Source organism: Rosa rugosa, chromosome 4 (genome assembly GCF_958449725.1).
Source record: "Rosa rugosa chromosome 4, drRosRugo1.1, whole genome shotgun sequence".
NCBI classification, from domain to species: Eukaryota; Viridiplantae; Streptophyta; class Magnoliopsida; order Rosales; family Rosaceae; genus Rosa; species Rosa rugosa.
Genome location: NC_084823.1, coordinates 40,170,692 through 40,242,780, shown reverse-complemented (window position 1 = coordinate 40,242,780; position 72,089 = coordinate 40,170,692). Strand labels below are relative to the sequence as shown.

Sequence of the window (72,089 nt, the reverse complement as noted above, 5' to 3'; positions counted from 1 at the left end):
TCTCTTCATTATTACGACACAAATAAAAAAATAATAATAAGTACGAATATCATCAGCTAATAATAAATCAGAGCATATCACATAAGTCAGTCAACTATGCATTCCTCCAAACATAGAAACAAAATCAGCCATCAGCCCATCAGAAGAGGTCTCGTCCCCCGAAAATTATTCTACGCACCGACGGTGTAAGTGACCCGACAGTCAGTATACAATCTCAGCCATTCATTTGATCTAGCCTTTCACGTGTCACTAACAACCAGACTAACGCCGTTAACAGAATTGAAACCCGAAAAAGCTAGTCAAGTGTTTCTGACACACCTCCACATGAGATGATTAAGCACCCAATTGATCTAATTTATCTGGAACTAGGATGCAATCGAAGAGGAGGTTATCTGAATATGGGCTTAATCTGATCGGATCGAAAATGAAAAGGAGAGGAGTTAATTGAGGGTTTCCAGTCATCATTCTCATCTTCGTGGCTCCAATCGCAGCGACTCCTGCCTGCACCGTTGCTTCCATTACAGCCGGAAAACGAAACGTCGGGCCCTCCGTCCCAACTGGGTTTGGGGCCGAAGGATAGAGCGCGTATAGATTCTTCTTCTCAAAGTTAACAGAATCTTTGCTCATCTCTCATGGCTTCCAATGGCATTCAGAAAACGCATTACCTCATCGGACATGAGCGATGAGGAGCCAAGAAATCAAGGGAATTGCATAGATTTATTCAAGCGTTTCTTGATTTATCGGACATGGCCTCGTCGTTGTTCGCCGCCCTCTGGGCCTCGGCGTATTGGGTCCAGTATTTCGCGACTGTGGGGAACACGCCGTCAGGAGCTGCTCGTAGATCAGCAAACGACGGGCCTGATGACTAGCCATTGTATTTGGGATTATGGTGAGGTAGAGGTGGGTTCAGGAATCTCTATTGTGTCGGTGATGGTGAGGAGGTTGAAGAAATTAATCATATGCATGTCTGGGTTTGTGGGGATTCTGGGTATACAGTTCATCATATTCATATTCTGATGCAAGTGAGAGAGAGGTAAGAGAACAACTAACGTCGTTATTCAACTGTTAGTGCACGTGACTTGCACAGTGCTGGTGCAACCAAACCGCGGTGGATGCATCATAACATATATCGCTAAAGAAATTTATTATTATTATTAGCATTTTTTCTTAATGCATGTACCTACTTGTGTCTGTTTGTCTGCACGGAGTTAGCGGAGGGAAGAAATCTGCTGTCCCTAATACCCTGTGCCAAACCTGTCCCCATGCATTCATTGGTCCATAAAGATTAAGAAAATAATTTCTTAATCTTTTGTTCCATATTTTATTCTTTGTGGACCAATGAATGCATGGGGACTGGTTTGGCACTGTATTTTTGGGGACAGCAGATTTCATCCCGTTAGGGGACTAGCTTGGATATTGGGATTCTAATATCTTTAACGTCATATCCGATCTCTTGGCAATGGAGCCAATAATGCCAACAATTTTGGGTGAAGGAACTCAGGAAGGTGTGTAGTCCTTATTGACCTCATAGAATAAACCAAAAACCATGTCTTACGTAAGTTACGTTAAAGATTTTTGGCCGGGGAACTATAGTTGGTAGGCTTGAGTATATTAATCCTTCTTTCCTTGCACAAATTCTGAGGCATTAATTTGATGATGTATTTCCCGTTTATGAATGTCATATGTGATTTATTATGTTTTTTTAATTTTTTTTTTTATTCAAGTCATATTTTTTTGAATCAATCCAAATCGGGTGCCAATATATTGCAACACAAGTCAGAATAAGTTGTTACACAGGGGTCTAGTGCGTCCCGTGACCCACTAGAGTTTTTTTTATATTTTTTTTTTATTCTAAAGTATATGTTTTACGTTATATTATATATATTGGTTTGATTAATAATCATGTTGCTATTTTGGCGTAGTGGATGCTGGCTTAGTGAGGAATATAACGAATATTTAGGTGCTGGGTTCGATTGCTACTAGTTGCTGCGGTGGGTTTTTTTTTCTTTTTCTCTTGATCTGAATATTTGTGTTTACATATTATATTTTATCTTTTGGATATTAACACTACTTTTATTCTACTTTTGAATTATTTTCTAAAAACTTTAATATAGTTATTAGCTGATTTATTTTTTATTTTTGATGAAGTATTAGGAACAGCAAAGCTAGCTAAGAACAATATCGTTGGTACAGGAGACTGAGCAATTGATGTCACCAAATTGCATGGGGATTCTTCATTTAGGCTACAACTTGCCCTCTATGCTTTGCAGACCCTAAAATTTTGTTTTAATTCATGTTGAGAACTGAACTAAATTTATATTTTTGTTGCAAACATAGCATTTCCATAATACATTGTTCTTGCTAACAAAAATAAGTATTATTATATTTTGTAAGTACCTCACTTCAACTCAAATCCTGGCTCCGCCACTGTCGTTACATATCCTTCCGCAATAGATAAGAAGATAGTGATAGTACCTACAGTGGTACATAACTATAGACTCACTCATTAGACAATTAAATACATAAACATAGCAAGAATCCTCCTCTGGTACTACTCCAGAGGCGCTTAGAGGTACATAGAGCGCACAGAAATGCATAACTTCCTAATACAAGGAAATTAAATACGTAGACATAGCGAAAATCATCCTTTTAGTTTATCTAATTATTCAAGTCATATGTGATTATTTAGAAGTGGTTTTATTTAAGTAATTTTTGTTAGAAGCACATAAAAAAAATTAATTATCAAATATTTTTTTTATCAAAGAAGTCAATGTATTATAGTAATGAAAGTTCTTCAATACACAGACAGTGCAAGTGACCTAACACCTATTAAATGATCTCAACTCTTGATACCTTTAATTAATTTTTTTTAATAACCAAAAAGTCAACTTGATGTTATCCGACTATTCAGTCATGTTGGTGCAAGTATAAGTCGGCGCTCCGAATCCTCCCTCACTCTTAAAGTAAATGAGAGATACATTACAAAATGACTCGCCTAAACATCGGACTACAATAATATTGAGTCATGAAAGAAACCCCTAAAGTAAAACCCTCGAAATAAATTACTATAGCTGAAAAACTACCAAATAAACTTCAATAGCTCAAAAAAACACTAGTAACTTTTTTCACCAAATAGTGTAAAAATACTACAGAATTACGTGATAGATAATTAAATTTTAAATGATCCACTAAAAGTTAGTCGACAAATTAACTAGAGGGATGGTCACATTGGATATTCAGAGTTTCAGACTAGTTAAGAGAGCGCCATTGTGAATCCGCCAACCTTAATTGGTGGCTCAACTCTAAGTAACATGTTAGAGTGCAGCGTCGTCTTGGCCAAAAAAAAGTAAAAGACCAAGTGCTAAGTTCATTCAATCCATGCCTAAGCCTAATACCCAGGTCACCTTGCAATCAGCCACCTTCATCTTGGTTGCCCAATCGGCAAGGTCGTTTTGCGCGCAACCTTTAGAGAACAATGTTGCGATCGGGAGGAGAAAGCACAAACCAGGAAGACGATATCCCAAAGCAATGAACATCATCCTATCACATACTACAGACACATTACGCACACCGACACTGAAAACATCTACTAACGTCCCCTCTTTCTTTGAGGAAATAATGTTTGCTCACAAGTCATGACCGAAAATATAGTGGATATATAGCATGACAGAAAACACATGCAAGAAATAAGCCATGTTCTCTCACAAATTAGGCATAAGGGATGATTATGAACCATATTTGCTCTCTTTTTGGTCTTCAATATGAAGATATGACTATAAAGAGAGAAAAATTGTGTGGAGGCACGATACTTGCTTATTTAAGGACAACTTTTTAGAGACTGCAATGTACAAGTAAATATCAAGGCAAATATTAAATATTTATCTTTAAATAGTTCTAATTTTAATCTATGAATTTAATACATGTGACTGGAATTTCCTTCACTCTCACAATCTCTTATCAATTATCCCATAATTAAACACTTTTGCCACTTTAATACTTCAAAGTAAAGTGAAGATGTTGATGTGTAGAATGCTAAAATCACTATAAGTACAGAAGGATTGATGAGAACCTGTTTGTAAAAACTAAAAGACTGTTCTGAGCTTGCTATAATAGCGAGCTTATAGTACAAAGAAAACCTCTGTGTCTCTTAGGACAAACTCATATTCTAGTCTCCCATTAGCCAATCACGCAATTGTGGTACCAACAGAAACACTACTTCCTAGCAAACAAATAGGAGCCAACTCCCATAACACTATACCAACAAGTATAATATCCTCTTTACTCAAAATTTTCTCATGAGACTAGAGAAATGAAAAAATAATAGATTGATTATTATATGAAGTAGGTATGTAGAGTAGGGATGAAGACGCCGCCCCGTGTCTTCTAAATCAAATTTAACTAGTAAATTTTTAACTTTACAAGAATTTCATGAACAATCGAGAGAGTTTAACAAGAAGAGTAACACGACAAGCTTTTTAACATATAGTTTTTTTTTTTGGCAAGATTTTAACATATAGTTTGCATAAAGTATTTAGTAATTAAACCGGTGTTAGTAGTAGTTAGGCTGAGGAAAATCAACAATCTCTAAAATATTGAAAATGAGTTTTTTTTTTTGACAAGTTGAGAATGGTTTTTTTGAGAAATCAATGCAGATATGAATAACGTGGGGTGATGAGTCCAATGTATTCTTAGGGTTTAGGGTTTAGAAGGATTGATGAGAACCTGTTTGTAAAAACTAAAAAAAATAAATGAAAGAATAATTAACGAGCATGGGGGAAGAATAATATTTCGAGTCCCACATTAGGTGCTGAATCACATGTCCCATCTGATTCTCCCATAACACTATTTTTTTTTTTTTTTTTTTAAAAGGATATTGATTCATCAGATTCAATAGCCATAAAAATGGGCTAGAGTCTAAATGCACTTGAATAGGAAAAGAACAAGTCTCGAACTCGATCTACCAAGTAAATGCAAACTCATTACAAGACTGTTCTGAGCTTACTATAATAGCGAGCTTATAGTACAAAGAACAACTCTGTGTCTCTCAGGACAAACTCATATTCTAGCCTCCCATTAGCCAATCACGCAAGTGTGGTACCAACAGAAACACTACTTCCTGACAAACAAATAGGAGCCAACTCCCATAACACTATACCAACAAGTATAATATCCTCTTTACTCAAAATTTTCTCATGAGACTAGAGAAATGAAAAAATAATAGATTGATTATTATATGAAGTAGGTATGTAGAGTAGGGATGAAGACGCCGCCCCGTGTCTTCTAAATCAAATTTAACTAGTAAATTTTTAACTTTACAAGAATTTCATGAACAATCGAGAGAGTTTGACAAGAAGAGTACGTAAGGCGACAAGCTTTTTAACATATAGTTTTTTTTTTGGCAAGATTTTAACATATAGTTTGCATAAAGTATTTAGTAATTAAACCGGTGTTAGTAGTAGTTAGGCTGAGGAAAATCAACAATCTCTAAAATATTGAAAATGAGTTTTTTTTTTTTGCCAATTTGGGAATGGTTTTTTTTTGAGAAATCAATGCAGATATGAGTAACGTGGGGTGATGAGTCCAATGTATTCTTAGGGTTTAGGGTTTAGAAGGATTGATGAGAACCTGTTTGTAAAAACTAAAAAAAATAAATGAAAGAATAATTAACGAGCATGGGGGAAGAATAATATTTCGAGTCCCACATTAGGTGCTGAATCACATATCCCATCTGATTCTCCCATAACACTATTTTTTTTTTTTTTGAAAAAGGATATTGATTCATCAGATTCAATAGCCATAAAAATGGGCTAGAGTCTAACATGCACTTGAATAGGAAAAGAACAAGTCCCGAACTGTACCAAGTAAATGCAAACTCATTACAAGACTGTTCTGAGCTTACTATAATAGCGAGCTTATAGTACAAAGAACAACTCTGTGTCTCTCAGGACAAACTCATATTCTAGCCTCCCATTAGCCAATCACGCAAGTGTGGTACCAACAGAAACACTACTTCCTGACAAACAAATAGGAGCCAACTCCCATAACACTATACCAACAAGTATAATATCCTCTTTACTCAAAATTTTCTCATGAGACTAGAGAAATGAAAAAATAATAGATTGATTATTATATGAAGTAGGTATGTAGAGTAGGGATGAAGACGCCGCCCCGTGTCTTCTAAATCAAATTTAACTAGTAAATTTTTAACTTTACAAGAATTTCATGAACAATCGAGAGAGTTTGACAAGAAGAGTACGTAAGGCGACAAGCTTTTTAACATATAGTTTTTTTTTTGGCAAGATTTTAACATATAGTTTGCATAAAGTATTTAGTAATTAAACCGGTGTTAGTAGTAGTTAGGCTGAGGAAAATCAACAATCTCTAAAATATTGAAAATGAGTTTTTTTTTTTTGCCAATTTGGGAATGGTTTTTTTTTGAGAAATCAATGCAGATATGAGTAACGTGGGGTGATGAGTCCAATGTATTCTTAGGGTTTAGGGTTTAGAAGGATTGATGAGAACCTGTTTGTAAAAACTAAAAAAAATAAATGAAAGAATAATTAACGAGCATGGGGGAAGAATAATATTTCGAGTCCCACATTAGGTGCTGAATCACATATCCCATCTGATTCTCCCATAACACTATTTTTTTTTTTTTTTGAAAAAGGATATTGATTCATCAGATTCAATAGCCATAAAAATGGGCTAGAGTCTAACATGCACTTGAATAGGAAAAGAACAAGTCCCGAACTGTACCAAGTAAATGCAAACTCATTACAAGACTGTTCTGAGCTTACTATAATAGCGAGCTTATAGTACAAAGAACAACTCTGTGTCTCTCAGGACAAACTCATATTCTAGCCTCCCATTAGCCAATCACGCAAGTGTGGTACCAACAGAAACACTACTTCCTGACAAACAAATAGGAGCCAACTCCCATAACACTATACCAACAAGTATAATATCCTCTTTACTCAAAATTTTCTCATGAGACTAGAGAAATGAAAAAATAATAGATTGATTATTATATGAAGTAGGTATGTAGAGTAGGGATGAAGACGCCGCCCCGTGTCTTCTAAATCAAATTTAACTAGTAAATTTTTAACTTTACAAGAATTTCATGAACAATCGAGAGAGTTTGACAAGAAGAGTACGTAAGGCGACAAGCTTTTTAACATATAGTTTTTTTTTTGGCAAGATTTTAACATATAGTTTGCATAAAGTATTTAGTAATTAAACCGGTGTTAGTAGTAGTTAGGCTGAGGAAAATCAACAATCTCTAAAATATTGAAAATGAGTTTTTTTTTTTTGCCAATTTGGGAATGGTTTTTTTTTGAGAAATCAATGCAGATATGAGTAACGTGGGGTGATGAGTCCAATGTATTCTTAGGGTTTAGGGTTTAGAAGGATTGATGAGAACCTGTTTGTAAAAACTAAAAAAAATAAATGAAAGAATAATTAACGAGCATGGGGGAAGAATAATATTTCGAGTCCCACATTAGGTGCTGAATCACATATCCCATCTGATTCTCCCATAACACTATTTTTTTTTTTTTTGAAAAAGGATATTGATTCATCAGATTCAATAGCCATAAAAATGGGCTAGAGTCTAAATGCACTTGAATTGGAAAAGAACAAGTCCCGAACTCTACCAAGTAAATGCAAACTCATTACAAGACTGTTCTGAGCTTGCTATAATAGCGAGTTTATAGTACAAAGAACAACTCTGTGTCTCTTAGGACAAACTCATATTCTAGCCTCCCATTAGCCAATCACGCAATTGTGGCACCAACAGAAACACTACTTCCTGGCAAACAAATAGGAGCCAACTCCCATAACACTATACCAACAAGTATAATATCCTCTTTACTCAAAATTTTCTCATGAGACTAGAGAAATGAAAAAATAATAGATTCATTATTATATGAAGTAGGTATGTAGAGTAGGGATGAAGACGCCGCCCCGTGTCTTCTAAATCAAATTTAACTAGTAAATTTTTAACTTTACATGAATTTCATGAACAATCGAGAGAGTCTGACAAGAAGAGTAACACGACAAGCTTTTTAACATATAGTTTTTTTTTTTTGGCAAGATTTTAACATATATTTTGCATAAAGTATTTAGTAATTAAACCGGTGTTAGTAGTAGTTAGGCTGAGGAAAATCAACAATCTCTAAAATATTGAAAATGAGTTTTTTTTTTTTTTTTTTTTTTTACAATTTGAGAATTGTTTTTTTGAGAAATCAATGCAGATATGAGTAACGTGGGGTGATGAGCCTAATAGTTGTGTTAAATATACAAGTTTCTTGGGATGAAATCACCTGTCCCCAATTTCTGTATCTCAATTCTCCCTCCTCAACATATTTGGTACAAAAACATTAAAAAATGAAACAAAAGATTAAAAAATGATTTCATCCCCAAGTTTCCACTATATCTACACATAACTAACACACTTATCGACCCCACACGACCATTAAAATATGAAATCGAAAAACATAATGAATAGTTCTGACACTGAACAATGCCACAGTTTTGTCTGTCCAATACCGAAGACCAGTCTTGTCTGTCCAAGATTGGGGCATAGGAGTCATATTAATATCGGGTCCTCCTTCTTGTGGTACAGATTTAATGAATTTGTTGAAGAATATACTGAATTTGTTATGACTAATTAATTAATATACACTATTTTTCTTAAATGAATAACCTAAACAGGATGGTAAGATATCATGTGAAATTTGATTTAATTTATTTCGTATTTCTATTATAAAAAATAATAATAATTCAAATGTACATACTTGATGCAAAATCACAATATTGTATGTTGCTTTCAGATATGTGTCAGATCATGAAAACTAGTTTAACTTTTTATATATTTGGATTTATTTTATTTTTTTGGTTATGTGTGGAGAGGGATGTCATGAAAGATTTCTAGAAGGAACTTTTGCTATAAAGACAAAGTTAAGTGAAGGAAAACCTAACTTGGAGACTCGTGCATCGATGTTTATTGCTCAACTAATATATTATTATCCCTAATAACCTAATTTAATTACAAAGAGTTCTCCTTCTAAGTTTCTTGCTGAAAATTAAAACAATAAAAGCAACGAATGGTACGTACCGATCAATAATGCATGCATGAGGGCTGCCGCTGCCGCTGCCGCTGTATATACAGCTACATCATTGAAAACTGATGATAATCCATTGAATGTCCTAGCTAGAATTATTGTGAGTAGATTCCAAGTTTCCAAAATGAAGATTTAATAATTAAAAGCACTGTGGTTTTCAACATGATTAAAGCAGTTGAAGCACCAGTTGGATTTCAATGGGAATGGCCTGGCTTGAATTATATAAAATATCTTACTTTGAATGGAAATTATTTTATGCACCAACGGTGTAAATGACTGAAAAAGAGTAAAAAATAAAAATAATGTGCCGAGGAAGATCGGAATGTTATTACCAGTAAGAAGGGTAGCATGGCCACCCTAAGGTTTTATTGAGAATAGTCCTCAATAAATGTTACACGATAATGTTGGATCTGGAGTACTGAAAAGTATGAGGAGTGTGACATGTAAACGTGGTGATCTAATATCTGTAAGTTTTCCAACTCTCTGCTCATATAAATGAAGTGTGTACTTTCTTTTCCACCATAATCAATTAATTTTCAGCTTTTAGTATTGCATTTCGATTTTTTTTTTTTTTTTTGTCTTTGCTAATTTGATAATACTTTACTAGGGTTGATGCTAGCAGATGCTGATTTCGTTGTCATTAAGCGCTTTGCTGCATGTACGTCACAGTACGTGTATCTTCAACTCCTACATTAAATGAGTTAGATCACCTACATCAAATCTGTATGCGTAGTCCTGAATCTCCCGGTTGTGACTTGTGCGGTGAAGATATCAAAACTCTAACCCTAATACAAATCCATAGCAAACCTAGCTAGTCCTCTAGATTGAGCTAGGCTCCTTAATTTTCTGGGTATAGCTATAGATTTGTCAAGCGGTGTTGTACTTCGTCAACCATTGCCTGCGTGCATTGGAGTTCGTGCAACTCGAAGATGGGAGAAACCCTGTGGCACACTGATTTCTCATTTTTGATTCTATAATGTAACAGACTCGATGAATCGTGTTTAATTAATGACTTTAATGCAGGGTGTTCCTATTCTCCATGTGATAATGGATTCCGAGATTGTGACATGAGGACGTATATCATGCCGATTGTAACTATTTTTTTAAAATTTTTTTTTTTGTTTTTATAAAGATAATCAAAAGATTTCACTCATACCCTCATGGTGACTCGAATCCATGACATCGATCTTAGGTAGTGGGTGCATTGCAATTGGAAATGCAGAACATGTGTCTAATAAAATAAAAGGGTCCTTGACCAATAGCACCAAAATGAGCAAAAGTTATCCCACTTACCCCAACAACATATTTTTGTTCCCACTAACCAAATTTAAAATAAAATTACTATTCTGTCCTCAGCTTAATTAATGAATTACACACTGCCACTCATAATCTCTGTCTCATCCCGATCTCTCTCTCTCTCTCTCTCTCTCTCTCTCTCTCTCTCTCTCTCTCTCTCTCTCTCTCTCTCTCTCTCTCTCTCTCTCTCCCCCAACTGACCTCCGGCTCCGGTAACGTTCCAGACCCTCTGGCAATATTCCAGGCCCTCCGGCGCTCCACCCAGGCCCTCCCGCGTTCACCCAGCCCCTCCTGCGCTAGACCCAGCCACTCCGTCGTTCGACGTTTGACCTAAGCGCCATTCCGGCGTTCAACGTTCGACCCAGGCGCCATTCCGGCGTTCGACATTCGACCAAGGCGCACTGGATCCAGCCCCTCCGGTGTTCGGCGCTCTACCCAGGCGCCATTCCGGCGTTTTCAAAGTCGCCGGCGATGTTCTCATCGAGCAGTAGCCCACCAAGTCCGACGCCGGCAGGTTTGTTACCTGAGGGTGCTTTGGTCTTGGGTGCCCAGAGCATTTTCTGGGTGCCCAAATTTTTTTTTTTTTTTTGTAAATTGTGGGAAGAAATGTGAGAAGGAAAGCAAAAAAAAAAAAGTTGTATTAGAGGCAAATCAAAACGGTGTTACTTCTGTTTTGCAACAGAAGGCCCGAAAGGAAAGAAAACAGGAAAAATAATATTCTATTGCTCCCCAATAGACGTCTATTGGGGGGCAATATACGTTTATTGGGGAGCAATAGACATTTGAATTGATGTAATCTACTCGTTTTTTTGCTTAATCAAAGTTTTATTTATCTAATTTTAAGAAGATTAGTTCCCATTCTGGCTATCGAAAGTTCTATTGGGGGGCAATAGACGGCTATTGGGGGGCAATAGACGTTTTGAATTGATGTAATTTCCTTGTTTTTTTTTTTCTGTAATCAAAGTTTTATTTGTCTAAATTTAGGGAGATTAGTTCCCATTCTGGTAATTGAAAGTTCTATTGGGGGGCAATACATGGCTGATAGTCGTCTATTGGGGGGCAATAGACGTCTATTGGGGGGTAATAGACCTCTATTGCCCATCTATTAGGGGGCAATAGATGTCTATTGGGGGCAAAAAAACTTTCCGGTGAGATTTTCAGCAAATTCCGGTGAGCGGCAGCCGGTGACCGGAATCCGGTGAAAGTTGACCGGACTCCGGCGGCCGGTGACCGGACTCCGGCGGCCGGTGACCGGGCTCCGGCGAAGTCTCCCATGGTTTCTCTCTCTTCCATTTTCTCTCTCTCTCTAAGTAACAAAGGGGTGAGGGTAAAATGGTATTAAAAAAAATTAAAAAACAAAAAAAAAATCTTAATGGGGTATTAGGGAAGACCTCCTTAGAGTGTTTTGGGTAAGAGGGAATTAAAAAAACTTAATGGGGTAAGTGAGAAAAAAATCTCTAAAAATAGGGTAAATGGACAAAACCCCAAAATAAAATTTCTACCTAACCCATGATCAAGCGCCATTAATTGTGCCAGGATACACTCAAGTTACTTGGTTGGGGCTTCTAATTAATTAATTACTCGGCTTTGTGTTGGAGACTTCATTTGAAATCCTCGCTTCCCATGAGAAGTGGAGGGGATGAGATCCAGTGCAGAGGGTCTAGGTTATTGGTCGAAAATGAATATGCATGCATGTTGCCACCAACAATACAATATGATCAATCAAGTGCAGACTATGGGTCAATAACGTTTTGCTAAAAGTCGAGAGTAACTTACAATGTGATCCATTAAGCTCGTTCGGAGGGATATAGAATCCCGGCCCCGAGTTATTTACTAGAGATTTTTTTTTTCCACCTAAACCATCACTTGGTAATTGTTATATTTTCTCTTAGGTTAGCCTTGATCACAAGACCAAAATTTATCCATCCCAAACAATTAACAGCATTTCTCTTTAAATCCTATGTGTAGTCAACATTTGATACTTGCAAGGACTCAAGTATGGAGAAAAATATGCACGCATACAGAAAGAATCAAACACTATAAGGTATAACAAATTCAGAATAAAAAACCGAAATGGACACGTTAAAAATAAACATTGGAATGCTACTCGATCGACTTCTCCAATGAGTCCGAAATGGAGCTATATAAATCAACTATTATTTTATCCAACGCAATTTGGGGAGTCGAATTTGAGCTTATAATCAAAGGGAAAATACTTCAGTACATTAATGTACCGATACATCAAGTAGACTAGGTTCAATATAGATGTAGACTAGCTCGGTACAAGGGTAGACTAACTCCATGCATGTCTACCCATGTGCTGAACTAGTCTACATTTGTATTGAACCTAGTCTACTTGATGTATCGGTACATTAATGTATTATAGACGATCTCTAATCAAAGTAGTAAAGTAATGTTCTTATATATGTACCTACTAAAACTACAAACGCTTCATATTATTATAACAAGCTGGCCAGCACAAAACGAACCATATAGTACCTTTCAATTACTTTAAATTGATTTGATCAGAGGAAGATGACAGGATCATAAATCTTTATATATGGTGGCTAGGGAGTAAACTAAATCTTCTCTATTATTAGAGAGCTGGAACCTAAGTGAAAATCGTTGAAAAAAACGAAGTTGGTCATCGTATATTCCAAGAATTAGTGTCCCTAATCGAAGTTATATATTCTTCCTATCAAATCCATTCACACGTGACCAAATGATTTTTTGTCACATTGTTACCTAATTCTCTCCTGAAGTCAATACAGTCTTCTTCCCAAAGCTCATTTGCCATGGGAACGTTGAAAATTTGCTGCTGAAAACCCAAACCCCAACCCAGTGGGATTGACCTTCCGATAGAAGAAAGACCAATAAGTTGGTGTACTGAGTCGAGAATTATTAGCAGACGACAATAATACTTGATAGTGTCATAAAACTACGTACGTAGCATGCACGAACGCACACAGGACAAAGCAAATTATTGTCTTCCTTCATTAACACGTTGTCGTATACTTTGGAATTATAATTTCATCTTCCCCAAGTCATTGAATTGCATAAACATTCAAACCTTGAAATAATATTTGCTCGCTCGATGATCAAATGGTTTCTTTAATTTGCTGTGATTTTTGTCCTTGTATATACGTGGTCAGATATAATACATATAAATGTTGTCAGGTCATGTTCTGGGTCCTAAGTATAATCATGCTTCTATTCTACTCTACGAGTAGCTTAGTAGTACTCTCAGGGAGTTTTGGGTCTGTCCCTGCCCTTCAATCAAAGGGTACGTGCTTTATCGTTTTGGACAGAACTGTACGTTCAATGAAAGTTAGTTGGGCCGCTGGCTTCTTATATGGAGTTTGGCAGAAAGTATGAGATGATTGATCTTGCTTTTTGGAGTTGATGAGAGAAGACTTTGACTTCTCAGAATCCTTCCGAGAAAACACATGTTCTAGATGATATAAATGCAGGAGTGTTGCAACAAAATTTCACAGGAGAAAAATGAGACCTTACTTATAGGTTTATAAAGATTTGAGTCACTCCATCTATTGTCAATTAATTTTAGATGTAAACTCCAAATTATTTTATCATGGTATCAGAGCGGTTTATCCCACATGTGCATATCTCAAGGCCACACGGGTTCTATGTCACCCACAATTGTCCATGTATATGGCTTGTAAATTCGCCACACATGCGGGGGCGTGTTGAGAATATATAGATCCCACATGGGGAAAATGAGACATTGCTTATGAATTTATAAGAGTTTGGGCCACTCCATCTATTGCCAATTGATTTTGGAATTTAGATGTGAACTCTATATTATTTTATCAAGGATAACACTAACAGTTATCTATGACATAAGCTTTTAGGGTATCTTTTTCTTATCATTTTAATTTGAAAACAAAAAAATCTGTCATTTTTCTGTTCAGAAGATATTATTTGGGTTAATGCTCATACACCCCAGATTCCTGAGAATACTTCTCACACACCCCAGTGTCTTATTTTTATTCCTCTTTACACAGCTCTTTCTCGTTTCCTTTCTCAATAACCCATCTTATCAAAGTCCCTTCCAGTAGTACCCTTTTTCTAAATTGTCTTTATCAATTTGGTTGTTTGGTTTATTTGCTATCTGTTTTCCTTATTTGTTTAAAAGTTTTGATGAAACGTGGTGGGCCCATCAGAGTTTTATTCGTTTAAATATATATACAGATGTTGCAATCATCCTCTATTTCAAAGGTAAACAGTGCACTTTATTATCCAGAATTTCGATAGTTGACAGACTTGAGTTAAATGCTATCTGCAAAAACACTAGCAAGGAATTGAATCAGGAAAGAGAAAAATTGAGAAAATTGAAAGACTATAGAGAACGTCTTCCTAGGGAAACTCCCAATTATTGGGATATCCTCTATAGACTTCAGACAAGAATTTATAAACTAGAACAAGATATTGATAATCTTTTATATGTTCTAGAAGAGGAACAAAAACCTCTTGATTATTTGAGCATTGGTTAGATCCGCAAATCACTGGTATCAGAGCTTGTAAAATAGCTCAGCAGGGGAATCCCCGATGGGGACAATGTCTGATTTAATAATAGAGAGACTGAATTCTCTATTAAAATCTTCTGATGAAAAATATCAGATCCTGCAGCAAGAAATATCTAGATATCAAGAACATCTAGAAAAAATTCTTGTTATAATCCACCAGTTAGAAAAACTGGAAAACAAACTGGATTATATCAAAAGGCTTCCAAAAACGGAAGAAGAAAAGCTAACAAGTGTTAGTAGAAAAATCAATGAACAGCAAAAAACGCTGGATTCTATGAAAAATATACTGAAGGACAAGAAAGTGCCTACAGTAAAACCAAAGAAGGCTAATGGATTCAAACCATTAGAAAGACCAGAAAAGAATCCTGTTCCAAACATGATTTTTCTGGATCCCTCAACTAGTTCTACTAGTATTCGGTATGAAAAGCCGAAAGAAACTCGAGATGTCAATATGATGAGCATCTTCGGAAAAAAGAAAGGAGTACAACTCCTAAATGCTGAAGAATTTGAATACAATGAAATCGAGCATGAGGTAAAAAACGCCTCAATTCCAAAGCTAGATTTCAAGCAAATATACAAAAGGGGAACATTTGACCTGATGGATAGCCATCATTTCAAATTACTGGAATTTACAACCCCTTCTACAACAGGAGAAACCGATCTACTGATGATCACTCCAGCTGAAGTCGCCAGAGCCAGATCAAAAAATTATCAATTTATGCATATTGGAGCAGTCCAAGTAGGCATAAAGCTTCTAGCTCGTGAAGGCATAAACTGTTCAGTCCTGTGTGTCTTACAAGACAACAGACTAACAGATTTTCAAGCCAGTCTGTTGGGAACCCTTGAAGCATCTTTGTGCAACCAAGTGACATATTTCAACTGCTTCCCCAACTTCTCAACCAGCTTGAAAGATGCAGCTCACTGTCTAAGACTGAGAGTCAAGACAGATGGCATATCTATGAAAAATGATATGCAAGAATTGGCAATAGTATACAGGATATACTATAAACTGATGAGTACTACAGTAGAGCCAAAGACAAGGATATCAAACATCCCTGGTCTTACTACTGGATTCCTCACCAGTCAGAAGAACCATTCACAGCAGATCCACAAGGTTACTTGGAATGAAGTAACTTTTCCTATTGAATGGAAGTTATCTGGTCCGAAGCTACCAGCAGAAAGTGCAAAAGCAAAAATTTACGAAAGTAGAAAGACTGGAGAAATCAGTCTAAATTTTGACAATCACAGAAAAAGTGATGTCTGTCCTGAGAATATCAGGACAAACAAAAATCTTCTCAGAAGAAGTTACAGCACTAGAGAAGCTAGTGTCAGTGGCACAAAAAGCTCTGAAGAACCATCAGAGTCCATCTTCATCACTGAAGAAGAATTGGAAGCTGATCTAAGCAGACCAGTTAATATGTTTAGAGCACAAAAGCTCTATGATCTCTATGAAGAAGCAGAATTTTGCGAAAATCCTGAAAGATTAGAAAAACTAATCGAAGAAATGAAAAACTTCAATCCAGGAAAGGAAAGAAAACTCCTTCCCTACCAAGATGTTGAAATGGAAGACGGAGATAGCTCCAAAACTTTCATCACTAGAGAAAAGGGAAAAGTGAAACTCCCTATACAGAAGGCCCCTACGGGCAGAAATGGAGAAAGAAATTCTCAAAGATTTGTCCCAGAGGACAAGATACCCAGAGTACCTATTTCCAACTATGGTATCTGGCTCGATTTAGATAAAGCTCTAGATAAGAGAAAAACTCTTGATCAATGGGTAGACAGCCTGATGATGGCATCTGCTCTAACTCTTGGAAAATTTGAAGCTCCTGATCTTCAGATGTACTTTGAAACTACCCTCACAGGAGTAGCCAAAAAGTACTACTATTCTTTCAAAGAAACAGCCAGAGGAAAAGAATGGCTGGAAGAGATCAAAACTTCAAAATCTCCGTATGATTTTGCAGCACCACTGTATGATCAGTTCTGTGGAGATCTTGCAAATATGAGTGAAAAGGCTAGAGAAACGGCCAAATCAAATATCTATGCTCTCAAAATTTGTGACATGAGATATTTTGAAGAATACTTGAATGAATTTCAAGAATATTACTGTACAATTGGTGAACTAGAAAATACTGATCTAGTCAACCTGTTGCACAGGAAACTCCCTGAAGCATGGAGAACAGCTATGCGAGAAAGCATAGCAGAAAAACCAATTGAAAGATTTTCAGTTGGAGGAATTGCCGACAGAATCCGGCAACTATTGAAAGAACAATGCAAAGCCAATCTTAGAGCTAAGATGGCCAAGAAACAACTCAAAGGAGTTGAAAATTTCTGTTACGGAATACTGGATATGCCAACCAACTGGGGATGCCATGAAGCGCAAGTTCCACAGAAAGAAGAAAGGAAAATATTACTCTAAAAAATTCAAAAAGAGTAATCAAAGACAGAATTGGAAATTCAAGAAAAGTTCCAATTACAAGAAACAACAGGATGAAGATCCAAAAAAGAAATTCTTCAAGAAAAAGAAGAATACTCATCAACATAAACAACCAAGAAAGAAAGCTTGCAGATGTTGGTTATGTAAAGCTGAAGGGCACTATGCCAATGAATGCCCGGAAAAGGATAAAAGATCTTCTACTAAGGCTTTCTATGAAGAATATGAGCATATAGTAGAATCAGCAAATATGAAAGGCTACGAAATAGCCTATTCTGATGATGAAGAAGACGACAGGTCAGTTTACTCTGCCTGGTCCGAAGAAGAAGATTCATCTGAGTCTGAGACAGATTCTGAAGTAGAGTACTTCGAATCCAGACAAATGAATGTTTTGAAAATCAAAAACTGGGAAGAAAGTAAGACAGAATCGTTAATGTCTTCTTATCAGGTGAACCCTGGTACATTCGTTTGTGACTACTGCTTATGTCACGAAAAGAATGGTCTCCCTATGTTTTGTGAAGAGTCAAAAAAGACTTATCACAGAGAATGCTTCATAGCTGAAGCAAGAAGAAAAACCAAGAATGGTCTTGTCAGCCAACTGGTTGAACAAGAATATGAAGAATATTTCTCTGAACAAAAAGAGAAAGAAGTAGAAACTTTGTTCCAGGAAACCATGGAACCATCTTCCTCGAAAAAGGAAGACATCATCGAAGAAAAAATCGATGATAACTTAGAACTGGTTAAACCACCAGAAATTGTTCCAGAAGAATGTAAACCGTTCATTCCAAAGGAACAAACTCAAGAAAACGAGCTTCAACAATCGAAAGTCGTCTCTACGAGTAGATACAGCAACTACATAGAGATTGGGCTAAAATTCCCTGATCACAAAAAATATCATCTACATGCCTTTGTAGATAATGGATCAGGATTTACAGTTGCAAAAAGATTTGCAATTCCAGAAAAACTCTGGAAAGAAGAAAAGAAAACAGCTACTGGTGTTACTTTCGATGGAAGCCATCTCACCATGAATAAAGTAGCAAAAAATGTTCACATTACCATTGGTGGAGGAACATTTATCATCCATAACGTCTGGCAATCTGAAGGCCAAGGAGCAGATTTCTTGTTGGGTAATGATTTCATTCTCCAACAGAGATTTATTCAGGATGAAGAAGCAATCGGCTTCAGAAAAGGAGAACGGGTGTTCTGGGCTGATAGGCTTACTCAGGCCAAAAGTATTGTAGGTCCAAACTTTACTACCCAATATCAGAGATCGCAACAGAATAGTGGTGATCTTACCGCCTACAAACCCAAATTTGAACCCATACTCCAAATCAAACAACAAGAAGAATTACTTGTTGAAGAATCTTCTGAAGAAGAAGAAGAAGCAGAAACTAGTGAAGAAGAAGAAGCTAGTTTCATCCATGAGCATAACCTCAAGCACTTTCAGAATAAGCTTGAGTCTCAGAAAATTCCCACTCTTGAGAAAATCAAGAAACTACTCGAGCAGAACATCGATGTAGATCCTCAGAAGTTTTGGGAAAAAGACCCAGTGGTCTGTGAATTAAGATTACATGACATGAATGCTATCTGTCATGTCAAAACCATTCCTCAGTACAAAGAGGAAGACCAAAAAGAATTCAGAAAAGATATTGAAGATCTCCTGAACAAGAGATTAATTCAACCTTCCACTAGCCCTCATCATGCTCCAGCATTCTACGTGAGAAATCATGCAGAAACCCTTCGAGGAAAAGCTAGAATGGTTATTGACTATCGAGATGTCAATAAGAAGACTGTCAAAGATGGCTATCAAATTGCTCAAGTAAGAGTATTGATCAACCAGCTCAGAGGAGCTAAAGTCTTTTCAAAATTTGATGCAAAGTCAGGATTTTGGCAAGTCAAAATGCATCCTGAGAGTGTACCTCTCACTGCATTTGGAACACCACAAGGACATTACGAATGGTTAGTAATGCCTTTTGGTTTAAAGCAAGCTCCCTCAATATTCCAGAGAAAAATGGATAATATCTTCAAGCATGTTGCGGAGTTTTGCGTTGTCTACATAGATGACATTCTGGTCTTCTCCAAAAACAGAGAAGAACATATGAAACACCTCCATGAGGTTGTAAAGCTGATAGTTCAGCATGGAATTATCCTAGGTGAAAAGAAAATCTTCTTTATCCTTGATGAAGTTGATTTCCTAGGTATAAATATCAAAAATGGAGTGATAAAACTCCAACCTCATATCCTTGAGAAAATCTGGAAATTCCCAGATAGAATTCCTGATGCTAAGAGTCTAGAGAGATTCCTTGGTGTAATAAATTATGGGAGAGATTTCATCCCCAAGATCTCAGGGTTAACAGCAATGTTATCCCCAAAGACAAGTTCCAAAAGAAAATGGAACTTCACAGAAGATGATGAAAAAACTGTGAAGCAGATAAAAAATCTCTGCAAAAACCTCCCTCCTCTTCAACAACCAGAAGAGAATGATGAAATTATCCTCCAAACAGATGCGAGTGATAATTACTGGTCCGGTGTTGTTCTGGCAAAAACGCCTGGAACTAACATTGAAAAAATCTGTAAATTTTGTAGTGGCAAGTTCAGCCCTGCAGAACTGAATTATCCCACAGGGGAAAAAGAAATTTTGGCTGTAAAGAAAACGATTTTAAATTCTCCAGCTTTTCTTGGAAAACCCTTTACTGTTCGCACCGATTGTGCCAGAGTAAAGAATTTCAAAAATTTCAAACTTGATAAAGCTGCTGATAGAGGAAGATTAGCTAACTGGCAATTATTTCTTAACCAATACGATTATGTTGTTGAATTAATTGCAGGAAACAAGAATTATCTTCCAGACGCCTTGACAAGAGAATTAGCCATGTTCAACAGAAGAGATGATGACGAAGGTCGCAATCCCAGAAGCAGAAGACTTGGGAAAGAACATGAGGATATCGAGGATCCCAAAGAAGAAATCCTCAAAAAATTCCTGCTAGGTCCAAAAAGACCAGCCATAACTGATCAATCCCAGGGTAAAGGATTGGCTAGCCCGTCTCAAACGGCAGACGGTAAAGGCTCATCAAGACCGTTGACGGCTGTTGCTTTGCCAAAAAGCAAACCTACTCCAACTGGAGTAATTAATGTTTTTAATTATGAACTTCGAACTTTTGATACTCCTGTGTTTAGAACTGGCAGGAGACTCGCCTACCACCAGAAGGCAATTCTGGACAATCTTTTATTCGCCTTCCAAGAAAGAAGCAGTGGTCTAATGTTCCCAGCTCTTTTTGCTTTAGCTGAGGAACTCTATGAAAATGGCAGGCCACAGTTCGAAGAACTACAGCAGAGTGCTGTCAAGAAAGAAAAAATTAATTTCCTTGAAAATCCAGAAAGTGCTAGGATCCCTATCATGGCACTCACTGAAACAGATTGGCATGACTTCCACAATCTGATAGGAAGACACAATTCAGAAGACCTAGTTCCTCCAACCCTTTTCATCATAGCGGGACCATATGTTGGAAGATACCTGGTAAATGTTCAGAGTGAACATCCCCAAGAACACAAGCTTTGGCTTGTTGAAAATGGTTTTGTCCATAATCTGTGGACTAAAACAAATGATGATCTAAAAGGTTTGCCGCCCATCATCGTCAATACTGTCAAGAATGTCAGAAATGCTGACAGCACACTTCGACTAAAGTTTAGATCCACTCCCCCAGAATAGATCCGAAAGGCAAACGGTGAGGTTGAATATATTTCTCCATATCATTATGTGAGAATTATTCAAAGAAAATATCTACAACCTGCATGCGTTGGGTACAATGGTCAGCCAAACTCAAGCATTCCATGGATGAAGGCCATGGCCCTAGAGTACATTAAAAAGATCATCTCTGAAGACATCAGCAATACCTTCCTGGCAGCAGGAGAGAAAACTATTATCACTGCCTATGATCATCCTGACGTAGTCAGCAGTGATCTATTCCTATCTCTCACCAGAAAAGAGATAGACTCGACAATGGCATGCATGCAGTGGGTGGAAAAGCTTGAAAATGACAACCACTATAAGATGTATGTTGATACAGATGTCGAAGACAACGCTACAACCACTCGCATGGCCCAGACAGACAACAACTCCTTTGTCTTTGGCCACAATTCTGAAACAGATGAGAACATGTGAAGCTACAGGAGAAGAATAAAGCTCCAAATTTGCAACTGTAGAACTTTAGACTTTTTCTAAAGCTACTTTTGCTTTTTCAAAAGAAGAAAGAGACACTTCACCCAATCCTTTTCTGCTTTCTCCATCCGACCTCCATCATCAGGAGCACTCAGAAAGCTGAAAAGTCACGGAGTTGTTCTGTACATTGTTATGTTTTGAATTCTAGTTTGAGTTCCGCTCTCTATATAAAGAGTTTTAGTTTCATTTGTAAGGCATTCGAAAAACGGAAACATCAGTACGATATTCGAAAAGAGCCATAGTAGTGTGCTTCCATTTATATCTAGAAGTGAAGTAGTGTGCTTCAGTACAAGTAAGTACCTGTTCTCATTCTTATGGATAGCTAAACAGCTTTTGTTGTTTACCTGAGAATGAGGCTCTGAATGTTTAACATGTATGTATATTTGAATAAATAAATTCGTATGGTTGCTCACCCATTTCTTCAAACATTTATAATTGTCATTAAATTTCCCTAATTATAGTTGTCTTTATCTTGTCACTATCTAAGTGTCTGCATCTTGTAGAATTCTTAGGTTCTGGTTATACTGTTCAACTGAAAAAATCAGTTTTAAATCCAAAACTAAGACAAGCAGCAGTGATTCCGCCTGTTAAGTATCCGTTAGGCGAGAGGCCGTTAGGAGAAATTAGGCATGTTGAAGGCTAGTTTTGTCCTACTTTTGACGTTTAAAATAAAGTTTGTTTGGTCAAACAGTATTAGCAAAACTACAGAATAATATAGGATACAATTGGCATTTAGATAAAAGACTTATCCCTGTTAGTCTTTTCTTAAAAGAAACAGTGTAATACAAAAGTGTTGGGTAGTTGGGAAAAATACTGGTGCTTTTTGGGTATACGGGAAAAACCCCATATTATTTTTCAAGTTAGAAATGTATATTTTAGTATTTAGATAAATATATTTTCAACTTTAACGGCTTCTAACAGGATATATAACGGCAGTGAGCTAACTGTAAGATAATAATAAATGTGAGCGAGTTAAGTGATATTTTTAAAAAGTCAATGAATTAAGTATTGAATGGGTCATAACTCAGTTAATATCCAGTATACATTAAACATTTACTAGCTCCAAAATAACTCAATTATGAGCCGTCAGAAGACGTGATCGATGTGAGTTTTTTTTGACCTTTTGGTTTTTGTTTTATTGGGGAGGAGGAATGTACTGGTTGGCAAAATGGTCAACGTGGTCAGTAACACATAATCACGTGTCCTAATAAGTTGATTAACAAAACGAATTCGAGCTAAATAACCTGATGCTGCTACATACGTATATGGTTTCTCCACCACTTGCTCTAATTTATTTTATTTTATTTTTTATTTTTTTGTGTGGCAAGACACTGTCTCTAAATCTAAAAGCATGCATTAAAAGATAACAATTATATATGATTTAGCTAAATATATATTTTTGACTACACAACAATCGGTTCGAATCAGAATTAGAGTCGTTACATTTTACGGAGTTCTATTGTTCTATTATATATCTAGGCTACATTAACATAGGATACGTACTTTAACAAGTACGTAATTCATTATCAACTAAAGTTTTAGATTATTGTAAATATTTAAAGATATTTTTGGTAGATAAAATGTACTCCAGCATGATATTCTATATTTATTTATTTTAAATTTTCAGTTATTCAATAATCAATTCATGATATTGACAGGAAACCCACATCCGTTTTCGTATCCAAAATAAACACATGAAAAATCATATATTAGAATGAATGACTAAATACTAGTTACTCTTTGTACTTTATTTACTAAAACAGTTCAGTCTCTCACATTCTAAATTAAACAGAATACTCATTGTTCTTTCAATTTCTCACCCAATAGGTCGTATATATTTATTATATCCCTCACTTCTTTATTATTATTTTTTTAACTTGCTGGAATCAAAATCTCAGCTGCTCCGGAATCACAATCTCACAAATGTCTCCAGGATCTGATTGATCAAATTCGATAGCCTCATTAGGAATTTCTTCAGCTTCTCCAACTTTCCGAACTCCGGTGGGATTGGTGCAGCAATTAGATCACCATTGAAGGACATGTCTAAGATCTCGAGATTAGAATAGTTGCCGATCTCGCTTGAAAATGTTATGTTGAACATATTTGAATAAAGTTGCAAGGCATTCAGCTCCGTTAGGTTTCCGATAGTTGCTAGAATGTAGTCGGAGAAGTTGTTCTTGTCGAGGTCTAAGTATTGTAGAGACGACGAAATCCGGTCAATATTGCCAAGAATTGAACCGACGAAGTAGTGTTGAGAGAGATCGAGGAATTGGAGCTTGGAGCAGTTGTAGAGAGACGTCGGAAACACGTCGGGAATGTAATTCCAAGCGAGATTGAGGACGGTGAGGTTCAGAAGGTCATAATTTTCTCCATGAGGTCTTTTTCTCAGAGTAAGAGCTCGGTGACCATGCCGGGGTTGCAACTAATCTCTGGCCAATCGCACGGTGATGATGAAGAGTTCCAAGTCTTGGTTGCCGAATCGAAAAAATTGGGTGCTATCATATAGCTATGTATCTGCTAAATTCGCGAGTTGGAGAGACGGTGGATTGCCCCATTGCTGTTTGAGTTTCAGTAGGATCGACTGCTCGAATTTCGTGGATTGTGAAATAAAAAAAAAGTAAACAAAAAAAAAAAAGAAATAAAAAAGAGAGAAAAATTAAATTAAAGAAAATGAGGAAGTGATGGGTATAATAGACATTTAGGACATACTTGGTGAGAAATTGAGAGAACAAGGAGTATTCTGTTTAATTTATAAGGTGAGGGATTGAACTGTTTTGGAAGCAAAATACAGTATTTAGTCCTAGAATCAATTATTCTATTCTCATACATATTTCAACGATGTAAACATGCCATAAATTTCTCTAGTATTATGAAATATATACAATTTATATGATACATGATATAGTACAATTCATGTGACATATTGATATGCACTCAGTTATATATGTCAATATAATTTTTTTAAATCAATCCATCAATGATTGTCAGTACTTAAACCAGAATGACCATCACATACCCTTCCGCTACTATTAACTAGACAAACAAGAGGTTGTGGGGGTGGAAGCTGAGATCTCGTACTTCTTTGAGAACCTTGTAGGGAAGTGTAAACTTTGCAATTTGATTTACCATGAGGATGACAGTTGTGCAGGCTCCGAAAGCATATCTAATGAAAAAATGATGCCCAAATCTGGGGACAAGAGACTGGAGATTACCAATCCTTCTATTAGTTTCACATAAAACCAATTTGTCAATGGGACTTTCAAGTTTTAAGGTCTTCAAGCTCCTATTCTGCCAGCGGTAGGAAGAAGTCTATTTAGTAAGGATCATGGCAATGGACGCAAACCTCTGGTACTGCGTGGGAAGAGGAGCAATGGCAGCCTGGAGAACTCGCTTGCCATTGAACGGTTGTACCTATTGAGCAAGCTAGCTCGGAGAAGCAGGTTGAAACTGAACTGATATCGTTGGAAGATTGAAACAAGAGAAGTAGGCCAAATTCCCCCTACTCCTCTCCCAAAAAGTTAAAGATTCTTCTTATTGAGCTATTCCAAAAATCAGAACATGCTGTGGCACCTGCAAAGAAGATGAAGATGCCTGAATTTACTTCAAAGTTCTTTGCTAGGTCGCTTGGAATGATTGAAGTGCCTGATCATCTTGGTACCCAAAGAAAGCTTGTCTAATCAAATTGCTCCAAAGAAGAAGAAAGGAAAACCGCTGGGATCCAAGAACAAGAACCCACCAAAGTCGAAGAAGGTGACTGATGCCTAGGAACTCTGTTTTTCCTATCTTACAAAACCTCCTAGCCCTAGTGTTAAGGGCAAGGAGAAAATTTAAATTTTAGTTTTGACTTAACCTATTTACCATGTTTTTTCATAGTTTATAGGCTCACTTTGAATAAGTGAGCATTGGATGTTGAATGAGTGGTGCCATGTATGTGTCATTTTTTCTTATTTGCCGTATTGTGCAATTGAAAGGTAGGTACCGTTGGCACTATGGCTTGAATTAATGGAAATCGTTGTGATTTTATTTAAATATATATATATATATATATATATATATATATATATATATATAATTTTTAGATGAAATATATATATATTCATATTCATATGTATTTTTAACATTATATTTTCATAATTTGCAAGAACTCAACAAACTTCAAATTCGTGTACATGTGTTATGCAAATCTATTGATTGGATGTATGTATAATTTTATTAATTGAATTACATGAAATATTTTATATTCTTAATTGAAGAAAAAAAAATGTTGTTTAAATCTAAGCTCATGTGTATTGAAAAAAAAAAACCAAATTTTTTTTTTTTAAAGAAAGTCAAAATAATTTAGAGTCATTAAATTTTTAAAAAGATAAGATGGTCTTTTTTTCATTATTTTTTTTTTCAAGTATGACATGACATGATTTGACAAATATGTGATGCGTGTAGATGATATGACACGATACCTAAAATTGAGGCCATACATCTTAAGCCTCATTAAAATCAACAATCATTAGTTATCAAAACAAAAACAAACTCTTTCTCCTGGTCAATCAGGATTATTTTCTTTCTCTAGCTAGACCTAAGGCTTTTGCATTAATAATCATGATGTGAAAAAGTTTCTCTTGGAATATGAGTATTATTAAGGAGGGCTTGTAAGTTGCTTATCACTTTCAGACCAAAAAACTGTAATTATCACTTTACAATTCACACGGCGATGGTGACCTCCAGGTCTCTAACTATCACCACTCCATTATTGTTGCAAGGAAAATGATAGCAATTCGCATAAAGTTTCCTGAAGAAAAATTTCACACAGGATTGAGAAAGACACCTTCAAACTTACCTCACTCCTCATTGGTTCGTACCTCTCCTCCACCTTTTTTAATTGCCTGTTTGGGAAAAGATCGAAGGTGCATACTGCATACGCTTCTCTTAGTCTTTATTCTTTATGGTATCCGAGGTTGATAGAATAAACTGAGCATCTAACCGAAAATCAATTGGTAAAATAATACTTCACGTTCTCACACTCTATCAACACATGGATACTTTATATCGGAGAACACACTGCTAATTTGTTTTCTTGAAATTACTGTACAAGGGTGAAAATTTGCGGCTCACCCCAATGAAAAATATTGTTATTGGTTTACAAAAATCTGCTTCTTTTTATTTTTTATTTTTATTAAAGTCCACCAAATTCAACGGCTTTCTTAAAAAAAAAAAAAAAAAAAAAATTCTAGATTTTCTCTTCCTTCTCAAAAATGAGACCCACGAGCCACGAGGTCCACCATCAGCTATCTGCGTGCTATGACTCTACGAATAAAGAGTTCCACTATTGGACGAGCGCTCTAAGAAATAAGAATAGATGACAGAAGAGTGCTTTACTATGATTCAAGAAGCTCTACATGTGCTACATGTGACCAAGTTACTTTTCATTTCAGTGCTCCATGAAAAACAACTTGGTACTCTACAAAATGATTCACTGTTTTATGATGGTTTATCTACAAATAATCATGAGACTAGGAGTGATCAAGGGGCTACACCAAATGCGGCAATGTCTAATAGTGGCATGCATTTGGGTTTATATGACTTATATCTATCATATGAATGTCCCACTTTAGTTCATATGGACTATGAGACGCAGGAGGTCAATATCAACAGACCATACCATGGGTCCAAGACTTGAAGAGGGATCTATTCATGAGGTCATGAACCGTCATCATGTATGTACGAACCTGAGAATCAAAGCGTGTACGAATGTGAAAATACAGTAGCCGAAGGAATACTTCTATTTCATTTCATTAAGGGAAAAAAATATAAACAGTACTCCAACTATGGTCCATTCTAAATTTTCATACCCAACTTTCCGAAACTATCACATTGGTACCCCAAATAGCCAGTCCGACCCAACATACGTACCCGCCGTCCATAACGGCGTTAACTTGCTCCTCTCGTGGCCTCTTTAAATCATGCCAGCTGTCAGAAGAGTTAACGTCGTCATGGACGGCGTGTACGAAAATTGGGTTGGATTGGGTACTCCAGGTACTAAAATGATAGTTTCCAAAAGTTAGGTACAAAAATTTAGAATGGGTCTTACCTCAGGTACTGTTTATATCTTTTTCCCTTTCATTAATAAAAAACAACATATTTACAGAAAGTGAGAGACTCACGAATTGTGTTCCACACAGCCCAACTCGGTTTGGTATCTCATCTTTAGAGTCACGGCCTAACTAGGCCCATTTGGATCAAAAATATAAACTAGGCCCGTTCTTGTCTTCAACATAGTTGACGATTTCAGACAAAAGCATACATTTAAACGTGCAAGATTGATAGAACTTTATGCTGACATCAGTATTTACAAAAATGTGAGGGATCACAGAGCCAACTATAGAATTGGACACACCAAAAATGATTCTCATTACAAGCACCGAGCTTCGGTTCACCTAATCATTCAAATGTTGTAACAAAGGATGGTAGACGGGATCGGAACAAACCCACGACATCACACCCGAAATGTACAACTAAAGAGAAAAGGCGTGATCTACATCCCTATGCACACACCAAAGATGATGAAAGGAAAAAAGACAAACCCAAGTGCAGCGGTTAGCCCAACTTCCAGTGCTTCTTTTACATAACCAAAACAGAAGTATAACAAACCAGCGACACAAGACTTCTCGCGTTTTCCCGTTTCTGTACCCTTTTTTCTTCTCAGTGTTCTTGTTTACCCTACTCTACCATATGTAACAGTCCAAAAGCTCTTTAATACACTATATACAACAGACAAGAGCAAGATCATTACAACCTTCTTTGAGGCCAACATCCTGAGGTTCACTCTCAGACCACGTTTTCTCACAAGCCTTACCACCCCCACACCCAACATGAGAATCCAAGAGCCAACAGCACCCAACACTGCCTTAATGCCCGAAACATCACTTGAAGGTACCTTAACGTAAGAATGTGTTGAACCCACTTGGTTGCTTTCAGTCTGATTTAGTCCGAGAATCTCATTTAGCCAGCAAGAAAACAGGACAAGCAGTTTCGCAAGCCATGCAACCTCATCATCAGAGATGGGACGCTTCATCCAGTCACCCTTGTATTTGATATCAGACAAAGCATAGTTGCCAATTCTCCTGGGTTTGAAAATTTCATCACGGGGTTGAGCGGGCTGTTTTGCTTCTGGGGAAAATGATAGTTTCCTTACAGCATCACTACCAAACAAGCAAGCCACCTGATCTTTTAAAGAGTCTATGCGCTGAAGGTTTTCAGCAAGGTTATCACCAGAAATTGCTTGCAACTCGGCTTCTGCACGTAATATGAACAACTGCAATAACAATAACCATTACCATTGGATGAGACCTTGAGATGGTAGATCGATGTATACATGATTTTGCTAAACATATATAAATAGCAATAATCAGTTAAGACCTGAAGCAGTTGTCGCCCACCATCTTCTCCATCACTAAACAGACGTAAATCTTTGTTCCAATTATCATGCAAGAAAGACCCATCAGCATCACTTTCACATAAGCCATCTTCCCAGTCCTGTGGTTTAGCAATAAATCATTAAATAAATAAAAGAAATGGATAAGCACTGATTCAAACAGCCGAGCAAATCAACTCCTTGTTACTGTGCACTCTGATAAATTTCAAGGGTTGATTAGGATCTCTTATATAGACCTTCCAGAAAGTTTAAGGACATCATGTTCAAAACTTCCATATACTTTGATGGCCATCAATGATTTTTGTAGTAATACGAGTAAAGAAAAAACAAAAATTAAGAAGGGCAAACACAGAGGCATATAGGAGAGAGAAGAAAAAATCTACCTTCAACTGCTCACAAATTGGAGTCACAAATCTATATAAGCTATTAAGCCTCGATTTGCCTGATCCTGCTTGTTTGGAGTGAAAAGCAATATCCATTGTCTTTATAAGATCAAGTAGATCTTTGGATGATGTCAATATAGTTAGAACCTGAACACACAACGTGAATAGTTAAGAATAAAACAAAACAGAGACTTCATGTTCATTAAAGAAAACAAGCAAAGAATGCCTGACATCAACATAGTTGACCAGGTACCTGCACAAGTTATCATTACAGGATTCCTACATATTCTCAATTATGTGATTTCCTAGCAGATGCCTCGGCCAGTTACAATTTCTACTAAGCCTTAATAGTCATTCCGTCCCCTTCACTGTTTCTTTTGTTACAGTGATAAATTCTGGGGGAGCAGTTGTTGTAGGGACATAGTCTATAGCTAATTCGCTCCTTTCCAGCAAACATAAGAATATTAAACTAAAGCATAGTAATATACTAATGCTGCTATCAAAAATATTTTTCCCCCCCTCCAAATGCATCGTCACAAACCTATCTCATAAACTTTGAATAAAAAGTTCATGAAATCTTCACTCAAATTTCAAGCATTTATTCAAGTTTCATGTTTCTCTTCATATGACGAAATCTCTCAATACTTGTAAAGACCTACAAGAGACACCAAACAAAACGAAAACTTTGTTTTATATGAGTGCTGTTATTGAATCATACAATTGAGCAAGTTAGTGTAACTCACGAAGATGTATCACTAATACAAAACTCCTTTACATTCAGCTAAAAAATGTATGGTAGCAAATATCACAATCTTCTAACTGACCTAATGGAATTCAGTCAGAGACCTTACATCCCAATAGATAAGTCTAGGACAATGCAAGGTTGAAATCATAAAGGACAGCAAACACAAATGGGGGAAGATAATTCTATTACGATTAATGAGTTATGATTCCTAACTAAGCTAATTTTCACAACGAGATTGAAAGTGAAGGTTTCATGAACATGACTTCATGCCAAGCACACTAATCAATTTCAGGAAAATAAAACACAAGATGTAGCAATTATATTTCAGCACAGGAAGGAAACTTATATTAGAGAGAAAAAGGCAATGCTGAAGAATCTGACCTTCGATACCATCTGGACTATTATTTCTGCATCAGTGTGAAGAAACTTGTGTGCAAACCCAATAAAATGCATAACCAAGGAACTGTAGTACAAGTAATTCGCCAACACATAAGCCTCCCAAGAAGGTGAATAACCACAGGCTTCAGACTGCGAGTGATCCTTTCTCCCATTCTTATTTGATCCATCAACAATAGCATCAAGCTCCCCAAAGTCATCCAAACTGATAGCCCAAGGTTCCAAGTAAGTAACCCAAACCGAAAAAACTTGTGAAATGTTCTTAATTGAAGCTCCCACAGGGCAGAACAAGAATGTCCTCAATATAAACCTGTACAAAGGCCTCTGTATCAGCAAGTTCCAAGACCCATTTGGAAGCACAGCGGGAGACACTGCCATTGCATCCATTGGCTTCCCAACATCAAAGGAACCCGACATTCTCCACCTCGGACTCGCACCATATTCCACATTATCCGTCCCATTCTGGTGCACCACCAAACCCAAATTCAAGTACTTGACAAGCAACTTCACCACCTCTCCTAATCCAGGCGTTGGCGGGGTCTCTCCTAAAACCGACCGCAACGGAAACTTAACTCCAAAAGACTTGCACAAATCGGCAGATAGTGGCGAAAAATCATTATCAAGTAACCAAAAATTGACCAACGCATTAACCAAAAACTCCCCCTTCACTATGGCCGAGCTATCATACCCGGGAGAGTACTGCAAAAGCGAACTCCGGTAGGGCAGGTGCGAATTCAAATCAGTCACAGCCACAAATGCATTAAGATAAGCATATAAAAGCCTGATATAAAGATTACACTCGATTTGAAGCTCCGAGCCAACACGCCTAGGGCTCGAAAACCCGGAAATTGACGAAACCCAATTCTCAAATTTGAATCTTTTGTTCCTCCTAACCGAAACAGTATCGCAATTCTCACCATTTCCGCGGCAAACAGGATAATAAGCGAACCAGAAGATGTAATATTCAAACACATTGAGCTGAACCTGATGGAAATTAGGCTGAATCGAATCTTCTTTAATCCTGTTCTTGAAAACCGGAGCTAAATCGGAGAGCGCCCGGCTGTCTTTCTCCGAGGAGAGCATGAACCGCACCCATTCCGGGAGCCGTTCGATGGGGAAGACGTACTTGACGAGGGAGAGGCGATCGACGGCGGAGATTGAGCTGAAGAGGAGGCCGGTCGGGGCGAGGAGGGAGAACAGCTTGTTGGCCAATTCGACGTCGTTTGAGGCGAGGACGGTGTCGATCCAGCCGTGGGAGGGAGATGAGGGAGAGGGAGAGGGAGAGGGAGAGGAGGATGAAGATGATGACGTGGCGTCGTCGAAGCCGAACAGCTTGCAGATGAGGGTGGGGAAGGTGAGGGAGAAGAAGTGGCGGGAGTGGTCGGGAGGGAGGGAGTGGAGGAAGGAGTGGACGGAGTCGCAGGCGGAGGAGATCTGGTGCGGCGCGGAGGAGGCGAGGATGGTGCTGGCGAGGTCTTGGGATTTGGAGAGGGAATCGACGGTGTACGAGTGCGGGAGCATGGTAAAGGGATTGCGGGGCGGAAGCGCAGGGAAAGAAAGATTGGACCTTGGCCGCACGAGCTAGGGTTTTTGAAGGTTCTGTTTTTTCCAGGAGAGAGAGAGAGAGAGAGAGAGGGGGTTTTGAAAGTTTCAAATGGGAGGAGAAAAAGGTGTGGCGCGTTTTTATGGAGGTAGGGAAGGGAGGTGCACACGTGGCGCTCATTAGTGCCACGTTGGGAGTGTGGGGTCCAATGGAGGGTTTTTTTTAATATTATATTATTATTATTTTTTTTTTGTTGGGATCGGAAGGGGCGGGAAGGGTCTGGAGATGTTGACGTTAGATGCCGATCGTTGGATGCGGCTAATTAAAAAATATATCTTGTTCTTTGTTTAATAAGTAATTAAGGACCGCAAAATTGTTTTGGATGCTCTTAATTCTATTTGGGCTAATTTTGGTTTAATTTGAAACCAAGCCAAGCCCTATGGATTTAGAAAGGAGGCTTCCGCTAGCATAAGCACGTAATTTGTTTAAACTTTAAATCGAAATAACTGTGTTTGTAGGAAAAAATTTTGTTCGTCCAGAGTTGTTGAGTACGATTATGCTTTACGCAGATGTACATTAAATTAAAACAAATAGAAGGGTTTATGTATTCACTAAACTTAAATTAGATACTTTTGAGATATATGGTTATCACATAAGCGATCGTATATTAGAGAGTTTTGGGTCGAATATGGATCCGGATTTCAAGGGACTCAAGTCACTCATTCAAACCCTCAACTCTCTTTTTTAGGCTCCTTCAAATTCAGATTTAGGTTTGAAATTCAAGCAGGTTTCAGGTAAGTATTTGGACCTCTTCATGTCTTTCAACTTTGTATTATTGAGATTTCTAACATCTCTCGTCCGAATTGATCAGAGGTTCAATGGTCCTTATATTTCCATAATAACACATGTAATAGTTTTAACCAAAAATATTACTTCTTTCAAGGTGAGTGATTATAATCATATAAATATTACATGGGTCCTTGACCAAAAACACTAAAATTGGATAAAATTATCTCACCTACTCCAACAACAGATTTTTAATCCCACATACCCAGTTTATAATAAAATGACAATTTACCCTTCATATAATTAAGAAATTGCATCCACGCCACACTCTCTCTCTCTCTCTCTCTCTCTCTCTCTCTCTCTCTCTCTCTCTCTCTCTCTCTCTCTCTCTCTCTCTCTCTCTCTCTCTCTCTCTCTCTCGGCTTCAACAAAAGAGAGCCATTTCGGAGAAAGAGGCTGGAGGAACTCAAACCGTGGCAAAACCTTGAGAACACGTTATGGCTATAGTTAAAAATGAGGCTCTGGCTCTCTCCAAACCCTAGCCGCCGAGGCTATGGATCTCTAATCCGACGACCGATTCCGGTCTCTATCCTAAGTGGGGATTTGTTCTCCACACTCTTCAACCACTTTCCAACGCGGGCTTCTTCCGGCAACCGCTTAGCCTTGTCAACACGTCCCGTTCTGGGCATCACCACCAGATCTCCTTGGTGTGAACTTGAAGATGGTAGAAATAGCCGGATGAATCTGTTTGCGATCGGTGAGCGTGCGTGGATGTCTGGCTTTCAAATTCGACCACGGAGGGGGCGACTGAAACTCTCTTTCGATCAAATTGTGTGGGTTGACATGCTGACTGCGGAGATGATTTGGAATCGATCTAGATTGTTTCTGGATGACAGGTCTGGCGGTCAAAGGCTCGGCTGGACGAGGATTAAGGATAAACCGGGAGATAAAGAATTGTGGGTCGGCTTGGCTCTAGGTTTGAAGTGGATTGCTGGCCAGAAATGGCTAGGAGAATCGATTCCGGCTTTGAAAGGGTGTGATAGAGTTTTCCACCGTACTGTGACTGTGATTGAAGGCTTCCGGTCCCTTGGAGCGGCGGCAGCAGACAGTGCTCTCCGATCTGAGCATAGGGTGGCGAGGTCGATGATGGCAAAGGGCAGAATGGTCGCCGGTGAGAGGATCCCTACTTCTGGTGGGGTGTCTAAATCATTTAGGTGGCCTAAATCAAACTGGTTTTCGACCCAAGTGTGGCCCAAATTGAAAAGCTTGGGTCCTTTGGGTTTTCGTATTTGGCACCCCGGAGAATTCTGTTACTTCACTAATGGGCTCTTCATGGTTTCGTCTTGGAATCGAGGAGGATCGACTTAGAACATCACATTTACAGTCTTTCCAAACCTCCTAGCCCAACTGTTAGGGGCAAGGAGAAAATTTACAGTTTGTTTTTTCTTTTGGAACTTCGCCTAATTTCTATGTGTTTTTTCATAGTTATTAGGCTCGCTTTTGAATAAGTGAGCACTGGTTGTCTAATGGGTGGTGCTAGCATACCACGTCCTAAACTTGTCCGACGTTTGGCAAGGGAAGGTATGTATCCGTGCCATTCTGGCTTGAGATGAATGAAATTGATGATTTGGATCAAAAACATAAGCGATCGTATATTAGAGAGTTTTGGGTCGAATATGGATCCGGATTTCAAGGGACTCAAGTCACTCATTCAAACCCTCAACTCTCTTTTTTAGGCTCCTTCAAATTCAGATTTAGGTTTGAAATTCAAGCAGGTTTCAGGTAAGTATTTGGACCTCTTCATGTCTTTCAACTTTGTATTATTGAGATTTCTAACATCTCTCGTCCGAATTGATCAGAGGTTCTGTAGACCCCGTGAAATTCCAAACGTCACTTTTTGACGGGAAAATTTTTCGCGACCTTTGTTCGGCTAAATACTTTTGGAAATAGTTTGGGCCTTGGGCCCGAGAATAGCGTAAGGTTAGAGTCCAAAATTTACTCTGGACACCCAACCGACGGGTATGCTAGTGAACCTAGCCCAATAAGTTAGTCAACCTTTGACCCAAACCTCTTCCTTGATCCAACATGGTTGTAGCTCATAATGACATTTTTGCATAATTTTGAAATATACTCGTGCGTGCGTTTACGATTTTCTTATTTTACCTTTCTTAATAATTGGAGAAATTTCTGCTCGCCTTACCCGAAACTTACTCGTCAAGCATCTCACCGACTTTCAAAAGCACAATTTATTTACTCCTTATGTTTTTCAAACTCGAGCAAAACTCCGACAAAAACTTGCTTGCCATTTCTCTATCTAAAAATAAGTTTTGTGAGATCCGATCCTTATTTGGCATTGTCAACACTTTAATTTGAGTTTTCTTGTATTTACTTATTTTACTTTTATTTTCCCCATCATTTTGGGTTTTTACCACCTTATTCTTTTACCCCAAATTTATCTGCCCAAAGCTGAGCCTTCTCCTTCACACGCAAAACTCAGCTTTTCCTCTTTCCTTGTTCACGTCAGAGTTGGACAGAGAGAAAGGGAGCCTCGCTCAGCTCTTCCCCTCCACGTTTCCATCATGCAAAGGGCAACTCCTCCAAGAACATCATCTCAGACCTTCAAAAGAGAGAACCCAGGCCATAAATCGTCATTCACCCTTCTCTTCTCACCTTTTCTCTCGTCCCTGGACACATCAGTCCGTTTACGAGCCTCGAAACACCTAGTTCGAGATCTCCGATCAGAAAACGTTCTTCATCAAAGTTGTTCGCCTATGTCTCCTCTATCTAGCCTCCAAATTTCAGCTCCATCGGAATTGATTTGAGACCTGTACACCCCTCGAAGCGGAAGCTGTTCCGGAGCAAGCCTGTTCCGGATTTCTGCTTAAACTTCCTCTCTTGCTCTACCCGAATCCCCAACACCTTGCTTGAGACTGATACCAACAGTTGGTAAGATTCTTAAGCCATCAAGTTCTCCTTTGTTTCCTCGATTTTTGAAGAAATGAAAGAGATCCTTTGTGAAAGGTTTTCTAGTATTACATCGTAAGGAAAGCATATTACAAGCTAAAACTATATAAAGAAGACGAAAGAGCTTAATGATGAAAGGGAAAAGCATGGCTTTGCTTTTCATGTGTTCACACCTATGACTTTGCTTCTACTTGCATGTGATGTGCTGCATGGTATGTGCATGAAGTGCACTGCCTATATATCGGCAAACAAGGCAGCAAACAAGGAAAGAAAAGGAAAGTGAAAGCAAAAAGGAAAATCAAAAGTAAAAGTTGTAGTGGTTGGTTAATGATGAAAGCAGATTGCAGCAAAGTGGAAGGCATCTATGTACAGGAAGGTGGACAACAAAGTAGACAGCATGTGATATATTCCAATACTCCCCCTCAAGCTGGATCAAGGAGGTTCATTGAGCCAAGCTTGCCAAGAATTCGATGGAACTGAGCAGTGGAGAGAGATTTGGTGAAAATATCAGCCAGCTGGTCATGACTTCGAGTGTAATGAGTATCAATAATTTTGGATTGAACTTGAGCTCGAATATAATGGCAATCAACCTCGATGTGCTTGGTTCTTTCATGAAAGACTGGATTAGAAGCAATGTGCATTGCAGCTTGATTGTCACAGAAAAGGGACATTGGTTGACTAGTAGGGAACCCCAAATCAGAGAGGAGACCTTTTAGCCAAATAAGCTCACAAGCAGTGGAGGCCATAGCTCGGTATTCAGCTTCTGCACTAGAACGAGCAACAACAGTTTGCTTCTTGCTCTTCCAAGTAACCAGGTTACCACCAACAAATGTGCAGAAGCCAGTAGTGGATTTACGATCAAGGGAGTTGTCTGCCCAATCAGCATCAGTGTATCCCATTATGTGAGTGTCTCCATTGTTTTTCATCAAAATGCCTCTACCAACGGAACCTTTGAGATAACGAAGGATTCTCTTTACAATGTGAAGATGAGCCAAAGTTGGAGCATGCATGAATTGGCTGACAATGCTTACAGCGTAAGCAATGTCAGGTCTAGTGATCGTGAGATAAATAAGCTTACCAACTAATCTTTGATAGGCAGCTAGATTACAGGGAGACTCACTTGATGCATCAAATTGCAGCTTACTATCAAGGGGAGTGCGGGCTGGTTTGCAATCCTTCATATCTGCATCTTGCAGCAAATCAAGAACATACTTTCTTTGGTTAAGAAAGAGACCTTTATGAGAAGTAGCCATTTCGATACCAAGAAAATATTTAAGAATCCCCAAATCTTTGATAGCAAACCTATTTCGAAGCGATTGTTTAAGCAACTCAATCTCTTCAGCGTTGTCACCTGTTACGATTAAATCATCAACATAGATAAGCACCAGAAGTTTACTGGTTGAGCCAATGCGAATGAACAATGAAGAATCTGCATTGCTTCTGTGAAAACCGACTTCTTCAAGTACTGAACTAAGTTTGGCATACCATGCACGTGGAGATTGTTTTAAGCTATAGATGGCTTTGTGAAGCTTGCACACTATATCAGGATCATGAGATTGAGAATGACCGGGAGGTAACCTCATATAGACTTCCTCTTCAAGATCACCATGTAAGAAAGCATTTTTGACATCCATTTGGTAGAGAGGCCATGCATGATTAGTTGCAACTGATAACAAAACTCTTACTGTATTCATTTTAGCAACAGGAGCAAAGGTTTCCTTGTAATCTACCCCATATGTTTGAGTAAAACCACGAGCCACTAAACGAGCTTTATGTCTCTCCACCGTGCCATCAGAGTGAAACTTGGTCTTGTAAATCCATCTGCAACCTACAGCCTTCTTCCCTTTTGGAATTCGAACAATACTCTAAGTATTATTATCATTGAGAGCTTGAAGTTCATCTGCCATAGCCTGCTTCCATTCAGCAAGATGATTGGCTTCCTCAAAACTTTGAGGTTCATGAGTATTATCAAGGACACTCAGAAATGCAGAATGAGCAGATGAAAAATTCTTATAAGAGATGAAGTGTGACATCGGGTACCTTGCATTGTAGGTTACATAGTCCTTGAGCTTTGATGGAGGACCTCGTTCTCGTGGAGGGTTTCTACGAAGAACAACTACAGGTGGAGCAGGAGGCTCGACAACATATTGCACATCATGAGGTTCGGCAACAGATTGCATATCAATCTCTGGATCAGAAAGAACAGCTGAAACTTCTTGAACTGGAACAGCAGGATTGATAGACGGATTGCAATCCTCAACAGTAGGGAGAGCTGGAGCTTCTTGAACTGGAACAGCAGGATTTATAGAAGGATTGCAATCCTCAACAATAGGGAGATTTGGACTTGGGAACAGATCAGATAGGAACTCCCCCTGTCCAGTATCACATGATTTCCTTGTGAAATAAGGAGTAACTTCATCAAATCTTACATCCCTGGAGACAATGAGTTTCCTAGTAGCATGATTGTAGCATTTATACCCTTTTTGAGTAGATGAATATCCTAAGAAAACACATTTATCAGCTCTAGGATCAAGTTTATCACGTTGATGAGCTTGAATATGAACGAAGCATGTGCAGCCAAAGACTTTCAAGTGAGACAGATCAATCTTTCTACCTTTCAACACTTCAAGAGGAGATTTGAAACCAAGTACTCTGCTAGGTAATCTATTGATGAGATATGTGGCAGTGAGAACACTTTGAGACCAAAATTTTTTGGGAACATTCATTTGAAACATAAGAGCTCTGGTTTTTTCAAGAATGTCTCGATTTTTCCTCTCGGCAATCCCATTCTGTTGAGGAGTACCAACACAGCTAGTTTGATGCACAATGCCTTGTGAGCTCAAGTATTGTGACATGTTATTGGACATATACTCAGAACCATTATCAGATCGTAAAATATGAACAGATGATGAAAATTGAGTGATGATAAGTTTATGAAAATCCTTAAAAACATCCACAACTTCACTTTTTAGTTTCAAAAGATACAACCAAGTAATCCTCGTAAAATCATCTACAAATGTTACAAAATACTTAAATCCATCATAGGACTCAAGAACTGGACCCCAAATGTCTGAATGCACAATTTCGAAAGGGCTACTAGCCCTAGACAGAGAAGAAGTAAATGGTAATCTAGAGGATTTTGACAAATGGCAGACATCACATTGATTTACTGCCTTGTGCATATTAGGGAACAAAAAAGACAACACATTCTCAGATGGATGAGCCAAACGCTTATGCCAAAGATGATGATCTTGAGCTAAACTAGTTTGAAAAACCTTGGAGGTAAAGGAGTTTTTTGACAGGTAATAAAGTCCATTCAAGAAGAAACCTTCACCAATGGTCTTCTTGCTGATGAGATCCTGAAATATAACCTTATGTGGAGAGAAAATGACAAGACATTGCAAGGTATGTATAATTCTTCCAACAGATAAAAGTTGAAAAGGAAAGGAAGGAACATAAAGAGCAATTGAATCAATGTGACTGGAAAGTAATTTTAGTTTTCCTTTCCCTAAAACAGAAACACTTTGGCCATTTGCTACTGATACTTTAGAAGGAGTGGACAATTTTTCAAAATCATGCAAGTTTTTAAGCTTATTTGTCATGTGATCCGAAGCTCCTGAGTCTATAATCCAATAATCATCCACAGCACAAACATTTAGAGCAGTTGAGAAGGATTTTAGAATACCTGAGGCTTCTTCATGTGGGACACAATCAGTTTCTGCAAGAAAGCCAGCAAATTTTCCAAGGAGTGGAGTGTGGCTTTCACTCCCAGTTATAGCTGATTCTTCTTTTTCACCATGCATCTGACTCTTGTTGAGATAGGCAGCAAATTCATTAATCAAAGCAGCGGGATTAGAGGTGAAATTCATCATACTCCCAGTAAAAAAAGATAGAGTCAGGCTTTGAATTCCTGCTCTGATACCATGAAGAAATGAAAGAGATCCTTTGTGAAAGGTTTTCTAGTATTACATCGTAAGGAAAGCATATTACAAGCTAAAACTATATAAAGAAGACGAAAGAGCTTAATGATGAAAGGGAAAAGCATGGCTTTGCTTTTCATGTGTTCACACCTATGACTTTGCTTCTACTTGCATGTGATGTGCTGCATGGTATGTGCATGAAGTGCACTGCCTATATATCGGCAAACAAGGCAGCAAACAAGGAAAGAAAAGGAAAGTGAAAGCAAAAAGGAAAATCAAAAGTAAAAGTTGTAGTGGTTGGTTAATGATGAAAGCAGATTGCAGCAAAGTGGAAGGCATCTATGTACAGGAAGGTGGACAACAAAGTAGACAGCATGTGATATATTCCAATAATTTTAGACTCAATACGTTCAAAACACCTCATTTACATATTGAGCAGTCTCTGTTTCACTTTGCATGTTCGAGATTGAGCAAACTTCTTGGCCTGTGGCTGGACTCGATCCAATCAGCTCCTTCAGCTCTCTTTCCTGTTGAAATCCTCAAGAGAAGCTCATCTTTTTTTGTTAGTTTTTGGTGAGTATCATCATTTCCTTAACACTATGTATTTTTGGTTGTTGTTACAAACTCTTGCAGATTACAACTTGTCACTATTGTGGTGGGAACCTTGTTGTTTTAGCTTAGAACCTTTCATTCTTTCTGATGTGTTGGGGGTATGCTAAACCATGGTTATTTTGAACATTGAAATCATGCTTGATCAAAGAGTTTATTTGTGTTACTGTTGTCCAAACACCATGTCTTCAAAACATCATGTTAGTGAGCTACAAGACCTTCCCCTTATAGTATTGAAGGGTGACTGAGACTTTAAGCCTTTAGAAGCTTTAGATACTTTTTGTAGGTGTCTTAGAGTCTACTTAACCAGCCATTTTGGGTACCAAACGAGCTTTACACAAAAGAACCAGTTTCTGCAGATTTTCAGTTTTCAGTAAAATCTGACCCAGTTGTATTCATTTCAAAACTGGAGCTAAACCGTTGAGAATTTGGGGTCAGTTTCTTCTAGAGAAATATATTAGACAAATATATGAACGTTCCAGAATTTAAATCACCCCAAAAGCATTTTTCTGGAATTAGTTATGCAATTTTGAAATAGGGGGACAGAAGCTTGTATTTCTGGAAAGAATCTGCACATTGTTTTACTTCAGCCTTTAAAACCTTTACTCTTTGTTTGGTTTCACTTGAAATTCAATAGCCATTTCAATCGTACTGAGTTGGTTGACAAGCCATCCTTCTTTCAAAATTTCTCAAGAATTTATCTCAAGTGCTTTGAACACTTTTCCTTGGCCCTTAACAGTTCTTACTTATACTCCGTTTCCAGCTTTTGACAACTTATCTTTGAAAGGTGTTTCTGCCACTTTTTCCTGAAAAACCAACTCTCCCTTAGTGCCCAAATGGTCTGGTTATTAGCTAGTCAATTAGGTTAAAGGAAAGGTTCTCTTTGGAGAGTATTGCGTGTGAATAGCTAGCCTAGTTTATCGTTATTAATGCCGCTTATTGATCTAGGCTTGACATCGTGGTGGAATCTTGTGAAGTGGTGGTTGCTACAAGGTTGCATTGAGGCCAAGTGCTGCAAGAGAAAGCTCGAGTTCCAGGTAGGGGATGCCTTTAACTCTATCTATGCTTTTCTTGCATATACTATGTTTTATATGAGGTCTCTTGCATGGTTTTTGGAAATTATCTGTTTTACAATTGAAATGGTTTGCGTGGATTGAATTGATGTGTTGGCAATTGATGGGGATGTAAGGAGAGGTCAGTTCCTCCTTGAGCCACCGGTGGTGGGCAGTGTGCACCATGCCCTTGTTATCTCCCCTTTGTCTCTAGCCTTGTGATTAATGAATTCCGGAAAGTGATTGGCTAGATGGACGGTTGTGATGGAAGTGTGAAAGATGATCAATTGCCGTGGGATTGTAGTTACGTGGTGACGATCACGTGGAAGCGCAAACCGGTTTTATCTACTTCTTTTATTCAAAACAATAACTCATGTTTTTAAACTTAGATATGGGGGCGGGCATGGGCAATGACTGGATGTAGGAGCCTAACCCCTACTTTAGTTTGTTTTGCAGGCTGTTGTTGTTGAAGCTTGGGCACGGAGGATAATCCTTGGAGGACACAATTTGTTTTACTATATTTAAAGTTTATTTCCTTTCGGCTTGCTTGATTTCACTAAAGTTTTGTAACACTATGTATGGTTGATGATGTGTGTGATTGCTTACCACCAAAGTGGAACCCTAGGGTTAGAACCTCCATTTGAATTTAGGTCCTAGTGGGCTAGACCTAGAAGACTCACATAAATTACCATTTAATGAACTTAATGCAAACTTGGGGCTAAGAATTAAAAATTGACATAGGTTCTAAAACTCAACTCAACACCACCTTCCTTTCCTCTTATTCGCCTAGTTCGTAATCTTGTGATTACGAGCCAAGCCCACTATACAAGCCCAAGAATTTCGGGCTTATAGATTTCTTGCTTTCCAACCTAAAGGCCTTGTCTCTTTGAGGAATTCTAGGCCCAAAACACTTACTCCAAGTGTCGCGGGAGTAGGGTTCCTTGGGGAGGCGGCGCTGTGGTAATCCGGTCTCCGGGTCGCCACAGGTTCAATGGTCCTTATATTTCCATAATAACACATGTAATAGTTTTAACCAAAAATATTACTTCTTTCAAGGTGAGTGTTTCTGGTGGCTTTCTCCGGGTACCTCACACAGAATGCTATACCGTCTGGGGTACCGATGCACCTCCTAAATCCTGTACCAAGAACACACGCTTAGAGGGGTAAACCGTACCGGACGGTTTACACCTCTCCGATGACTGAGTGAGAAGCTAATATAGGTGTACAGTAAGTAAATAGTAGACAAATGAGTTATTACCCGTAAAAGGTGGTTGTGCTAATGCCTTTATACTCGAGCATGTGAAGGAAGTCTCCCCCATCTTCGATGTGGGACACTAGTTGTTCTTCTGATGCCATATCAGTCCTGTGTGTAAATAATTGGGCTGTGCTGACCTTGCCCAGGGTCCTCCTGGGTGCCCGGGGTGGCATCCCCAATGAGCCCCGCCATGGTGGGTCGTGAACCCGGCCCATGGCATAGTACATGGGAGTACCGATGGGCCCAGCAGATAGTGCCAAACTTAGTTCAGACTTCCCTAGCATGTACAAGTCCCCCAAGTTCCCGTTCAAGATGTTTCTTGGGTGGGGACTTATTATTGTCTCGGAAGTTTGGCACTAGTGTGCCTATAGGGAGTCCCCCAAGTTCCCGTTCAAGGGATATCTTGAGCGGGTTACGTAGTAGGTAGCTAATCTACACGCTGCGATAGGGTGAGGGTTGGGCCTCCGGTACCCAATGGGGTAGTGAGGATTTGGCTCTGATACCCGATGGGGTAGAGGAAGTGAGACTCCGATACCCAATGGGGTAGAGGATGTGAGTCTCCGATACCCGATGGGGTACAGAGAGGACTTGGCTCTGATACTCGATGGGGTAGAGGAAGTGAGACTCCGGTACCCAATGGGGTAGAGGAAGTGAGACTCCGATACCCGATGGGGTAGAGGAGGGGCTTGGCTCTGATACCCGATGGGGTGAGGATGTGAGTCTCCGGTACCCAATGGGGTAGAGGATGTGAGTCTTCGATACCCGATGGGGTACAGAGAGGACTTGGTTCTGATACCCGATGGGGTAGAGGAAGTGAGACTCCGGTACCCACTGGGGTAGAGGATGTGAGTCTTCGATACCCGATGGGCTCGAGGAAAGAATCGGGACGGCCAGGGCTCGAGGAAATAATCGAGGCAAGATTCGAAACAGCCAGAGAATGGAAATTTCCTCTTAGGACGAGTGTCCAAAGAGAAAATTTGGGGGCATTGTGGGAGTGGTCAAATTCTGCTGGGCCCGCAATTAAAGCGATTAACTCCGTAGTTAGTATGACGTTAAATTTCAGTCATGAATGTGGCGATTATTACGACAATAACTACGCACAATGATTATGATTATAAGTGCGCAATGAATGACTATCATAAATACACAATGAATGACGGTCGTAAGTACGCAATGATTAACTGTTATTAGTGCAGCAATAATTGTCATCATAAAGTGTGTAAATAAATACAGCCATAAAAGCCGGAATAATGACGGCTTGCTCCCTAAGTAAGTCATCGCCTATAAATAAGCTGCTCGACATCAAGGTAATGCATCGAATTCCAATTCACTCTACTCCACTACTAAGAAACATACTTACTTAGGCATCGGAGAGTTTTCTGCAGGTACCCCCCCTCCTCCTCGAGCCGACGGTCAAACTTCGAGTCAACGCTCGAGGGAAGCTTCTCGATCGTTCCCGATCAGCTCCCGCTCCAGTCCGCATTCATTGGTGAGTCAAACTCCTCTACGGAATTTTTCTGCACCAACAAGTGGCGCCGTCTGTAGGAAGCACTTTTCCCTAAAAAGTGATGGCGGGAGCTGCACCATTAGAAATCTCATTTCTGTCACTAAGGATTGGGAGTGATGGAATACAAGCCCCGAAGTGATAAAAGTCTGGGTAACGTAAACTAGCGTTCTTTCCTTTAGTAATCATATTCTGATTTTTTCCTTTTATATTTGAAATATATTTGTGGTTAGTGTTGTTGAAATGTATGTGTAAGGCTGGTGGCCAGAGTAAATACCCAAGGCCGGTGGCCAAGGAGAATAAAATGTTGTTGATCAGATTCAAAGGGAAATGGGGGCAATTCCATATCTCATGCTGAAAATGAATCTTCACCTTGAGGAAAGAATCGAGGCGGTTAGGGCCCGAGGAAAGAATCGAGGCGGCCAGGGCCCGAGGAAAGATTCAGGGCGGCCAAGGCCCGAGGAAAGATTTGGGGCGGCCAGGGCCCGAGGAAAGAATTGGGGCGGCCAGGGCCTGAGGAAAGAATCGGGGCGGCCAGGGCTCGAGGAAAGAATCGGGACGGCCAGGGCTCGAGGAAATAATCGAGGCAAGATTCGAAACAGCCAGAGAATGGAAATTTCCTCTTAGGACGAGTGTCCAAAGAGAAAATTTGGGGGCATTGTGGGAGTGGTCAAATTCTGCTGGGCCCGCAATTAAAGCGATTAACTCCGTAGTTAGAATGACGTTAAATTTCAGTCATGAATGTGGCGATTATTACGACAATAACTACGCACAATGATTATGATTATAAGTGCGCAATGAATGACTATCATAAATACACAATGAATGACGGTCGTAAGTACGCAATGATTAACTGTTATTAGTGCAGCAATAATTGTCATCATAAAGTGTGTAAATAAATACATCCATAAAAGCCGGAATAATGACGGCTTGCTCCCTAAGTAAGTCATCGCCTATAAATAAGCTGCTCGACATCAAGGTAATGCATCGAATTCCAATTCACTCTACTCCACTACTAAGAAACATACTGACTTAGGCATCGGAGAGTTTTCTGCAGGTACCCCCCCTCCTCCTCGAGCCGACGGTCAAACTTCGAGTCAACGCTCGAGGGAAGCTTCTCGATCGTTCCCGATCAGCTCCCGCTCCAGTCCGCATTCATTGGTGAGTCAAACTCCTCTACGGAATTTTTCTGCACCAACACCGACTCGTACTCGGTTCAGTCCAATGGCTCTCCAATACCCACTCGACTTCTCAATTTTTCCAGGGACTACAGGATTCGGTTCAAATTCCGACACCTGGTGGCGAAGCTGTCAAGTTCTCTGTAAAGATCATCCTAAGATGAAGATTCTCTGTATAAGATTCCTGTAATTAAAGTAGAGACGATTTGGTGAATAGTTCGAAGAGTTATGGGGAATTGAGGTTGAAATTAGGTGTGCCTTTAGCTGGGTTGGATGAAGGAGATGTCGAGAGCAAGCTTGAAAGTAGGATGGTCAAAAATGGGGGAGTCAATTCAGAGAGAGGTGGAGTGCTCTCTCTCATTGATTATCAGATTGCTTGTGTAGCCTAGTAGTGCAAGAAACTCGTAGAACTCGACCCCGGCTTGGTGCGTTTACTCCAATTCGGTGCTCAGAGCATTTCTGCATGACCAAATCAATTTTTTTTATTAATTCTTTTTTTTTGTATATTGTGGGCAGAAGGCCGAGAAGGAAAAAAAAAAGGAGAAATTTTAAATACACACCCCTAATCACTTAATACACATCCCTATTATTTTATATTTCAAATTAGATTTTGTAGGTAGGTTAAATAACCAAAACAGACATCTATGCATTAGAAGAAGAAAAAAATAGTCATATTTTCCTTATATTATTCTATTTATGTATAAATAGTTAGATAAATACAACAAATTTCTATACATGGCCTCCCAATTTAATACAAGAATAAAGTTAGAAACTATCTAATTTAATTTTTCTTAAATAAATTGTAATTAAATGAGGTCAGAAACTATAATATTTAGAATTTCAAAATCAATGGCATTAAATGTTTTTAAAACATATCGCTTTACTCCCATTTTTTTGTTAATTTTCTTTTTTGTTCTAAGAGTTATGATTAATCAATTTATTTTCTAATACAAAACATCACAGGTGAAATTTTTTTTGTAATTAGTAATTTGTTTGGCCCCTCTAATGACAACTTTTTAGTTCCGCCACTGTGGAGAAACTACTGATATAGTTTTGGTTGAATGTTCAACTCATAATTTTATACTTGATTAACATGGTGTTTGGTGGATGAGAGCTCAAATAACACGAAACTTATTTATATGCATCTATTTAAAGGGAACAATAATAAATCTTTATGGATTTCTCAATAACTAACACAAGTAATCGAAATGGTCATTTACGAAACGTCAATATACTATAATATACTAATCACATTAAGGTTACTATTTAATATAGTTAAAAAGTAGTATCGATATTTCATGATTTTTGAGATTTAGGATATTTTAGGTACTTTGGGTTGTGTATTTAGTAAAATATTAGAATGGGAAATTAAATGGGTGGTGTATTAAGTATGGAGTGTGTATTAAGTAATTAGGGGTGTGCATTTAAAATTCTCAAGAAAAAAAAGAAAAAAAAGTTTTATTATAGGGTCCTTGACCCAAAGCCCCAAAATGAGCAAAAGTTATCTCACTTACCCCAGCAACAAATTTTTATTCCTCCTTACCCAATTTAACGTAGAAAGACAATGTTACCCTCAAACAAATTAATAAACTCCACATATGCCTGGGATCTCTCTCTCCCCCCCCCCCTTTATCTCCTCCGATCTAAAACACCCCCCCTCTCTCTCTCTCTCTCCACCTCCAGCCGGCGTTGATTCGCTCCAAACTCCACCTCCGGCAGCCGTCGATCCTCTCTCTCTCTCTCTCTCTCCACCTCCGGCCGGCGTCGATTCGCTCCCCGATCTCCAACTCCGGCGCGGTTTGACCTCTAGCTCACATTCCGGTGCAGCTCGCCGGTGAGCTCAGCCACGTCCAACCGCCGTCGCGCTGACAAGGACGACTAGACGACGTCGTCGATGGGCCTCTGGACGCCTCGCCGACGATGAAATTGAAACGGAGGACTCCATGGCTGATGCAGAGCCGCCGGCGATTGGCAACGAGGAATTCCGGTGGCAGAGAGTGGAGCTGATATATTAATACTACAGGAAGCGAAGAAGGTTGAAATTGAAACAAGGCTAGTTAGTACTACTTTGGGCAGTTTTGGGCTTCAATTCCAGATTGGAACAGTAGGAGGACTGGTAAGGATTTGGAATATCAGGTGTGTTTCTGTGCTGGATTCAGTTGTGGGGGTGGTTCCGGTATGTATAAAAATCACAGTTCTGGAAGTTAATGGCTGATGGCTTTCAGAAATGTAGAATGCTTACGGGGAGAGAGAAAGAGAACATCTTTCTTGGAAGAATTGACATGCCTATCTGTTTTGTGTGGTCCCAGATGGTGCATTGGTGACTTTATGTAGTGCAATTTGTTTTTGAAAAATCGAAAGGGGAGATTTACTGAAAGCATGAAGGACTTGCAACAACTAGTATTAGAGAATCTTTGACTAGTCTTATCAGATAATCTTCCAGCCATCTTTTTTTTCTCCTTTTCTTTTTATTTTTCCTTAATTATCTATTGTATGGACTTGCAACAACTAGTATTAGAGAATCTTTGAAGATTGGAGCCTACTCATCCTGCATATAGTCCATACCTTGACTTGTTTTTTTATGATTGAGTTGCAACCCTCTTGCTTTTTTTATTTTTTTACTTTTTTGGTAAAATAGGGGGCAGAAGGTCGAAAAGGAAAGAAAAAAAAAGGAAAAAACAAGTTTTATTGAGGGACAATAGACGTCTATTGGGGGGCAATAGACGTCTATTGCGGGGCAATAGATATTTTAAATTAATGTAATCTCCTCTTTTTTTTCTTTAATTAAAGTTATATTTGTGTAATTTTGGAAAAATTAGTTCTCATTTCGGTAATCGAAACGTCTATTGGGGGGCAATAGACGTCTATTGGGAGGCAATAGACGTTTTAAAATTGATATAATTTCTTCGTTTTTTTCTTTAATCAAAGTTTTATCTGTCAAATTTTAGGAAGATTAGTTCCTATTTCGGCTACCGAAAGTTCTATTGGGGGGCAATAGACGTCTATTGGGGGGCAATACATGGCTGATAGTCGTCTATTGGGGGGCAATAGACGTCTATTAGGGGGCAATAGACTATCGGGGCAATAGACGTCTATTGGGGGGCAATAGGAGGCAATAGAGGTCTATTGGGGGGCAATAGATGTCTATTGGGGGCCAAAAAACATTTCCGGTGAGATTTTCAACAAATTCCGGTGACCGGAATCCGGCGGCCGGTGACCGGAATCCGGCGAAAGTTGGCCGGAATCCGGCGAAAGTTGGCCGGAATCCGGCGGCCGGTGACCGGAATCCGGCGGCCGGTGACCGGATTCCGGCGGCCGGTGACCGGATTCCGGCGGCCGGTGACGGGCTCCGGCGAAGTCTCCTATGGTTTCTCTCTCTTCTATTTTCTCTCTCTCTCTAAGTAAATAAGGAGTGAGGGGTAAAATGGTATTAAAAAAAAATTAAAAACAAAAAAAATAATCTTAATGGGGTATTAGGGAAGACTCCCTTAGAGTGTATTGGGTAAGAGGGAATTAAAAAAACTCAATGGGGTTAGTGGGAAAAAAATCCCTAGAAATGGGGTAAATGGACAAAAACCCTTTATTATATCGTAATAAAGGTTTATTGGGGGCAATAAAAGTCTATTGGGGGGCAATAAATATTTTGAATTGATGTAATCTCCTCGTCTTTTTTCTCAGTCAAAGTTTTATTTATCTAATTTTAGGGAGATTAGTTCCCATTAAAACAACCGAAAAGTCTATTGGGGGGTAATAAAGGTTTATTGGGGGGCAGTAAACCTCTCCGGCCCCATATGAGATCTCTAACAACCTCTTTGGGGATTTCCGATGAGGTTTCATAAACCTCTATTGCCCCCCAATAAAGGTCTCTAAGGGGGCAATAGAGGTTTATTGCCCCTCTATTAGGGGGCAGTAAAGGTTTATTATCTGCAGAGACCTGGTGGCGAAGCAGTCAAGTTCTCTGTAAAGATCATCCTAAGGTGAAAATTATCTGTATAAGATTCCTGCAATTAAAGTAGAGAAGATCGATTTGGTGAAGAATTCGAAGAGTTATGGGGAATTGAGGTTGAAATTAGGGGCACCTTTAGCTGGGTTGGATGAAGGAGATGTCGGAAGCAAGCTTGAAAGTAGGGTGGTCAAAAATGGGGGAGTCGATTTAGAGAGAGGTGGAGTGCTCTCTCTCATTGATTATCAGACTACAGGTGTAGCCTAGTAGTGCAAGAAACTCGTAGAACTCGACCCCGACTCGGTGTGTTTGCTCCAATTTGGTGCCTAGAGCATTTCTTGGTGCCCAAATCAAATTTTATTTATTTATTTATTATTATTATTATTATTTTTGTATACTGTGGGCATGCAGAAGGCCGAGAAGCAAAGAAAAAAAAGAAAAGAAATGTTTTATTATCTCGTAATAAATGTTTATTGGAAGGCAATAAAGATCTATTGGGGGGCAATAAATATTTTGAATTGATACAATCACCTCGTTTTTTTCCTTAATCAAAGTTTTATTTGTCTAATTTTAAGAAAATTAATTCCTATTCTGACAACCAAAAGTTCTATTGGGGGCGAGGGGAATAAACCTCTCCGGCCCCATATGAGATCTCCAACAACCTCTTTGGGGACTTCCTGTTAGGTTTCATAAACCTCTATTGCCTCCCAGAGGTTTATTGGTGGGAAATAAATGTCTATTTGGGGGCAATAAACATTTCCGGCGACCTATGAGATCCCCAACGACCTCTTTGGGGACCTCCGGCGAGGTTTTCAGAAAAGTCCGGTGGGCGGCGGCCAATGACGGGACTCCCGTGAAGTCTCTTATGGCTTCTCTCTCTCTCTCTCTCTCTCTCTCTCTCTCTCTCTCTATGTAACAAGAGGGGAGGGTAAAATAGTCACAAAAAAAAAAATAAAAAAATAAAAGCTTAATTGGGTATTAAGGAAGACCTTATTAGAGTCTTTATGGGTAAGGAAAAATTAAAAAAACTTAATGGGATAAGTAGGATAAATGACCTAGAATTAGGGTAAATGGATAAAAACTCATATTACATCCAACTGATTATTGTTTGTAGTTTTATTTGTCATTTTCGGCTGAAAAAAATAGGCCATTTAAGTTTTTTTATTACATCCAACTAGACCATTTATGGATAAAAACTCGATATTACATCCAACTAGCTAGAAGGAATCTGACCACTCCATGAGGGGACTTCCAAAAGAGAAGCAGCCAGTTTTCATTTATCATTCTCAGCCATACCGATTTCTAAACAAAGGATGTTTCTTGGCTTGATCCTCGGGCACTTTTTAATCTGTCCTTTGCCAATTTGGTGTTTCCTAGCCTATTCCCACTCGCACTCGTCGATACTTCCTCAACGTCAATGCATGCCATCTACATCTTCTACTAGTGGATCTTCGGCCCCAACTATAGCCTCATTAAAGCTCAACACTTTCTTGAGTAGTGTGCGTTGATCTTGAAGACTGTCATAGCTCAAAGCTCCTGATCCAAGTGGAGGAAAATTAGGCAATTGCAAGGTTGTAACAATCTTATAACTATAACCTTGATCGACCAAAAACTGCTGCCTTTTAGCTGCAAATTCCATCTCCCGTGTATCCGATGACACAAGGGAATAGAAGAATGCATTGTACTTCTCTTTACTTTTCTTGGCCCTTAGAATCCGACCAAGACGCTGCGCTTCTTGTCGTCTCGAACCGCCGTGCCATGAAATCTCAATGATCACATTTGCCTCGGGAATGTCCAAGGAGTTATCACCCACCTTAGACATGAATACGGTGTTTACATCCGGGTTTGTTTTGAACTCTTCTAGAACTTTTGTCGTCTCAGCCTGCGTGGTGGCACCATAAATCATAGGTTTTCGGAGCTTGGTGGCATATTCAGTGAGGGTGAAGAGGTTGTCGGAAAAGACTATGATCTTATCACCACGGCGCTGCTGCTCATGAAACTGTATAAGATACTCGCATATCCTAAACTTGTTTGGATTCATCAAATAAAGTGCTTGCTTTCTTTCGTAGGAGTTTTCTTTCTTATACTCGGCAAAGAACTCCTTTGTCATCTGACACCTTACTTCAGCGCACAGCACATTTGCAATGTATCCTCGTTTCGCCAAATCCAACCAGTTTGCTTCATATAATTTGGGTCCAATGAGGAAGTTGAGATCTGATATCTTGTCATCTTCTCTCAAGAGCGTCGCCGTGAGGCCAAGCTTGCAGTGTGATTTGGTGATTCGGATGACATTTCGAAACGATTCAGCAGGAGTTACATGAACCTCATCCATGAGAATCAACCCCCATTCTCTATTTTTTATTTCCTCAATAATGTTTTTAGACTGTTGGGACCTATTGCCACCACAGCCAAGCATGCTATATGTAGTCACAACCACCACCCCAGCAGCATTGCTTTTGCGGCGGATTAACATCTCTGCAGCTTCTTCTTTACAGTCAGATTTGAAACGACAAATCTGTCCATCTCGAATGGTTGACCACAACTTGAACTGATAGACCCACTGATCAACTGAAACACCATTCGTTGCTAAACAAAGGCAGCTCTTTCCTATTGTGGAGGCTGCAGAAACACCAACTAGGGATTTTCCTGCGCCGCAAGGTAGTACAATTATACCAGATCTCGCTCTACCATTACCAAACATTGTGCTCAAGCTCTTAAGCTGATATGGTCGTATCGTCGCGCGTGCTTGGGGCTTTAGTTCCATACCAACATTGGGGTTTACATTATCGTTTCTATAGTCGTACTCCTCCACCATGGGATAGTTCAAACCATCTTGCGAGCAACGTTTCATGATGTCTTCAACCTTGTTAGGATCAATTTCGAATTCTTTGCCATTATTTGTTATATAGTTTATACTACTAATTTTTGCTTCAGATATAAGTTTATCCTCAAGCAATGTGTTCAGTACCTCCGGGAATGTGGATTCCACAAAGTACCGATTGTTCTTGAGGACCAGCTTCGCTTTGCCGCTGTTAGCAGTAGAAGACTGAATAAAATCATTGAGTTGTTTCCCGAGCTCGGTTTTCGAGAGCTTATTCAAGACAGAAATAATGGTTTCTGGTTTGACACCAGTTGAGGCAGCCGCACACAATGACTCCGGGGTCAAGTTATACTCGTGGATCAACTCTGCCCTGCGAACTGGTTCGGCAATGGCAATGAGAAAATCCTGAGCGTGTTCGTAAAAAGCCGAGTTAGTTTCCAGGAGTACTCGACCATCGGGACAAATCCACAGAGGCCGATTGGGGTGGTCAGGCTTCCATTCTAATTTGCTATAGTCTGTTGCATTGCCATCGTCGTTATTAGAGAATTTGGGCATTTGACTCGGTCTCTCATCATCACCGTGCGCCATTGATTTTGTCTTCCTCCAGGGAGATCAAAATTCTCAGAACCGATGAGGTAGATGTTTGCGACAAACTTTTCTCAACTCTTGTATGATATTTATAGAGAAGCAACTAGGAAACCTAACTAGGGTCATGAAACTTAATCACATTAGCAAAAAAAAAAAAAAAAAGAATCCTACGAATAAAAGGATTCAGGTCCACCGACCACCGCTTATGGAATTTAATTAGCTAGTCAATGTAATTTTAAGATAAAGACCACGTGTCGTTTTTTTTTTTTTTTTTTTTTTAGAATGACCACATGTCAAGTTAGATAACTGAGTAGTTGCACTGGTTACAATAGACTACCCCTCTCTCTCTCTCTCTCTCTCTCTCTCGTTTTGAGAGTTGGCAACGCCCCTCCAGTCTCTCCACCCTCTGTGGTGAGTCTCCACCTTTTTGTGGTGAGGTTTTCTGAGTTTTGGTCTCAGTTTTAAATCTTTTCATGTCTCTTTTCCATTTTATCTCTCTTTGTGCTTGCCCAATTTCTCATCGGATTTCCAGATCTATTCTCAAACCTCCCATCCTCCTCCATCTCAGACACCTCACCCTCTCATCTTCATCCGACTTTTCTCTTTTTCCTTAACCGCATCTTCACACTCAACCCTTGGAGTCTCGACATGGATCTGTTCACTTAACTTCACACCTGATAATTGTAGCAGTACCGGCAAGCCACCAAAGTTTGTGGACATTGTCGGACCAGTGGTGTTGTGATGCTTGGTGGTCTCCACCTCCATGACTACCTTTACTAAATTCTCTGTTTTTCTTGTTTCTTCTTGTGCATGCAATTTCAGTGTGGAGAATGATGGTGGAAAGTTATTTGGCCTCTGGAAGTCAAGCTTCTGTCGGAGCTCATCTGGTCATGGTGATACTCACGGCGGCCAGCTTGTGTTGTAGCGAAAACTTTTTTTTTTTTGAGTGGAAGACGTCAATAGAACCAACACACACACCCATGCAGTGTATCCCAGCATAGTCAGACTAATCACTGCACCGCAGACGCACGAACCATTGGGTGTTTTAACTAACCCAGGTCCCTCAAATCTGCTGGCCACTGGATGGAGCTGAGATTCGAACTCTAGACCTGGGGGTTCCAGACTAGGCAGTTCGACCAACACACCACACCACGTTTAGTTCTAGGTTTTCTAGTATTTTGGGCCTCGGCTTGTCAGTTAGTTCTAGTTTAGTTATGGATTGGTCTATTGGGTCTTTGGGCCTAGAACTCCTACTTTGTAATATGGGTTTCATCTAATGAATGAATTTATTTGACCAAAAAAAACAAAAAAAAAAAGGTTAGATAACTGAGTTAGAGTCCTTAGTATAAAATTGCTTAGTTAGTAATTGATACATTCTTCCATTTTTTGTTTTCTTAGGTTTTTAGCACCGTGCAATTACGAGAGAAATACCACAATTGCCGTTTCTGTGCTTCCTTACCTTTTCGTGTTCAGTTTTTCACAATTATCAGAAAATCTAACAATATGTAGTTTGATTTTACTTAATTTTCAAAAAGAAAAAAAGGAATTAATTCCTCATTAAGAAAAATTGCGAGTTATGCAACACAATTGTCAACAGGAACTGCGCTGGAAATCGAGAATTAATGCCATTGGACGAGAGCAGATTGAGTCCATCGTCGCTGTTGTTGTTGTCCAAAGACCTATTCCCGGCCGGCAAGCAGCTGGTACGATTAGCAGGAACGGCTACGACATAATCATCAAGCAAGGTTATGGAAGTCTCCACTTCGGAAATAGGAAAGCATGTTCATTATGCAAAGTGCAACTTCGTTGCAACCTATATATTCAATGGGAGGAGACTTGAAGACTGCTTCCCTTCTTCCCATTACTGTGATGTTGTTCGTCATATCACTCGCACGGACTATCAGCTTATTGACATCTAGATGGTTTTGAGACTCTTTTAAGTCAACACTTATCACTAAGAATGGATATGGTGGAGGCCGATCAAAAATCTGACCATATCCATTCTTGGATTATCATCTACAAAGCTTCCGAGTGGTTGCACCCGATCAAAAATTGGTTAGATCGATTGAAGGTATTGACCAAGAATGGATATGGCAGAGGCCGCTGGCGAATTGCAATGCTGCTAGTATGCCAAGGTTTCTTAGTGGGCACAGTCCTCTGGATTTGCCTTCTTGAATTGGGCTAGCGTTTGGGTCTCTACAGGGGTGAGTCTTATCCTAATTTAATTGGCTATTTTAGTTTATTTGCCTAAGGAGACTGACATACATCTAAGATTTTTCAATTGTACAACAATTGAGTTCTCTAGGCGGTTGGATTTTTTTTGTTAATTAGGTTACCTTTATGTCGTGTTCTGTAGGCTTAATTGAATGGAGCGAGTGAACATGTTTGAATGAGCGGTGTTTGTCATTTTGTAGTTTGCTTGACCCTCAGATATATGGGTCTGAGTTTAGGAAAATGATGTACCTGCCGTTTTGGCTTTGATAATATCGATCTATTGATATTATCTGTTTTATCAACCAAAAAAGAATAAAAAATTACTAAACAGAACAGCATACCTCATTACCGATTTCTAATCCTCCAGTACTAAAGCATTATTTATTTATTCGTTTGGATAGTATTACTAATATAAGACACTAAATACAAAATTATTTGTCCTTACTCTACCATCTCGATCTAGCAAACAACTAGAACATATATAGTTGCTCTTGATCACTAAGAATTTTCCTTCACCTAATCCAGTTTGTATAATGTAACTCATCAATTAACTAGATATTCATTGATCCTGTTTTGTAAATCAACGTAGTCTTATATACTAAACAGCAATAAACGTGACCCGTAGTCCACTGTTGTACCAATATTATCCCAATTTAACCACTTGTTAAGTGTTGGATTTTAACTCAAAAGGTCTTGGTACAATTGAGTGTGAGCCACCCACTTATAAGTCATATTTTATTTTGTCACTTTTTTAATGTGGGATATTTCTTATCCAACACACCTCTCACATGCAACCTAGCTCTAGATCTACATGTGCAATCAGTTAAAAAAACCAATTCCCACATTAGAAATTGGGGAACAAATCCCACATTTGAGACTTGGCAAATCAATTAACAAATCAAATTCCCACATCTGAAATTAGGACACAAGCCCCACATCGGAGACTTGGCCAACAATCCAATCTAACTATTTTAGAGGCAAATTTAAGGAATCCAAATCGGGTCCATGACAATTGGAGAGGGACCCGCTCTAATATATGTTAAACAGCGACAAACGTGACCCGTGACCCCCATTGTATCGATATTGTCTCAATTTAACCACTTATTAAGTGTTGGGTTTTAACTAGGGGTGGGCGCGGTTCGGTGCGGGTCGGTGTTAGGCCAAAACCGCAACCGAACCGTTTCATTCGGTTGTGCTATATTTAACACCGCAACCGCATTTAAAAAACCTACACCGCTTACTTCGGTTACACCGTTTTGCGGTGCGGTGTGGATCGGTTTCGGTTATGTTTGACTTTCTTTTCTTTTTCGCATATTTTGGACCAAAGTCGACAAATTTAGCTGTCCTAAAATAAGTAACCATTACTATCAAAATATCAACAAAATAAAGTATAAACCACTCATAATCTGTTCACTAAATGAAGTAATGAACATTACAAGTAACATGTTCATGACATCAACATCTCAAGTTCTCAACTACACAAATTATTAACAATCTGTCAAACCTGCAGATCAACTATCAAATATCAACAATCTGTCAAACCAGCTGGTGTCGCATTGGGAGTTTGCGATGCTCCACTTTCCTGATAAGAAAGTAAGAAAAAATCAAATCAGTAAAGAATAAGATACAAACAGAAACAACAGAGCAGCTCAAAAATTCTTTCAGACTAGTAAATCGAAACAAAAGTAATCAAACCACAATAATGGATCAATCACTAGCACTGATAACAAAACCAAACTGATCATGCTCATTGCAAAATCAAACTGATGCTCTCATGCTCATTAGAAGAACTGAAGAAGCAAGCAAGTAAGAAAGGAAAGATCATTTCGAAACAAGCTTAAGTGCTGAACCCAAAATCGAACTGCAAAAGCAAGCAAGAAACTTAAGATCAAATCGAAACAAGTTGAACCCAAAATCGAACCCAAGTAAGATCAATCCAAAACTGATGCTCCCAAACAAGCTAAACATAACAGATTATCATATTCCCAAAAAACTTAAAAACTCAATCTTTGACCAACTAAACATAAACTTCCTATCAAAAATCACAACTTTCAACTCAAAACACAACAACTAGAACTCATTCATCAAGTAAGAGATGGAACAACATACCTAGAAACGAACAGAAAGAACCAAGCCTTGACTTGGGTATTGACAATCAAATCAAACAAAATCGAAATCGAAATGAAAATCAAGATGAACCCATACCGATTCCATCCGGAGATGAGTCGAGATGACGTCCTCGATCGGCGTTAGTCTGAGTCGGTGTCTTCGGTCGGCGTTCGAAGGCTGTGAGTCGAGAGAGAGAAGCGGCGTCGTGAGTCGAGAGAGAGAAGCGGTGTCGTGAGTCGAGAGAGAGAACCGGCGTTCGACGACTGTGAGTCGAGAGAGAGAAGCGGCCTCAATCGTCAGTCAACAGTCGCTGTGAGTTGAGAGAGAAAAGAGATAGGCAGATTCGAAATGAGGGGATGAGACTGAGAGCAACTAGGGTTTTCGTATATGAGAGGCTGAGACTGAGAGCAATCAGGTGCAACGGAGAGTATGTGTAACCTCATTTAGACCAATCAGAATTCGACAACTATTAAAAATAATTTTCATATAAATAAAAATTATATTAATTAAATAAATATTATTATCCTGGCCGGTTCGGTTTTTTTCGACCGGTTTACTGGCTAAACCCGGTCCCGAACCGGAGAAATCCGGTCCGGTTCGGTGAAGTCATTTTTTCCCGCCAGTTTCATCCGGTTCGGTCACTGAGCCGGTTTTCCAGGCGGGTTTGGCCGGTTTTGGACCTCCGGTTCGATTTATGCCCACCCCTAGTTTTAACTCAAAAGATCTCGGTACAATTTCTTTTGTCACTTTTCTAATGTGGAATCTTTCCTCCAATATATATACTGGGCCATTCCATTAAGGGATCTCTTTTTTGGCCATTTTAAGGGATCTTTTTTTTGACCCACTTTTCGAACGCATTTCGTCATCTCGACCGTTCAGTTTTTAGGTCCTAATATATAGATCATTTATGCTAATTTTCAGTCAAATTGATGATCATTAAGGTATCGAACTAGATTAAATCAATAGACAAACCGAACTTGTCAAACCTGAACCGTTCGTGTTCATAATTGTAAATCGCAGTTATGAATGCCTTAATAATTATTAATTTGGTTGAAAAATTTGCGGTGATGTTCTACTCACTAGAAGGGCATTGTGCACACACACACAATGCCCTTCTAGTGAGGGATTTTTTTTTTTTTTTTTTTTTGGCAATTTTAAGGGATTGCTTATTAGAACAACTTTTCGATCAGATATCGGCATCTCAACCGTTCAGTTTTTAGGTCTATATGAGTAAATCACTTATGTAAATTTTTAGTCAAGTTGATGGCCGATAAGATACTGAACTAGATCAAATCAATTGACGAACCGAATCTGTCAAATATGGACCGTTTATGTTTATAATGGTAAATCATAATTTTGAATGCTTTACCAATCATCAATTTGGCTGAAAATTTGCAAAATTGATCTACTAATAGAGACCTAAAAAATGAACGGTGGAGATGCCGATATACGATCGAAAAGTGGGTCCCACATGAAATCCCTCACTAAAAGGGCCCTGATATATATATTCGATGTGTGTTAATTGGTTTCTTATTATTAATTCATATGCATATAATTAGGTTAGAGCAAGGTATTACAAATTTGTCTTTAGTTATGTTATTGTAGCTTTACTCCAACCAACCCTTGTCAATCACCAATTCACCATCAGCCAATTCAACCACATGCACGTAGTTAAAGCTCAATATGTATCCGGACTTCCTCAGTGAAAGTACATGCTATTAGATCATTGTAAATACATATTTTATGCTAATATGTTAATCTGATTCAAGCTAGAATGCAAGGTTTGCCTTCTAATCAATATTTTAAAAATGTCTGGTCGTAGGCAGGCAGTGGAGAGAAAACTAGTGCCTAGCTAGGTGCTTAGTAGACACCTAGACAGATTTTAATTTTATTAAAAACATATAAAATAAGTGTGTAACGCTAGAATCAAATAGCAACTTTTCTAGGGAGAAACTCGGCGGTGCACCGCTCTAGGGTTTTCGAGGGTTTCCTTAACATTTCTCAACATTTTGACCATCGACAATGGTGCACGAGGTATCCGCAAGACTGGAAGCATCTCTGGCCATCTCCGAGAAGAGGAAGACTTTGTTTGGTACACTGGGTGGCTTTGTCATCTCGACCCATTTCTATGTCGTTGGTCGGCTGTTGCAGGGCCAAAAGAAGGCTGATCTGAAGGTGTTCAAAGGGACAATGTTGAAGGTATAGGGGCTCTAGAATCGCTTGTCGATTAAGGCTCAGGCGGATTGTAGATACCTACTAGCATGACTAGTTTGCTATCTCATCAAGCATAATTAACACCCTCTTTGGGACACCCACAAGCCATGGTGAGGCCCAACCGCTACTTGCATCTTGTAACCCTATGTTCAAGCTACGCTACGGTATCCGGAAGTCGCAAATCCGTCGCCGGGAAGCCACCTTTCCGGCCTTGCCAAGTTGCCCTCACAATATGGTTTTCTACACTAGAATAGTGGGTTCTTGTCCCACATCTAAGAAAATGTGGAGGACATGGCTTCCTTCACCTATAAAATGAACTCTCCTCCCACTTAGAAAGACATTCCATTACACACTTTGTAATCCACTTGGGCCGCATTGGGCCGCAAGACCCAAACACACATAGTTAAACATTCAAGTGGACATAGTTTCCCGCTAAGGCGGGAAACGAACCACTATACATCTTGTGTCGTTCTCTCTCTCTCCCTCTCTCTCTAAAGCTAACTAGAGGCCCCTCGGTCACTAACGTTAACACGGATCGATTCATTTTTAGGTTTATAAGAGAGGCAAAACGGTCGAAGATAGGGTTCTAATTCGTTTTTGAAAAATCTATGTTACCGTTGGAGGAGTTAAACGGGATCATAGAGGCGAATATGGTTCTGATAATGGGAATTTCGGTGTGGGTGAAAGTTCTAGGGTCATCGCGGGCCTTATTCACTGAGAATGCGATTTTGATGATAGGTTGAACGCTGGGGTCGGTGATGAATTTGGATAAGACAACGATCTAGTGTGGGACAACAGAGCGGGTGAGAATCCACCATTGCATCTCAGATCCAGTGAACTAGGCCTGCCCTTCGCTTCTCTTTGAGTTTGCTTCAGGGGCGAAGGTGACAATGAGATTTCGATACAAGAAGCTGATGGGGTACTGTAAAGTTTGCAGGTTGTTGGAGCACCCGCCTTCTGGTTGTCTAGGGCCGACAGAGGTGGAGGTTAGAAACTGAAACCCTAACCCTAATGCTGCTTCTAGGGTTTTAAGTGGACCTATGGTGGTTTTGAAGGAGGCTGGGACCAATAGGGCAGGGTAGAAGGAAAAGCAGTTGTCTGGGTTGGTGGCTAGGGCTCAGGCTTTGAATATATTTATGACGGCGCCTAAGCTGTTGATGTTCACAATCCCTGGTCTCTCGGCACATGCTCTAGTTTAACAGTTGGACCAAATTAGGGCTAAATCAGTGGTGGTGTTCTGGCGGAGGTAGGAATCCCTAGCAGCGGCTCTTATTACCAGGGAGCAAGAGGACCGCTTCTGTGGCTCTTGTGCCCTGCTGCAAGCGGACCAAATGCATTAATGTTGCAATAATAGTTCTGGTAGAGTTGGATTTTGAGCTGGCATTGTCTCTTCCGGTAAAATGAGGTGTTCTGAAAGTTTATCCACCAAAGAAAGCTAGAGTTCGACGTCCTTTGGACAGCAATAACAAGCCTTAAGGGGAAAAGGTTTCACGTAAAAAGAATTTGGAAGCTAAGAAACCTAAGAAGAAATTTAAATAGTCTAGGGTGGAGGTGGATGTTAAGGCGGATGCTCTGATGGTGCTGGAGTCAGCAGAAGAGATGGGGATTACCCCTTCTAATTAAGTTCGTTTTCTTTTATTAGTTTAGAAATAACTGAGGCTATAACTTGAATTGTTCGGTTTTTAGCCTTAATATTGTCCCGTTCTTTGGTTCTCAGAGAGCTTATCTTATGATGATTTATGTTAGGGTCATTTTAGTTCCTAGGCAGTAATTCAATTCTAACGTAGCCCCTCTGAGGTCTCGTTTTAAAAAAAAAAAAAAAAATGTGTGTACGTAGTTGAAACAAAAAAGGGAAATTTTATTCACACACCTCTAGATACTAAATACACATTTCTTTTTCCATACATCCAACATCAGATTTTATGGGTACATCAAATTACTAAAAGAGACATTTATATCAAAATTAAAGAAACATAGTTGAATTTTACTAGCTCGCTTTAGCGTTTTCTTCTCCACTACATGAATGAAGATGCAAACTTAGAGCCCTATAGTTACAAATAGTTAACAACTCATCTACAACACCATACAAACATAGTCGAATGAATTCTGAGTATCAAACACTTATGCATAACATTGGGTCCTTCTCTTTCTTCACCTTCTGGTCATGGTAGAAGAATCATGAAAGTTGTAGATGTGGAGAGCTTAATTGATTTTTGTTTCAAGATTATTTTTCCTCTTATGCCCATATGGCCATAACTATCAATCTGGGTTGTTGGAGTCTGTTTGAAATCAAGACTACTTTATTTGTGATATCATAGATCAGGGATATCATGGATTGAAAATAGTTAAATAGAGAAGTATACATATTGCTCGTCTCATTCCATGGAAGATTGCTCATGACCGCTCACGATCCATGTTGTTTGATATTTGATAGTGGATCATGGAGCAGATGGGACAGAGGATATGGCGGAAAAACATAGTTCTTTTAATTAAGAAGTTTAATTTCATAAGAAAAATAAAAGGTGTCGATAATTGATTAGGAGTGTGGGACACAAGATTTGAACATGTGTATTTACAGAATATGTATGGTGAATTGTGAATGAGGATAGTTTAATTAGGAAGTTTGGGGTTGTGCTTCTAGTAAAAGTTTAAAATAAAAAAGTTAATAGGTGGTGTATTAAGTAGGGGATGTGTATTTAGTATTTAGCAATGTGTGAATAAATTTCTCCAACAAAAAATTATACCTGTATTGGAAAACATAAATATGCAAAATTAAAGGAGACAAAGTATGTGATGATTATGTAAATAATTTAAAAAAAAAAAAAAAATTCGGCAAGCATTTAGGCTCCTTCCGAACTAATTGAGACAACTGGCCACAGTCCAGGCCGTCTAAAAGAATTTTTAGAACGCTGCCTGCGGGTATTCGACCATTGTGTTGGAAAATTAATATGAGTACGGTAAGATGCAGTTAATTTGTTTTAATTTTTAAAATTAACTATGACACAGGAACATAATGATCGATCATTTGACGAAAGAAAAAAGAAAGGAAGAAACATAATGATATGTAACGCCATAAAGAAAAAGTTGGAAACGAATTAAACCCAGCCATGCATGCATGACTTTCTTTTTGGTCAATAAAATGCATGATGAACTAGTACTCATTGAGGGTTATATAGATAACTGAGGAACATGCATTTGTGCACATTAAAATCTGTGATCTTTTAACTCTTTTGGGCTATATATGCATAAAAAGCATACAACTATGAACTATCTTAATCATTGATATGAAAAGCATTCCATTCAATTGTTTCCAAGTCAAAAGAAGGAATCTGTTGACGATGTAGATTTTTTTTATTTTTTATTTTTTTATAATTCAAATATTTTTTTCCTTCTCATTTGGAATTTTTTATTTATTTGAGTGAGACAGAGACTTTTTTTTTTTTTTTTTTTTTGCTTTATGGTTTTTAATCTTAGGAAACACGCTAAATGAGTTCGCTAGCAAGCTTGACACCACAAGAAAGAAAAACATCATTGTTGGCCAAAAACTCAGCTGGTGAAACCCTAAGGTTGGAGTTCGCAACTATCATAGATGAGGAAGAGAAAGCGAGAGCGAGAGCGCTCTCATAGGGTTTCTTCCAATTTATTCTCTTAGTTTAAGCATTATGAAGTATATAAAATTAGAAAAAGTAGAATGATCGATTAAGTTGAGAAGATTAAAAAAGGGTGCAGCTATTGTCACTCTACTAATTACTTTGTTTACCCTATAAGTTTTTGATTTATTAAAAGACTAACATACCTTAATATGAAATTACAATAAAGAACAATATTTATTAAAAATTACAATTTATTTTTCTTACTACATCCTACAAAACACGCACTAACTTCAGTGTTAATCTCTTCATTCATCGTTAAACCATAACTGTGTGACAAAGCATTCTGAATTCATCAGCTATCCCATGTACTTGTGAACTGAGAAGACCATTGAAAAAGGAGATCAGTGATGATGAAGAGGTTGAACCCAAGAAAGAAGAAGAAAGAGTTATTGAGGAAGTTGATGAGGACAACGAGAAAGAGGCAAAGAAGAAAAAGAAGATCAAGGATGTTTCTCACGAGTGAGAACTAGTTAACAAGCAAAAACCAATTTGAAGAGGCAAAGAAGAAACCGAAGATCAAGGATGTTTCTCACGAGTGAGAACTAATTAACAAGCAAAAACCAATTTGGCTCTGCAAGCCTGAGCAGCTCACCAAGGATGAATATGCCTCATTCTACAAGAGCTTGACCAATGATTGGAAAGAACACCTTGCTGTGAAGCATTTTTCTGTAGAAGGGCAGCTTGAATTTCAAAGTCATCCTCTTTGTCCCAAAGTGGGCACAATTTGACTTGTTTGACACCAGCAAGAAGATGAACAACATTAAGCTATATGTCAGGAGGGTATTCATTATGGACAAATTACACAAAGGGATTGCAATTGGCTGATGCATCTTCTTACATTCAACAGAGTTCTAGCATACAAGAGAATTCAGAACAATCTCATAAGATTCTAACTTAAAATAAAAAAAATTTAAATTTACGGTGGGACACGGGGGAACACAGTTGTAACTTGGGGGTCGCGATCAGTTACCGGTGGGATTGATTGACTAAGAATTCATGAGACTGATTGACTACGAGAGACGAGGAGGAAGCCAAAAACAACTAAGAGAGATGCGGAAGAAGCCAAATAGAAAAAAGAATTCAAGTTAAACCCTATATTGGAGAAAATGGTATTTTTGGTTCAGCAAATGGATGAACAAAGTAAACTTAATATTAAAAAAAATCATATAGGGTGAACAAAATAGTTAATAGGGTGCAATAGCCGCACCCTTAAAAAATCATCTTGTGATAAGTCCTTTGGGTTATCTCAAGTGGTGAGGTCGGGATTGAAAATTGGATTTGAACCAAACTAAGTTAAATTAGGAGTAGTGGTTCTTGCCTAGTTGGGTGTGCTCCCCAACCTAGGTTCTAACCTCGAAGCTGTCAAAGTGGCCAGACACTGTGCTGCAATGCACAGTTGGAGCATTTCACATACGCCGAAGGGGTTTATCTTGGGCCTAAAAAGCCTTTGTGTTCCCCTTGACAAAGTCAAAAAAAAAAAAAAAGTTAAATTAGGAGTACATTAGGTAAGCAATTCCGATTTTAAAAGTAAATTAGTTCACCCTAACTAAGAACGTGAACTTTTCTTAACCTTTTGATATACGGAAAGTTCCTACTTAATTACATGCTCGTCAACAGAGTTTTTTTCTTTACCCCAAGTTATGAGTAGAGTTACCGGAAACGCTGTACCTGTCGGCGATCCGCGTTCCGAATCGCACGAACCCAATCGCGAGGCGTTTGCGATTTGGATCGCCAAACAAAGCGATCCCATGCCGTTAACTATTTTCAACTAGGAGGTCAGGATTGGTCCAAGTCAACTCCACTTGAAGAAGAAGCTCACCCAGATTTGAAAAAGAGTTATCGAGACTTACCGCAATTGCAGGCCACTCGCTTTCTCTGCGATCCGGCGACCACTTCTTCTTGGCGCTCGCCTCTGGCTTCCTCTAGATCTGTGGCAGCGGTGGCGGCGATTTCTTCTACTTTTTCCACTTCCCACAATACCAACAATGGTGGCAGCGACAACAAGAAGGTGGATGTTCTTGAAGGGTGAAGACTAAGTCGACATATATTGAAGGTGGCGGTTCCTTCTACTTTCTCTAATAATGAGTTGTTCACTGCATATATTGAGATGATTATGCTGATCTAAGATGATTATCTACAAAAAAAAAATTAAAAAATAAAAGCAGCTTTCTTTATTATTTATTTTTCTGTTATTTGTTAATTTATTTGTTTATCACTTTATCCTCCATAAGTAATGTGGATGTCATAATATATTAATAAGGGGTATTTACGTAAAATAAAAATCCTTAAAGATTAGGATTAGGAATCCTGATTTTCAAAGATTAGGTATATGGTTATCTATTTATTATTTTTTCATAATTTTATTTATCATATGTAATTTATTTTAATTAAAAATATCCTAGCGTACCACGTACCGTATTGACTGGCATACCGCATACCTGTATCGCAACGTTCCGCGTTTCAGGTAACACTGGTTACGAGTAACTAAAATATGACATAGGATGCTGCCATCATTTATCAAATCGATCGTCATTTCAATTAGACCTTACATTTTTCAACTTTGCAATAACTGTTCTACATCTTTACCTTTATAAGTAGAAAAGAAAAGAAATATCTTTGCTTTTTAATTTTGTGTGTCTAGCGCTTGATCGTACATGCTGGAGTTCTATATCAAAATGTTAAGAGGCTAGTTAAAAAGAAAATGTGTATGTTCTCTTCATTAAATGAATCAATAATTGATGCCTTTAACAAAAATGAAGAATCTGTTTCCTTTTTCCCCCTGTCGTGACAAATATGAGATTTAGACATGCATTTGTCCCCCCATATGCTTTTAATTTTATCTTTACATTGGTCATTAACTCATGATATAGAATTTGAAAGCAACGTCTGCCTTACTTATTTACTCCATCAAAAAAAACGTCTGTCTTATTTAGTTATTTAGTTGCCTTTGCAATTAAATTACTGGTCTTTCCCTCATTCTTTGCAATTTCAGCCGTGGGATCAATATATCCAACCGTCTAAGAACAATAATATTACACAGATGAGAATATAGGGTTTGTTTGGTAGCAATTATATTTCATAACTGAAAATAATACATGAAAATGGTGCACTAATTTCTTATTCTTTTTCTAAATAGGCACGCATGGTTATTTTGACATTTCGATCCATACAATCTGTACAACTAACATTCTCAAAAAAAAAAAAAAAAAAAAAAAAAAATCTGTACAACTAAGGAATTTACTCCACAGTTCGAATTCCTTCTTCTTTGACCATCTTCGATCACTTCCTGTTTTGAGCGTGCATTGTACTCCAAAGACCAAATACGCTAAGCCGGCGGTTGTGACAGTTTGATATATTGCTCTTTAATCCCATAAGAAAGACTCTTCCATTCTAAGACTTGTATCAATCGGATCGGCTCCTCCGAGCTGCCAGGTCGCCACCGGAAAGTAGTACTCATGATCACCTTGATACTGTCCAACATCTAACAGCAGATCAGGAAGGTCATAAAATGTATCATCGTTATGATCATCTGATATTGGTGAAGTTGATGAATCTTGAACCGGCTGGACTTCTTCCTCTTCATGAGCTTCATGGCTACTGCTGCAGTTAGGGTAGCTAATAGCAGCGGCTTTGGCTGCAGCAGCTTGAATGTCCTTCGGCGATGAGCTATCTGGACGAGGAAGCTCCTTAGCTAGCTCGGGGAAGTTTAAGTAGGCCGAGCGGCCTTTGATCGTCAGAGCCGCCACGTCGTGAGCTCGAGCCGCCATTTCGGGTGTCTCAAATGTTCCGAGCCATATTCTCGACTTCTTTCTCGGCTCTCTGATTTCTGATACCCATTTCCCCCATTGACGCATTCGAACTCCTCTATACATTGGATGCTGCTTACTACCTTCTTCACTCCCATCACTCTTTGCTCCTTTCTCGCTCCCGTTTTCGACTACTTGCTGCTTCTTCACTCTCTTGCTAATCTTTCCTGCTTCACATTGTGCAGAGGTGGTTGAACCAGAAGAAGAGGTGGCGGTTGTTGATTGCTCTTCTTCCATTGTGAAGGAAGAAGGTGTGGTGGTGTGGAGTGTTAATTCCTTTTCACTTATATAAGAAAAGTATTTTTTAAAAATTAAAGCAATTAATGGGACCAAACCAGTGTAGGGTACAATTTAATTGGGTATTTTTGCTGCCCCAATTTTGATGTTTGAATGATGTGTATTCGTCATCATCTTGCTTTTACAGGTGTTTGTATTTTGGCCTCCCCAAATGTCTCATTAAACAGCTCAATACGAGAATGATGAAGGCACTTTCATGTGCTCATTATCTTAACTGGGCAAGCTCAATTGGGGATTGGGGGAATATCCAGTAATATTTAGTAATATAACTGAGGGATTGGTGGGTCATCAAAACTCAAAAGTAGTATTTGCCTGTTGCTTCTTGCTTGGTAAGCTACGCCAGATGTGTTTTGTTTTTTTCTTAGGCCACGATTTTCACATGGAATCTTGGATGAGGTTGTTTCTTTGGTGCCTCGTGGACTTGTGGTCTACGCCACCAACAGAGTTTTTTCTTATAAAGAAAAATAGATCTGACATTCTGACCGGCCGGGTCCCTTCTTTTTTTTTTTGTTCTTCTCGGGTCGACGGAATTTGAAAAATAGACGTTTCTTTTAAAAAATCCATTATGTGAAAATTGGGTAGTCATTCAAACAAATCTATAGACTTTTATTTTTATTTTTTATGAACGATCTTATAGTTTAGTCAGTGGCGGACCCAGGATTTTAATCTTCTGGGGGCGAGGCTTTTTATTTATTTTTTTGAGAAAATTTCACAAATGGTCACTCAATTATGACTCATTCGACACTTTGGTCACTGAATTTTCAAATATATCACTTTGGTCACTCAACTATTACACTCTCAATCACTTTAGTCACTTTGTTATTTTTTTTCATTAAAAAAAATACTCATTTGGTGACTAAAGTGATTGAGAGTGTAATAGTTGAGTGACCAAAGTGATATATTTGAAACTTCAGTGACCAAAGTGTCAAATGAGTCATAGTTGAGTGACCATTTGTGGAATTCTCCCTATTTTTTTTGCTAATGAAGGATGTGAAAATACCAAGCTAAATTATGTGTATGAATACATATTAAAAAATGAGAGTTCTGTGTTCATAACAAATGTGATCGTAGTTATAATCTATAATTCATATAGAACAAGATTGTGGTTAATTATGACCAATTAATGTATCAAAGCCGGACTAATCTCTACTACTATAGAGGGAAGTCTAACTTTAGTGCCATAGGCTTCACCAAAATTTTGAAACACCTAAAATACCCTTTATTTAATAAATTATCACATCAGTATTTTTTTATTTTTAAATGTTAAAAATGTAAAACATATTTGTATTTTAAATTGTTAGATAAACATAAAATGAAAACAAACAAAATTAAATGAACAATCACAGTATCACACGTTACTCTTTTCAATTATCCATGTAAACACACGGGTTAAAGGCTAGTTTCTTTAAGTGGAGGCTGACCTTGATATTTTATTAAACTTTTTCATAGCATGGCAAGGAATTATGTATGTGATTATGGGGGCAGACTAATCCTATATATGTAATTATGTACGCAAACGTTTGGTGAGTGATGGCGGCAGCCCCCATTGGGCACTACGTAGGTCCGCCAGTGAGTTTTTATTTTTATTTTTTTTATATTAAAAAATGAGGATCAAAGGATTTCACTCCTACCTCCATAGTGATTCAAACCCAGGATCTTGATCTTAGGTGTGGATGCTCTAACCACTGAGCTAACACCACTTCATCTCCACCAGTGAGTTTAGTGACAAGTGCTTTTAAGGAATCCATCCCTAACCCTCAGGGAATGAGCTTGCTATTATTTAAATTTTTAGTTTCTGGATTTTTCAATGTGTGGGAGCGAGTAACTTCTACGAGCTTTTGAGATATTTCATATTTCTATTTTTCATGTATACCACAATTGAGTGTAGGCAAGTGAGGTTTAGATGATCGATTTTTTCTTAGGAGGCGAGATTATTCTTGCTTGTATTAAACTTGCATTTATGTGAGTGTTCCTTGATTGTAATGAATTGCAGTGCTTGAATACAGGGTTGGTTGTTTCCCCGCTAATTTTTCTAATTCAAATGTTTGTAGACTATGGCCTTTTAGCTGTTATTAGGCTTGCATTTTTATGAGCATCCCTTGATAAATTGTAAGAGTTGCAGTGCTTGGATAGAGGGTTGGTTGTTCTCCTACCAATTTTTCTATTTCAAGTGATTGTAGACTCTAGCCTTTTAGTCGTTGTTGATCTAATGTCATCAACTTCTATTTCAAAAAGAAAAAGCATTCAACATGATAATTAAACATTAGTTAATCTTTAACTCAGCTATTATTTGTATGAATAATTTCTGGTAAAATAATTTAACAATATTGTCCAAATTCTAAAATCGCATTGAGACTTATTAAGTTACATATTGAGTGTTTCTATTGAGACTTCTAAATTTGCTCACTTGACCTCATTCTATTATGAATTATTAAATGACATATATAACCTCCTCTAAAATGACTATATAAGAGGTCAGGAGTTCGAGCCCCATCAAGGGTGGGAATGGGGTGGGGTTTTTTTTTTTTTTTTTTTTTTAAAAAAATATATATATATATAACCTCCTCTAAAATGACTATTAAGGACAATAATTATACTAAATAATATTATATTTATTTTCTCTCGACTTTCCAATTCAATAATGTTAGATTGCATTCTTTATTATTTTTCTTATCTATTTTCATTTTCTAATTTCACTACATACTCATTAAAGCATTTATATATATATTTAATAAGAATTAAAACTATGCTTAAGATCATATAACATAAAAATTTCTATTTTTTGTCCTCTTACGTTTATATAAAAAATACTTTCAAAGTCATTCATTCAAAAAGAAAAACCTAAGAATCAGGTCTTCTAGCCGCAGCCGCTCTCTCTAACCTAGGGTTAGGGTTTTCTTTTGCCGACTGCGTAGTTTTCTCTCGTTCGTCACGTCAATGGCAGCGATCGACGCAATGGCAGCCCGCCTGGCCTCCTCCCTCGCCCTTGCTGATGGGAAACAACTAGTGGATCTGCGCCCGTCCAAGGGGTTGAGACAACCCGAAGCTTTCATGATTGGTAAGCTACTTACGGCAAGGGAATACTCTCGCAGATCGTTCCTGGGAATGTTCCGGGCTGTATGGAGGATTAATGGTAGCCTCCGAGTGGAGGAGGTAAGAGAAGATGATCGAGTTCTGTTCACCTTCACAGACCCACATGATGTTGATCGTGTTTGGAAAGGTGGACCATGGGGCTATAACAGAGCTCCGATCGCCCTTGCTCCATATGATGGTGTCAGCCCGGCGGTGGACGTACCTCTCAAGAAATCATCATACTGGATGACGCTGCAAGGAATACCACCTGCCTTCAGATCGGAGCGTATTATGCACCTCATTGGAAGCACACTTGGTGACTTCAAGGAAATCGATCGTCCGACATTCAGGAATCAGGTCATGCGTATCCGGGTTGAGATCGACTACATCCAGCCTCTGCTATTTCCGGCGTCGATTTTGGGTGGAAGACGCAGGCCAGATCATAGTACAGTTCAGGTATGACAAGATCTTTGGTCGCTGCGGCACTTGTGGACTAGTTACCCACGTCGGCCTCCCCTGCTCCGGACCGGAGCTTGCTGAAGATACTGATACACCGGCAGGGACAGTAGCACCACCCACCGCTTTGGCTACCCTACGAGAACAACAGGTATCGAACCCTAACTCCAGTAGGGTGGTGATAAATAACCAAACCCTAATCTTTAAAGCTCAGATACCAAGGAGTATGCCAGAAGCTCTTCTTCCTCAGTCGGTCATGAACATGCGACGCAATAAGAGACATGTGCAAATTCGGGAACTACCTGAACCAAGACATAATGAAAATTCAATTACTGGACTGCGTAGGATTCGAGAAGATGATGAGGTAACCATCTCTCCTAAAAAACTCCGTTTGAGCCTTGCTATTGGAAAGAAAAATTTAGATGCAGTGACTATGGGCTTGCTGGAGGGACCTTCGAACAACAATGACCAACCTAAGCGAAAGAGAGGACGTCCTGTTGGAAGTGTGAACAAGCTGCCCTATGGAACTGCAGGAAAAGGAAAAAAGAAGGACGGAGAACAAGAAAAGACAAAGAGCAAAAAGACCAACCTGATGCCGAGGTTGTTAGCTGCTGATGAACCTGAAACAAGCACTAACTCTAACCCTAAGGGGAAAGAGCAAGTGCTTGTTTAAGGTACAAAATTTCAAGACATTCTGAACATCAAGACTTCTCAAGTGGGAGTGATTTCTATAAATTTCGCAAACAGTACACCAAGTAAAGGCCACTAATAATTCTTATACATAAAGTTCCAAACCAAACATTTCGGTACACGAAATCTGAAACTCGATTCACTATCAGTACACGACGTCAATTTTTGACACCAAAATGTCCATTATGCCCTCAGTTCTTTTTTTTTTTAATAAATTTTTTTTCCTTCGCTTTTTCTGTTATTTTTTTTCCTTCATTTTTTCTGTTATTTTTTTTTTCTGTTATTTTTTTTTCTTCCTTTGTTTTTTTTTCCTTCGTTTTTATTTCTTTCTTTCTTTTCACATGACTAAATATTGGCTGAGTTACAAATATAAGCTGTAGGACCATAAATCTCACCAATTGGAGGGCAAGGGTGGCGTTGGAAGCGAGGGAGTGAGCGTGGAGGTGAGGAAGAAGAAAGAGATAAAAACGAAAGAAAAAAAAATAACAGAAAAAAATTTTATTAAAAAAAAAAAAGAACTGAGGGCATAATGGACATTTTGGTGTCAAAAATTGACATCATGTACTGATAGTGGGTCGAGTTTCAGATTTCGTGTACCGAAATGTTTGGTTTGGAACTTTATGTATAAGAATTATTAGTGGCCTTTACTTGGTGTACTGTTTGCGAAATTTTCCCGTTTCTAAGATGTTTCTAGTTGATATGTGTACCACAATTGAGTGCTGGCAGATTAGACTAGATGAATTGATTTTGCCTTAGGAAGTGAGATTACTTTTACTTATTTTGTTGGCTTGTTGTTCAGCGAGCGACCATTTTAGCTTTAATGAGTTTAGGTGTGACTTAGATAGGACGCCCG

The 72,089-nt window shown here is 38.7% G+C and overlaps 3 protein-coding genes, 1 long non-coding RNA gene and 1 pseudogene across 4 annotated transcripts; 1 reads left to right on the top strand and 4 right to left on the bottom strand.

The window, feature by feature from the left end:
* Window positions 1-27,906: 27,906 nt before the first annotated feature.
* LOC133743951 (uncharacterized) lies at window positions 27,907-32,204 on the bottom strand. Its single transcript, XM_062172036.1, has 4 exons — window positions 30,548-32,204; window positions 29,422-29,568; window positions 29,023-29,139; window positions 27,907-28,918 (listed from the first exon to the last, which is right to left on the bottom strand). Exons 1-4 carry the CDS (start codon window positions 32,081-32,083, stop codon window positions 28,319-28,321), a joined length of 2,400 nt encoding a protein of 799 aa, XP_062028020.1. The 5' UTR covers window positions 32,084-32,204; the 3' UTR covers window positions 27,907-28,318.
* Window positions 32,205-35,906: 3,702 nt separating this feature from the next.
* Window positions 35,907-37,698, bottom strand: LOC133742166 (uncharacterized mitochondrial protein AtMg00810-like). The gene has a single exon (XM_062169847.1). It carries the CDS (start codon window positions 37,547-37,549, stop codon window positions 36,278-36,280), a length of 1,272 nt encoding a protein of 423 aa, XP_062025831.1. The 5' UTR covers window positions 37,550-37,698; the 3' UTR covers window positions 35,907-36,277.
* A 2,135-nt stretch (window positions 37,699-39,833) lies between these two features.
* Window positions 39,834-42,008, top strand: LOC133742167 (uncharacterized). The gene is made up of 3 exons (XR_009862386.1): window positions 39,834-40,348; window positions 41,333-41,421; window positions 41,574-42,008. It is a non-coding gene; the product is annotated as an uncharacterized LOC133742167 (long non-coding RNA).
* An 8,594-nt stretch (window positions 42,009-50,602) lies between these two features.
* Window positions 50,603-52,725, bottom strand: LOC133742419 (general transcription and DNA repair factor IIH helicase subunit XPB1-like; annotated as a pseudogene).
* Window positions 52,726-65,978: 13,253 nt separating this feature from the next.
* LOC133746308 (ethylene-responsive transcription factor ERF039-like) lies at window positions 65,979-66,989 on the bottom strand. The gene has a single exon (XM_062174488.1). It carries the CDS (start codon window positions 66,956-66,958, stop codon window positions 66,278-66,280), a length of 681 nt encoding a protein of 226 aa, XP_062030472.1. The 5' UTR covers window positions 66,959-66,989; the 3' UTR covers window positions 65,979-66,277.
* Between the last annotated feature and the right edge of the window lie 5,100 nt (window positions 66,990-72,089).

Excerpts from the sequence above, each read along its gene's own strand:
- LOC133742166 (XM_062169847.1), bottom strand. The coding sequence starts at position 37,549 with ATGAATACAGTAAGAGTTTTGTTATCAGTTGCAACTAATCATGCATGG.
- LOC133746308 (XM_062174488.1), bottom strand. The coding sequence starts at position 66,958 with ATGGAAGAAGAGCAATCAACAACCGCCACCTCTTCTTCTGGTTCAACC.
- LOC133743951 (XM_062172036.1), bottom strand. The coding sequence starts at position 32,083 with ATGCTCCCGCACTCGTACACCGTCGATTCCCTCTCCAAATCCCAAGAC. Across the intron at positions 29,140-29,421 it reads CAATTTGTGAGCAGTTGAAG|GACTGGGAAGATGGCTTATG; the intron begins GTAGATTTTTTC and ends GCTAAACCACAG. Across the intron at positions 28,919-29,022 it reads GTGGGCGACAACTGCTTCAG|TTGTTCATATTACGTGCAGA; the intron begins GTCTTAACTGAT and ends TTGTTATTGCAG.